Source organism: Rutidosis leptorrhynchoides, chromosome 4 (genome assembly GCF_046630445.1).
Source record: "Rutidosis leptorrhynchoides isolate AG116_Rl617_1_P2 chromosome 4, CSIRO_AGI_Rlap_v1, whole genome shotgun sequence".
NCBI lineage: Eukaryota > Viridiplantae > Streptophyta > Magnoliopsida > Asterales > Asteraceae > Rutidosis > Rutidosis leptorrhynchoides.
In genome coordinates, this window is record NC_092336.1 from 575,503,491 (window position 1) to 575,575,579 (window position 72,089).

Sequence of the window (72,089 nt, forward strand, 5' to 3'; positions counted from 1 at the left end):
CACTGCCTGCAAACCTTTGGAATTTGATGGAACCGAAGGACCGATCGGATTGAAACGGTGGACCGAGAAGGTCGAATCGGTGTTTGCCATAAGTAAGTGTACTGAAGAGGACAAAGTGAAGTACGCTACGCATACCTTCACAGGTTCTGCGTTAACATGGTGGAATACCTATCTAGAGCAAGTGGGACAAGACGATGCGTACGCACTACCGTGGTCAGCATTCAAGCACTTGATGAACGAGAAGTACCGTCCCAGAACCGAGGTCAATAAGCTCAAGACAGAACTTAGAGGGTTACGAACCCAAGGATTTGATATTACCACGTATGAAAGACGATTCACAGAATTGTGCCTATTGTGTCCGGGAGCATTCGAAGATGAGAAAGAGAAGACCGACGCGTTTGTGAAAGGATTACCGGAAAGAATCCAAGAAGATATAAGTTCACACGACCCCGCCTCCATACAACAGGCATGTAGAATGGCTCACAAACTAGTGAACCAGATTGAAGAAAGAATTAAAGAACAGACTGCTGAAGAGGCCAATGTGAAGCAAGTCAAAAGAAAGTGGGAGGAAAACGGTGATAAGAATCACCAATACAACAACAACAGCAATTACAACAATAATCGCAACAATTATCCCAACAATCGCAACATCAATCGCAACTACAACAAACGGCCCAACAACAACAACAACAACAACAACAACAGCAACTACAACAATCATCCCAACAACAATAATAACCGCAACAACAACAACAATCAGAAGCAGCTATGCCAAAGGTGTGAAAAGTATCACTCGGGGTTCTGCACCAAATTTTGCAACAAGTGTAAAAGAAATGGTCATAGCGCGGCGAAGTGTGAGGTCTACGGACCAGGGGTTAATAGAACGAAAGGAACAAATGGTGTCGGAACGAGTAATGGCGGAGCAAGTAGTGTCGGAGCAAGTTATGCCAATGTAGTTTGTTATAAATGTGGAAAACCGGGCCACATTATTAGAAATTGCCCGAACCAGGAGAACACGAATGGACAAGGCCGCGGAAGAGTTTTCAATATTAATGCGGCAGAGGCACAGGAAGACCCGGAGCTTGTTACGGGTACGTTTCTTATTGACAATAAATCTGCTTACGTTTTATTTGATTCGGGTGCGGATAGAAGCTATATGAGTAGAGATTTTTGTGCTAAATTAAGTTGTCCATTGACGCCTTTGGATAGTAAATTTTTACTCGAATTAGCAAATGGTAAATTAATTTCAGCAGATAATATATGTCGGAATCGAGAAATTAAACTGGTTAGCGAAACATTTAAGATTGATTTGATACCAGTAGAGTTAGGGAGTTTTGATGTGATAATCGGTATGGACTGGTTGAAAGAAGTGAAAGCAGAGATCGTCTGTTACAAAAATGCAATTCGCATTATACGAGAAAAAGGAAAACCCTTAATGGTGTACGAAGAAAAGGGCAACACGAAGCTACATCTTATTAGTAATTTGAAGGCACAAAAACTAATAAGAAAAGGTTGCTATGCTGTTCTAGCACACGTCGAGAAAGTACAAACTGAAGAAAAGAGCATCAATGATGTTCCCATTGCAAAAGAATTTCCCGATGTATTTCCGAAAGAATTACCGGGATTACCCCCACAGCGATCCGTTGAATTTCAAATCGATCTTGTACCAGGAGCTGCACCAATAGCTCGTGCTCCTTACAGACTCGCACCCAGCGAGATGAAAGAACTGCAAAGCCAATTACAAGAACTTTTAGAGCGTGGTTTCATTCGACCAAGCACATCACCGTGGGGAGCTCCTGTTTTGTTTGTCAAGAAGAAAGATGGTACATTCAGGTTGTGTATCGACTACCGAGAGTTGAACAAACTTACCATCAAGAACCGCTACCCACTACCGAGAATCGACGACTTATTTGATCAACTACAAGGCTCGTCTGTTTATTCAAAGATTGACTTACGTTCCGGGTATCATCAAATGCGGGTGAAAGAAGATGATATTCCAAAGACTGCTTTCAGAACATGTTACGGTCATTACGAGTTTATGGTCATGCCGTTTGGTTTAACTAATGCACCAGCTGTGTTCATGGACCTTATGAACCGAGTGTGTGGACCATACCTTGACAAGTTTGTCATTGTTTTCATTGATGACATACTTATTTACTCAAAGAATGACCAAGAACACGGTGAACATTTGAGAAAGGTGTTAGAAGTATTGAGGAAGGAAGAATTGTACGCTAAGTTTTCAAAGTGTGCATTTTGGTTGGAAGAAGTTCAATTCCTCGGTCACATAGTGAACAAAGAAGGTATTAAGGTGGATCCGGCAAAGATAGAAACTGTTGAAAAGTGGGAGACCCCGAAAACTCCGAAACACATACGCCAGTTTTTAGGACTAGCTGGTTACTACAGAAGGTTCATCCAAGACTTTTCCAGAATAGCAAAACCCTTGACTGCATTAACGCATAAAGGGAAGAAATTTGAATGGAATGATGAACAAGAGAAAGCGTTTCAGTTATTGAAGAAAAAGCTAACTACGGCACCTATATTGTCATTGCCTGAAGGGAATGATGATTTTGTGATTTATTGTGACGCATCAAAGCAAGGTCTCGGTTGTGTATTAATGCAACGAACGAAGGTGATTGCTTATGCGTCTAGACAATTGAAGATTCATGAACAAAATTATACGACGCATGATTTGGAATTAGGCGCGGTTGTTTTTGCATTAAAGACTTGGAGGCACTACTTATATGGGGTCAAAAGTATTATATATACCGACCACAAAAGTCTTCAACACATATTTAATCAGAAACAACTAAATATGAGGCAGCGTAGGTGGATTGAATTATTGAATGATTACGACTTTGAGATTCGTTACCACCCGGGGAAGGCAAATGTGGTAGCCGATGCCTTGAGCAGGAAGGACAGAGAACCTATTCGAGTAAAATCTATGAATATAATGATTCATAATAACCTTACTACTCAAATAAAGGAGGCGCAACAAGGAGTTTTAAAAGAGGGAAATTTAAAGGATGAAATACAAAAAGGATCGGAGAAGCATCTTAATATTCGGGAAGACGGAACCCGGTATAGGGCTGAAAGGATTTGGGTACCAAAATTTGGAGATATGAGAGAAATGGTACTTAGAGAAGCTCATAAAACCAGATACTCAATACATCCTGGAACGGGGAAGATGTACAAGGATCTCAAGAAACATTTTTGGTGGCCGGGTATGAAAGCCGATGTTGCTAAATACGTAGGAGAATGTTTGACGTGTTCTAAGGTCAAAGCTGAGCATCAGAAACCATCAGGTCTACTTCAACAACCCGAAATCCCGGAATGGAAATGGGAAAACATTACCATGGATTTCATCACTAAATTGCCAAGGACTGCAAGTGGTTTTGATACTATTTGGGTAATAGTTGATCGTCTCACCAAATCAGCACACTTCCTGCCAATAAGAGAAGATGACAAGATGGAGAAGTTAGCACGACTGTATTTGAAGGAAGTCGTCTCCAGACATGGAATACCAATCTCTATTATCTCTGATAGGGATGGCAGATTTATTTCAAGATTCTGGCAGACATTACAGCAAGCATTAGGAACTCGTCTAGACATGAGTACTGCCTATCATCCACAAACTGATGGGCAGAGCGAAAGGACGATACAAACGCTTGAAGACATGCTACGAGCATGTGTTATTGATTTCGGAAACAGTTGGGATCGACATCTACCGTTAGCAGAATTTTTCTACAACAACAGCTACCATTCAAGCATTGAGATGGCGCCGTTTGAAGCACTTTATGGTAGAAAGTGCAGGTCTCCGATTTGTTGGAGTGAAGTGGGGGATAGACAGATTACGGGTCCGGAGATTATACAAGAAACTACCGAGAAGATCATCCAAATTCAACAACGGTTGAAAACCGCCCAAAGTCGACAAAAGAGCTACGCTGACATTAAAAGAAAAAATATAGAATTTGAAATTGGAGAGATGGTCATGCTTAAAGTTGCACCTTGGAAAGGCGTTGTTCGATTTGGTAAACGAGGGAAATTAAATCCAAGGTATATTGGACCATTCAAGATTATTGATCGTGTCGGACCAGTAGCTTACCGACTTGAGTTACCTCAACAACTCGCGGCTGTACATAACACTTTCCACGTCTCGAATTTGAAGAAATGTTTTGCTAAAGAAGATCTTACTATTCCGTTAGATGAAATCCAAATCAACGAAAAACTTCAATTCATCGAAGAACCCGTCGAAATAATGGACCGTGAGGTTAAAAGACTTAAGCAAAACAAGATACCAATTGTTAAGGTTCGATGGAATGCTCATAGAGGACCCGAGTTCACCTGGGAGCGTGAAGATCAGATGAAAAAGAAATACCCGCATCTATTTCCAGAAGATTCGTCAACACCTTCAACAGCTTAAAATTTCGGGACAAAATTTATTTAACGGGTAGGTACTGTAGTGACCCGAACTTTTCCATGTTTATATATATTAATTGAGATTGATATTTACATGATTAAATGTTTCCAACATGTTAAGCAATCAAACTTGTTAAGACTTGATTAATTGAAATATGTTTCATATAGAAAATTGACCACCCAAGTTGGCCGGCGATTCACGAACGTTAAAACTTGTAAAAACGACATGAAGATATATATATGGATACACATATGGTTAACATGAGATTATGATAAGTAAGTATCTCCATAAGTATATTAACAATGAGTTATATACATATAAACAAGACTACTAACTTAAGGATTTCGAAACGAGACATGTATGTAACGATTATCGTTGTAACGACATTTAAATGTATATATATCATATTAAGATATATTAATATATCATAATATCATGATAATATAATAATTTAACATCTCATTAGATATAATAAACAATGGGTTAACAACATTAATTGAGATCGTTAACTTAAAGGTTTCAAAACAACACTTACATGTAACGACTAACGATGACTTAACGACTCAGTTAAAATGTACATACATGTAGTGTATTTAGATGTATTAAAATACTTTTGGAAGACTTCAAGACATATATCAAAACACTCATACTTAACGAAAATGGTTACAGTTACTTTCCCATTCTTTTCTTTCATCAAGAATTCTAGTCGTATTTTTACCCGTATTATACACAGCTTCAAAACGTACTTACTATGGGTATATACCAATAGGAACTAGCATGAGATTCCACTCTTGATTATGTCATGTATGACTAATCAATTTTAACTTCTACCATGAGCTAGTCAACAAACTAGAACTCCTTTTAACCCCACTCACCACTCACCAATTACCACTCATCATTCACTCCATTTCACTTCCAATTCTCTTTCTAATTCTCTCTCAACACACCCACACTATTATGAACGTATTTTTCCAGTAGTTAATCATCATCTTCATCAAAAATCACTTCAAGAATCAAGCTATAATCATCATAGGAAGAACACTTCAAGAACACTTCAAAAATCCCTTCAAGTTTACTAATTTACTACCAAGCTTTCTAATCCATTCCAAGTAATCATCTAAGATCAAGAAACCTTTGTTATATACAGTAGGTTATCTTTCTTATTCAAGGTAATATTCATATTCAAACTTTGATTCAATTTCTATAACAATAAACTATCTTAATTAGAGTAAAAATCTTACTTGAACTTGTTTTTGTGTCATGATCCTACTTCAAGAACTTTCAAGCCATCCAAGATCCTTTGAAGCTAGATCATTTATTGTCACTTCCAGTAGGTTTACCTACTAAACTTGAGGTAGTAATGATGTTCATAACATCATTCGATTCATATATATAAAACTATCTTATTCGAAGGTTTAAACTCGTAATCACTAGAACATAGTTTAGTTAATTCTAAACTTGTTCGCAAACAAAAGTTAATCCTTCTAACTTGACTTTTAAAATCAACTAAACATATGTTCTATATCTATATGATATGCTAACTTAATGATTTAAAATCTGGAAACACGAAAAACACCGTAAAACCGGATTTACGCCGTCGTAGTAACACCGCGGGCTGTTTTGGGTTAGTTAATTAAAAACTATGATAAACTTTGATTTAAAAGTTGTTATTCTGAGAAAATGATTTTTATTATGAACATGAAACTATATCCAAAAATTATGGTTAAACTCAAAGTGGAAGTATGTTTTCTAAAATGGTCATCTAGACGTCGTTCTTTCGACTGAAATGACTACCTTTACAAAAACGACTTGTAACTTATTTTTCCGACTATAAACCTATACTTTTTCTGTTTAGATTCATAAAATATAGTTCAATATGAAACCATAGTAATTTGATTCACTCAAAACGGATTTAAAATGAAGAAGTTATGGGTAAAACAAGATTGGATAATTTTTCTCATTTTAGCTACGTGAAAATTGGTAACAAATCTATTCCAACCATAACTTAATCAACTTGTATTGTATATTATGTAATCTTGAAATACCATAGACACGTATACAATGTTTCGACCTATCATGTCGACACATCTATATATATTTCGGAACAACCATAGAGACTCTATATGTGAATGTTGGAGTTAGCTATACAGGGTTGAGGTTGATTCCAAAATATATATAGTTTGAGTTGTGATCAATACTGAGATACGTATACACTGGGTCGTGGATTGATTCAAGATAATATTTATCGATTTATTTCTGTACATCTAACTGTGGACAACTAGTTGTAGGTTACTAACGAGGACAGCTGACTTAATAAACTTAAAACATCAAAATATATTAAAAGTGTTGTAAATATATTTTGAACATACTTTGATATATATGTATATATTGTTATAGGTTCGTGAATCAACCAGTGGCCAAGTCTTACTTCCCGACGAAGTAAAAATCTGTGAAAGTGAGTTATAGTCCCACTTTTAAAATCTAATATTTTTGGGATGAGAATACATGCAGGTTTTATAAATGATTTACAAAATAGACACAAGTACGTGAAACTACATTCAATGGTTGAATTATCGAAATCGAATATGCCCCTTTTTATTAAGTCTGGTAATCTAAGAATTAGGGAACAGACACCCTAATTGACGCGAATCCTAAAGATAGATCTATTGGGCCTAACAAACCCCATCCAAAGTACCGGATGCTTTAGTACTTCGAAATTTATATCATATCCGAAGGGTGTCCCGGAATGATGGGGATATTCTTATATATGCATCTTGTTAATGTCGGTTACCAGGTGTTCACCATATGAATGATTTTTATCTCTATGTATGGGATGTGTATTGAAATATGAAATCTTGTGGTCTATTATTATTATGATTTGATATCTATAGGTTAAACCTATAACTCACCAACATTTTTGTTGACGTTTTAAGCATGTTTATTCTCAGGTGATTATTAAGAGCTTCCGCTGTCGCATACTTAAACAAGGACGAGATTTGGAGTCCATGCTTGTATGATATTGTATAAAAACTGCATTCAAGAAACTTATTTTGTTGTAACATATTTGTATTGTAAACCATTATGTAATGGTCGTGTGTAAACATGATATTTTAGATTATCATTATTTGATAATCTACGTAAAGCTTTTTAAACCTTTATTGATGAAATAAAGGTTATGGTTTGTTTTAAAATGAATGCAGTCTTTGAAAAAAGTCTCATATAGAGGTCAAAACCTCGCAACGAAATCAATTAATATGGAACATTTTTAATCAATAAGAACGGGACATTTCAATGGTGGAGCTGTAAGGAAAGGATGTCTCATCAAAGGTAACATGACGAGACAAGATAATTTGGTGGGTGGCAAGATCAAGACATCGGTACCCACTGTGGTTGGATGGATAACCGAAAAAGATGCAGGGTTTAGAGCGGGGTGTAAGTTTTTTGGTGGTGTTAAGGTGGGGGTAACACAGGCATCTGAAGACGCGAAGGGAGAAGTAGTGTGGGGGATTTTTGTGTAGGCGAGTATGTTGAATATCGTGATTTATGGCTGATGACGGAAGAAGGTTGAGGAGATAGGTTGCCATGTGGAGAGCTTCCACCCAAAAGGTAGGAGGAAGATGGGCTTGAAAGAGGAGTGTGCGAATAAGGTTATTGACAGTGCGAATCATTCGTTCGGATTTACCATTTTGTTTGGAAGTTTGTGTACATGAGAAGCGGATTTGGATGCCATTATTTTTAAAGAGTTGGTGTATTTGGTTGTTATCGAATTCTCTACCTAGATCACACTGAAAGGCTTTAATTTCACAGTTAAATTGAGTTTTTACATAAGCACGAAATTGAATGAAAATATTAAAAACCTCAGATTTATTATGTAACGGAAACACCCATAAATAATGCGAGTAATGATCCAAAAAAATAACATAATATTTGTAACCGCTAACACTGGGAACAGGTGATGTCTACAAGTCTGAATGAACAATGTCAAATATTTTAGAAACATTAGAACTAGAGCTAGTAAACGAAAGTCGCACGTGTTTGCCAAGCTGGCAGGCGTGACAAAGCACGGTCGACTTATTATTATTACAAGAAATAGAATTGCTAGAACAAAGACGACGAAAAACATCAGTGCTGGGATGTCCAAGACGCTGATGCAAGATGCTGGGAGTGGTGATGAGAGCATGATGAGCTGGTGTAGAAGTTGGTGTAGTGAGTGGATAAAGATCTTCGGGGCTGTCACATCAGAGGAGCAGGCAGCGAGTCAAGTAATCCTTCACAGAAAAACCAAATTCGGCAAAAGACACGGAAACTTTATTATCGCGAGTAAAACGATGTACAAAAATAAGATTTTTAACAATGTTAGGTGTAACAAGTACATTAGACAAATGAAGTGGGCGATTGATGTTAGGCAAAATGCTATGTCCAGTGTTGGTAACGGGAATGGAGTTCCCCTCACCAACAACAACCGAAGGATACATACAATGATTAAAAATAGTACTTAAATTATTAATGCTAGATGTGAGATGAGTGGACGCACCAGTGTCCATAGTCCAACCTGTGTTACTGTAATCCAGAAGAGTGGTAGTACTAAAGGCACGCGGGATAATGGTCTCATGGCCGTATGTGTTCTGAGCATGCGTTCCGGAAAAACCTGGAGGTATAGACCCAAAACTTGGTTGTGATCCATTAAGTGTAGGCTGTAAGGGCCCACTAAAAACCTGTGATCTAGTTACATTATGCTGAGGAAGAAAATGGCTGCTGGAGTTGGGCTGTGGGATGGCAGCAAAGTGGGCCTGTGGTGGGAATAGCTGTTGGGCCGTGTTGGTTGGTTGGGCCGATAAAGGTTGCTGGCCAGTAGGTCTAAAAACATTTAAGGAAGGCAAGTGTGATGTACTAATTCTCTGGCCTGTATTAGCATTCGATAGACTAAAATTATTTATAACATGTTGTTGGGCTTCAATTATTTTCAATAATTGGGCTTTACTATTGCCATTGGGCTGATGGTGTATGGTATTATTTCTTGCATTCCAGCCTGTGAAATTATTCCCTTGTGGTAGTCGATTGTTACCAGGACTAGGACTGTTGTTCCTAGTTGAGTGATGTAAGTACATGCAATGATCAGCAAATCGACAGAACCCTCTAGCAAAGTTGCGACATACCTCCTGCGAGTTATTGTTTTATATGGCCGAAACGGACGGTTTTTATTCGTGCGGTGTCGTCGGGCCACAGCACGCCAGGATCAGCCACCCAGGGGGAGGTACTGTTTTAAATTTATATTTAGCGGGGCCTAAATCGTACTACTCCTTAGTATGAGTAAGGGAAGTATGACCTAGAGTCGTATTTTTGAGATATCAGTAGAACCGAACCTATATTTAAGCCTAAGATAGTTAGGAAGGAGTAGTGGTTACTTAACTTTGGGATTTTCTAATTTATAAGACAGATAAAGTAAATGCGATAAAATTCGTAATTCATATAAGGTTAAAGTGAGTGCATACTATGACTTCATCAGTTATTCTGCCGAGATTATGGAATGATGGCTCATGAATAGACAGAGGCCTTGTATTCATTACACTGGTCCTAAACGCCCCTGTCATAAGACATGTCACTGGGTACTGCGTTAGGCTTGAAGATTCTGAATAGACAGCAACGTCCCTTACCCCCGACGCCCGTGCAGTCTGACTTCAGGCATACACATTCAGACGGCTCATCCAATTAAGCAACTCGGTTGGGTGACGTATTAACATTCCACAATGGTCTAAACTTCTTAAGTATATTAGAATACATGGTTTACCATATCCGAGAGACGTGATGTGTTTTGAAGCTTTCGTTATTGATTAGTTTTAAAAGATAGTAAGGCCCTTAAAAAGGGTTCAACCATAAAGAACACCATGGTCAAGTCAAGCTGACTTCCATGAACACGTTCGATTACCCTAACGGTTCAATCCTTTATGTGTCTAAACAAACAGTTCCTTAATTAACTAAGAATCCCTCAAGCAGGGTGCAATGCTTGAGACCGCGTTATGGTGCAGTGTACTAATCAACACTGACCGGGTTCCATGGCCTTACTTAGTAGAGGTACAGCTTACAACAACCGTTGTGCTTCAGCATGCACGTACGAAGTTTATATGCTTGGTGACTACACTAGCATGGTCTGGGACCGACAATGTACTAAGGGTCTAGTCAGATGTTTCACTATGAAAAAGTCCTCAGTCAGAATCCAAAGCTTGATAGACTTACTACAACCGGTGTGCCTCAGTCGATCTTACATTGTATCCGATAGACTTCTCTTACCAAGGGGTGACACAGATAGTGTACTTTGAATCGGGGTTCGCGACTTCCTAATAACAGAGCCAATAACTACGTTCTATTAGTTGGAAAAGCGATTGAGTTTAAAGCATAATCGGAAAGCATTTTAACAGCATACACAGACCATAATATTATTTCGGCATTATAACTGCTTACATCATTGCATACACTAAAGATAACTACTCGCTAATCATGGCAACAATATCACATAACATAATGATAGAAGACATTATATAAAGATAAGGGATAGAAGTACCAGTAGATAAAATGAGTTCTGAATACAAAAGTGACAACTTCAAGACTCCAGACCGCTCCTAATACAATCTTCGGCATTCTTCTCCGGGTACTAGGTTTCCCGCACGGAGTCGAAGGCCTTGAGAGTATGACTAATAATGTATAAGAGAGAGAAAGAAGTGAATTGAAGTGTGTGTTGGAATGAATGATAAAGACCCTTTAAATAAACAAGATTTTTTCCTGTAAACGGCTGGCAGGCCGTTTGGCAGGCCGTTTTTGAAGGCCGTTTGCTACGGCAAGCCGTTTATCGAGCCCGTTTGATCTGACCGTTTGGCAGGCCATTTGCCATACTGGCAGGCCTTTTGGCAAGCCGTATGGCAGGCCATTTGCTGGCCTGGTTAGCCTGATTTTCTTGGATCGTAACTTGATTTCTTGTCTTTCGCCGTTTTCGCTCTAGAATCTTCATTTTAGCTCCGATTCTCTTGATTCTTTTTGCACCGTCTTCATAATTACTTGTTCTTCAATTCTAACCGACGAAGTGGGCATTTTGCCAACAAATTTTGAATCTTTCTTATTTTTGGGCCTTATTACCGGGGTGAAAACGTGACTTTTTAGCCGATATCAAATATCCCACACTTAGACTTTCTTGTCCTCAAGCACTCATTTCCTTAAGAATCTTTTCGACGTTTCTTTTCTAATAGCCTAAGTGGTTTACTTTTATTATAAGAGCAAAAAGATAAGGTGAGTCATCTATGTTATGATTGAAATTATCTCTGCAAGCATGCGAGGAGGTTACATGACATAGGCTAGCTTTCACGGGTCACTCAATTACTCAAGTGTTTAGGGTTCCCTATAGATCTAAGAAATGAATACACTCATAGCCAGTCATGCTACACCCATCGTCATAGGCTTGATAAAGACTTAAATCCTTGTTGCTAATGCGAGAACGGTAGTAATCTCAGCTTATAGGTCATTTGTCAATGATGGAAAAGGAATTTTGGAGTGGTAGTGAAATTGTTTTTGAGGGGTGAGATAAAAGGGTAATGTAGTCTTTATACAGAATTTTATTCGGATAGATAGGAGTGCTGAAGTATTTTGAGAAGCACTTTTGAACTTTTCTTCATTTGATAATCATTTTTGGTCAAGTTCTCTTCAGCATTTCTCCTATTAAGTTCCGCTCTTTTCCAGAACTTTGAATATATATATATATATATATATATATATATATATATATATATATATATATATATATATATATATATATATATATATATATATATATATATATATATCTTCTTTTTTTTGGAGACTTCATCTCGAGAAACTTTTTGCCGGTAAACTTTTTCAAGACCTTTGCCATGATACTTGAGAGGTTTATAACATCGGGTTTTCGGAAGGAATCTCGTTTTCTGGATTTTTCGAGTAATAGTAAAGATGGTGTGGATGTGGTGGTGGAGTAAGAAGTAGTGGAGGTGCGGAAGGCTTATTTTTAACAAATGGCTAGCTCTTTTGATTACAACCGAATCACGTTTCGCTGCTTGGAAATGCAGATCTAAAGCAAGTTCTGATTCTGAGCACAGACATCGTGGCACTCTCAACGAAAAATAGTGAAGCATTAAAGATGAATGCTGGTCTTATTTGAGGTGCTTCACCATAATCAATTTAGGTCGATAATGCCTTAGTCATGCAATGCTCTATTAGAGATTTGGTTCAACCTAACAAGATTTCCACCTTACTTAACCCTTATTTTTATTGACAAATATTTTAGGTTTTTAAAAATACTTTTTCGAAAAGACTTTCTTTTACAAAAATTTTGAAATTTGGCTTAAGGACTTGGAATCTTCGTAATGGGTTATTTTAATATAGCATAAAAAGATTATACCAACATCTCATACTTAGACGAACATTGTCCTCAATGTTCCTAGTGTATCTCACACTTAGGAGTTTTAGTTGAAGATTTGGGAATATTTGTCTAGTTTTTAATTAGGTGTTATTCCACACTTAGTGATAAGCTAGGATGTGGCATAGGTTGAATCTTGAGCTAGTAGCGAAAAGAAAGAAATACCCCTAGCAGATGCGGCTGGCTTCCAATCCTTGTGTCTTTTATCGTCTCATTTGTCATCCTTTATTCTTCTACTCTACTTTATTGCACGGGTTGCCTCCCGAGAATTGCTTTTGTTTAAGGTCGTTGACTCGACCGTAGTGATGCTTTAAAAAGCAAACATTCCTCGCTGATGGTTGTGATCTTTGTCTTCTCGAGGGAATGTGAGTCTTGGTGGGTAATCCTGAGAAAGTGTCGGACCAATAGTGGTAGAAGATCCGGTACTTCTCTTGAAGATCTTATGAAAGATAAGTAGTGCACAGTTTCAGCTCTTGATAAGTCTTGAAGTGTGATGAGAATATGATCCACGGCTCTACTGGTTGACCCATGAATGTCAATCATAGAAGCAGTGCTGGTTGTGATTGTTTCTCTGATGATGCTCACTTCGGAGGTCTTCAAACAATGTTAGAAAGTGTATCTTTAGAATCTCGAAGTCTTCGGAACGGTGATCTCCATAGTATGAGTCCGTAGCTTTGCACAGATTTGTTAAAAGACGAAGCTGAAAAGAAGTGAACAGCAATCCTGATTCGAGCATTAATGTCACCGTCTTTGAGTTTATCTCCCGACATCCAGCTTTAAATGTGAAACTTGGATCTGTAGATTCGTGGAAGATACGTGATATCTGCTTTGTAACATAGGTGGCAATGTTGACTCAATCTGGTTCAAGATGAGAGAACGGATTATTTCACCTTATTTCCTCCGTAACAGCATCTCGTAACTCTTTGATAATCAGATCAGCATGGTGATCAATTGTTACGTAAATCACTAGTCTTTCTGGTGTGCTTTCGAAAATATCTCTTTCCAAGAGAGCGAAAAAGCTGTGAATATCCTCGATCATTTGCAAATCATAGTGATAAGTCGGGCGTCCGGTGGAAAGATCCATATGCTTCCTGATGAGAGTCAGTAGTGCTCGTTGGTTTCGTGAGAACGGAAGTGCAGATCCGGCTAAGGCGTTATAAACCTTAGAGTAAATGATCTTCCGAACTCGATAGAATCTTGTTTCAAGAATAGTACGAACCACTGAATTGTGCTCTCGTTGCCTTTCTTCTTGGTAGATATGATCGTGAAGAGAATTGATAAAGTCTTGAATGCGTTCTTCTAGGATTTCAACATTATTGTCTTCTCTTCGGAGATAGAGGTTGTGTTCTTCTCGGATAGCCATAATTTGTTCTGTTAAGCATAGCAAAAAATCAATGGTTGATTTACGGATGGCCTCGAGAATATCTTCAAATTCATCGGTATCATTGATGAAGGTTATCAAGTCTGCGTGTGTGGATATAACCGGAATCTGATTTGAAGAAGAGTCCGGCTCCCCTTGATCTGGTTTGGTTGGAGAGTGTGAGTTATTCAGAATGTCTTCATGTTGCTCTACCTCGTTATCATTGGTATCTTGTTCTTCTGAGGATGCGTCTGATGAACAGGTTTCTTCGGTATTCTGATTCTCTACTTTGACACTTGCAGGATCAATTTCCATATCCTTGACCTCAGCCTTGTCGGTCTTCTTCTTGAAGCGAATGATTAAACTGTGATCTTCCGTCTCAAGCCTCATTATTTCTTCATGACGCTTAATGCTTGGAGCGGGTATTGTCGCAGTTTCTTTTACGTCTTCCATTTCCTCTTCCTCTTCATATTCCTCTTCTTCCTCTATTTCTTCGCTGGGATCCTCTTCTTCCATTTCTGGGTCGTCTACAGACTGTGATTTGACACCCATCTCGATATCATTAGTTGGTGGTGAAGACTCGTCATCGGAAGTGACCCGTCTGATGGAAATAGCAAACATCTCTGTCTGTCCAGAAAGATCGGTTGGTCGGTCAATTTTGAAGGTAACACTCTCCCCATGTGATCGTAAGATCAAGGTTTGATTGTACACATCAATGACAGTCCTAGCCGTATTCATGAAAGGTCTTCCTAACACTACTGGTATGTGTAGGTCTTCTTTAATATCCATTACTACAAAATCCGTAGAATACAAGAATTTGTCGACTTTCACCAAGACATTCTCAACGATGCCCTTAGGATATCGAATTGTGTGATCGGCAAGTTGGATTGTCATTTTAGTTGGTGACAAGTCTCCTAACTCTAGTCTCTTGTAGAGAGAGTAGGGGATTAGGTTGATACTTGCTCCTAAATCTGCTAGCGCATGAATGATTCCAGATTGGTAGATTGAACATGGGAAAACGAATCGGCCCGTATCTCCTAGCTTTGGTGGTAGAGAGTTTCTGAGTAATGCAGAGCATTCTTCACTCAGTGGAATTTTGTTAGAATCTGGTATCGTTTCCTTTGTAGAGAGAAGCCTTCGGATGTATCTCTTCTGGTTGGGAACTTTGGACATAGTGTCCAGGAATCTTCCATCAAGTTTGAAGGAATCAAGCTTGGATGGTTCTTCTTGTAGCCTCCCTGGATAGGGTACATGAACTGGAGTTTCCGGGGTCAGCTTCTGAGTATATGTCAATTTGTTCTTGAGCCTGGCTGACCTTCTCCGTGGTTCTTCCTCTAGGATTACGGAATCCATTTTCTTTGCTTCTTCTATGTGGGGATTTTGGATAGTATTACTTGGTAACCTTCCCTGCGGTCGGGTTTTAAGGCGTTGTGATAACTGTCCGAGCTGCGTTTCCAGACTTTTGAGCAGAGCCAATTGATTTCTCATTAGTATCTTCGTCTGATCTTTCCTAGCTGCAGTTCTCTGATTTAGCTGTTGTTGTCCTTGAATGAACTGAGTCAACTAATCATCAGCTCCGAGAGTGGGGTTAGTTGCTTTCGTAATCTGGGTGGTAGGGAATTTTCCTCAACTGGGGTACCAGTGAGTGAAAGTGATTGATCGTAGGTCAATTGAGATTGTTGGGCTGGATAAGGTGGATAACGGTAGCAAAAAGGTTGATTGCTTCGTTGAAATTGATTGACCCTAGGTTGTTGATTGAATCCGGGATTTGGTGGATGAGCTGGGTATTGGACATAACAGACTGAACCATCAGGGTTTTCGTACTCAACTTGATATTCTTCAGTGGGTTGCGGTTTGGTAGAATTAACACAAGCTTGAGCTTGGTTGACCTACTGCGGTTGCATCTTCAATTCTCTGAGTTGTTTAACAAGAGATTCCATCTTATCCGTGAGGGATTTGATGGCCTCCGTTTGATTGTTGAGTGCAGAGAGTGGGGCAGATGATGAAGTCGTTTCACCACTATTCCAGTCATGATGATGCATTGTCATGTTCTCGAGTAATTCCCATGCTTCGTCTGCGGTTTGGTTCATCAGATTCCCTTGAGCTGCTGCATCGATCGTCGTCCTATGATTTACCGTAAGACCATTGTAGAAGGTACAGATTTGGGCTGACCGTTCTAGCTGGTGATTAGGGAATTTCTTCAGCAGGGTTTTGAATCGCTCCCATGCAGTGTAAAGAGATTCATCATAACTTTGTTTGAAGTTAATGATGTCATTCTTTAATTTGGTTTGTTTAGAAAGAGGAAAATATTTGGTTAGGAATTTAGTAGCCATCTCCGTCCATGACGTGATGGAATCTTTTTCCAGTCCTTCGAACCAAGTTTGAGCATGATGAGTGAGAGAATAGGGAAACAAGTATAGACGGACTATATCTTGTCCTATCCCTGGCTGTTTGTAGGAGTTTGAAAGAGATATGAATTTATCAAGGTGAGAATTAGAATCATCATTCGGTAATCCATGAAACTGACAGCTATTTTGAATGAGCTGGATGATGTGATGTTTTAACTCGAACGAGTGTCCTTGAATCTCTGGAAATCTGATGGGTCCTCCTCGACCTTCAATCGAGGGTTTGGTATATTCTGCTAAAGTAACGCGTAACGCCATTTGATTTCTGATTCGTGCTTCCTTGCGTGCTTTAGAGATTATTGCGTCTGGATCAGGTACGAATAACAACGGTCCTGGTCTAGATCGGGTTTGGGTCATACACTGGGTATCCCTTTTTGTTTTTAATTTTTAGAAAATAAACTAAATTTCTAAAGTAATCTAAAGTAAGCTAAACTAGTCTAAGGTAGTCTAATTCTAAAGTAGTCTAAAGTAATCTAATTCTAAGGTAATCTAATTTAATCTAAGGTAGTCTAAAGTAATCTAATTTAATCTATGGTTGAATATGTTTTTGGTTCTGGCTACTGATTCCCTGGTATTTCGATAACAGAGCTCCGCACGAACTATTCAACAAACCAAGTGGCCAGGTCGCTCCTAATTGTCAGGGATAGAAGTACCAGTAGATAAAATGAGTTCTGAATACAAAAGTGACAACTTCAAGACTACAGACCGCTCCTAATACAATCTTCGGCGTTCTTCTCCGGGTACTAGGTTTCCCGCACGGAGTCGAAGGCCTTGAGAGTCTGACTAATATTGTATATAGAGAGAGAAAGAAGTGAATTTAAGTGTGTGTTGGAATGAATGACAAAGACCCTTTAAATAAACAAGATTTTTGCCTGCAAACGGCTGGCAAGCCGTTTGGCAGGCCGTTTTTGGAGGCCGTTTGCTAAGGAAAGCGGTTTATCGAGCCCGTTTGATCTGACCGTTTGGCAGGCCGTTTTCCATACTGGCAGGCCATTTGGCAAGCAGTATGGCAGGCCGTTTACTGGCCTGGTCAGCCTGATTTCCCTGGATCGTAACTTGATTTCTTGTCTTTCACCATTTTCGCTCTAGAATCTTCGTTTTAGCTCCGATTCTCTTGATTCTTTTTGCACCGTCTTCGTAATTACTTGTTCTTCAATTCTAACCGACGAAGTGGGTATTTTGCCTATAAAGTTTGAGTCTTTCTTGTTTTTGGGCCTTAATACCGTGGTGAAAACATGACTTTTTAGCCGATATCATTGTTCGATGAGTATTTCCTGTGGTCGTGTGAGTAAGAAGTACCGTTGGGCTTGATGTTGTAGCAACTGTATCTGTTGTGGCCCTATTTTTTCTATTCATACCCATCTCTTCCAACGTCATCATGGATCGAACGGTTTCCAGGTTCGGGAATGGGTTGGCATGGAGGATAATATGAGAAGCCTGCGGGAATTTGTCATTTAAACCATTGATTGCATATGTTGCAAGATCATCCTCTTCAAGTGTAGATCCCAGGTTGCACAAAACAGTGGACAAAGAGTCCACTTTTCGAAAATACTCTTCAACGGTTTGATTTCCGATGTCAAGAGCTTTGAGTTCGGCCATGTGTTTGACTGTTTTGGCTCATTTATTATCCTGGAAGATGTTTTTCAGAAACTTCCATGCGTCATAGGCAGTTTTTGGTTGTAAACTAAGGACCCGTTCTAACAGCGGCTCGGAGATAGTGACGAAAATCCATGAGAGAACAACGGAATCAGCTTTTGACCATGCTTCCGTTAATCGATCATCGCTAGTAGATGATTCTTGAATGAACCCAAGTACATCAAAACCCGCACAATGAGTGGTAAAGAGCTTGCTCCAATGTGTAACGACCCGACTTTTTCGACTTACATTTTTGTGCTCTATAATTACACGAATCTGCGTATATGGGCGTACTGAGCTAGTTTATGCTCTGGGATCTTTATTCATGATTAATTACTTTTGTTAGTATCTTACAACGTGTTATTAAGTGCGTAATCACTTAACTTGATCCCCGAATGCGTTTACGATCGTTAGTGTTACTTGTCGTTTAAAACGAGCTATGTACTGTGTACACGCTAAACTTTTATCATAATTGTAATATTATGACTACGTAATACTAATTGTTATTTATTAATAACAATTACTTGGATTGATGGTTTCTTAATTACGCTTAGTGTTTTACTAATGCACACTAGTTAGTCTTAATGGATTTTCTACCTTAATGGGCTTAAGCCCACCCTACTCTAGCTAATGGACTTTTAAGTTAGTCCAATTTTAATGGAATTATGACCCATTAAAATGTAAGACAAAAACCCATTTAGGTGAGCCAACATACTAGCATTTTTGTTAGCCATTACTACACATGTTGCATGGGATCCCAATAACAAGCACCACCTTTGTACCACCACCATGGAAAAAGAAAAAAGTTGCCCCCTGATGCGTTGAAACAGTACCTTTATTTATGAACGGATTTGAATTGTTTTGTTACACGAATTAATTTATTGTATATGTGGGGTTTTAATGAATTCAGGTTGGTTTCACACATATATAGGCAACTAGTCCTATCCGCGTAATTTAGTTTGTTGGTAAATCCGGTTCGTTCCACAGGGAGAATGGAGTTCAAGAGATTAAATTACCGATAGTTAATCTAGTAGAAAAGGGAAATAATAATAAAAAGATTTAATTAAAACTTGGAATATAAACTAAAATCATAACAGTACTGTATCTACACTTACGCGTTTCGTGTAGGTATATACGCGATACGCGTATATTTTTAATGATACGCGGTTCGTGTGACATTATACGCGATCCGCGTATGCTTTATACGATGTGACAAACAGTTCTGGTATAATCTTAGTATTTTGATGTATATTTTTATATTTTAGAGCTATAAATAATACGTAAATAATAATAATAAATATTTTACAATATATATAAATGGGGGTGTTTACTTAAATGTGTCACCTCTAGATCCATGGATTGTTTTAAGTTTAAGCTCGTATTAAAATATTTAGTATAAAACTTATATTTTCCTTTCGAATAAATAATAAGTTTTGACTAACTAAATTAAATCTAATTTTCATTGGATTATATTTAGATAGTTACTAGTCCTTAAGTATTTAAATTGAGACCCAACCCAGTTTTGACCTTCGCCAAAACCCAAATCATAACGGTTTCCCTTTTTACAATTTCACTTTTATATGACTAGTGATATTACCCAAACCACCGAACCTTACTTTTAATTTAGTGTTAGTAAATTAGTCATAAGTTCGTCTAGATCACTTTTAATGTTGAAGCTTAATTTATATAAATAAAAATAACTTTCGTTATTTTAATCTAACAAATTAAGTGACAGGGGTTAAATATCCAAATACATAATAATGGTTCTTTTAATTAGGCTCAATGTTAAAAATACTAAAGTTACATTTTAATTTTTACAAATGATAACAATCCATTTCACTAGGGGCTCTACATCTAAGCAAACACAATGGGAAATTTACTAACTAATCATGATAATGATACGGGAGTAAAAAATAATAATACATAAACATAAACATAATAATAAGTAACAATGACAATAACAAAAATGAAAGTAACAAACTTACAAAAGGTCTTCAATTTATTGATTACAAATGGTAGAAAATGGAAATGAAAGCACCCGTACACACGAACAATACACCCTTAATATTGAAACTATCCTAAATCTTGATCTTGAAAATTGATACGGAACTTAAAATAATTGATACGGAGTAAAAGAAAATAAATTACAGTAGGTTAAAAATAATGATTTATGATTTGTGTTCCTAAACTACTACTGTGACAACCCGGAAATTTCCAACCAAATTTAAACTTTAATCTTTATATGTTTCCGACACGATAAGCAATATTTGTTAAGTTAAATTTCAAGAATTTTAAACTATGTTCATACATTCATTCAACCTCGACCAAGTTCCAACGATTCACGAACCATTAAACGAATATGATTATATATGTATATGTGTATATATATTAAAACTTGAAACGTAAATAAAATATTAGATTAAATACTTTATATGATTGTATCAGTTTCAAAATGTTTATCAATGGAATTAGAAGATAAGATCAAATGATTGAATTATCAGATATATTGAATTATGATTACAAGTCTCTGTTGAAAGGCCCACATTGATTTGAGAAATCTTTCCATTTTAACAATATTCAGAAAATGGTAAAGTGATTTATAAATAAGAACAAATTGTCAATCATTGAGAACTAGACAAAGGATAGTGGAAGATTGAATCTCATAAAGACTCGATTGACCTATTTAGTTTCAAACGTACAAAAACGTTTTCAGTTTAAAAAGGACTTTATTATTAAAACGTATATAACTTTTATAAATATCTAGAACCACTTTTGACAACTCATTACTTAACTAGTATGATAAAGATAACGATATTTATATTTTATTTTATTAAATGATTTAAATTAATATTATATATATTTATACGCGTATTATACGTACATAGTTTTATACTTTTACTATACTTAAACTTTACCTCTACTTTATTTTTACTTTACTTTAACTTTAATAATTCACTTTAATAATTCATACTTTAATAATTCACTTTAATAATTCATACTTTAATAATTCACTTTAATAATTCATACTTTAATAATTCACTATAATAATTCATACTTTAATAATTCACTTTAATAATTCAAAAATCTATTATAAATAGAATTCATTAGGTTTCATTATTTCATAGAAACTTGAAAATATTTTTCTCTAAACTCTCTCAATCGATTTATATATATATATTTACTCCGTATTATTTCAAGATATTATTAGTATACATAAAATATTACGACGGAGTGCTGTCCGAGTGATTTCGAAATTGTTTTTCAAGTAGGATAGGATTAAGGAAATTATGGGTTATAGCTATGGAGGTGATTGAGTATGGTTCATGGGTATGCTCGTGAGGTCAATATAGTGTTTATCATTTCCGTTGCGTCTACGTACCTTTCCTGCAATATTGAATCTCAATATTGATACGTGAGTACTCATAATTTAACTTTTACATACTAATAGTGTATCCCTGACTAATGCTCGAGTATTTAGGATTATGCATGCTTGTACTTTTGATATTGCCCTTAGACAGGTTAGGTTGAATCTTGAATTAGTTACACTTGCGGTTGAGATGAGGTATAAGATATGCATGTCCTTGGAAAGCTAGCGAAAAATTAAGAACTTTTCCTTTAGATATCGAATGGTTTCGATGAACGGATTAGAAGTTATAATCAATTGAATTTTCGATATTTTTATTAAAAATGATTATTATTATCGTCGTTCTAGTTTTATCTTATTATTATCATTATTATTATCTTTATCAATAAAAGGGATTTATCATTAAAAATTGTTATTTTTTTTATTATTACTATCGTTATTATCGTTAAAGTTATAATTAGTATTATTATTATTATCCAATTATTATTATTATTATTATTATTATTAGTATTATTATTATTATTATTATCATTATTAATATATATATCATTATTTAAAAATGGTTATTGTTATTGTTATTATTATTATTACTATATTATCATTAAGATAATTATTAGTATTATCGTTAATAATGTTATAGTAATTATCATTATTAATATTAGTGTAATTAAAACAAATATTTGTAACACCTAATTATGTATAGATTTTTGGAAATTATTTAAACTATATATTAATCATGTATAGATTTTTGGAAATTATTTTGAGTCAAATTTACTTTTGTTGACTTTTGCATATTAGTCTCGAGCATTAGGATTGTGGTACACTATGACTTGACCTAATTTGTTAGACAAATATTGACCAACACATAAATATATATAATTAATTTAGGTTCGTGAATCCGAGGCCAACCTTGCACTTGTTCAATGACGTTATATGTATTTTTACTACGAAATACAGTATGGTGAGTTTCATTGCCCTTTTACTCTTTACATTTTTTTGGGGCTGAGAATACATGCAAATGCTTTATTAACTGTTTTACAATATTTATATGCGTGAGTTTCATTTGCTCCCTTTTACTCTTTACGTTTTTGGGCTGAGAATACATGCAAATGCTTTATTAACTGTTTTATAATATTTATATGCGTGAGTTTTCATTACTCCCTTTTTAAATGCTTTCGCAATATATATTTTTGGGACTGAGAATACATGCGCTTTTATAAATGTTTGACAAAATAGACACAAGTAATTGAAACTACATTCTATGGTTGAATTATCGAAATCGAATATGCCCCTTTTTATTAAAGTCTGGTAATCTAAGAATTAGGGAACAGACACCCTAATTGACGCGAATCCTAAAGATAGATCTATTGGGCCTAACAAACCCCATCCAAAGTACCGGATGCTTTAGTACTGCGAAATTTATATCATGTCCGAAGGAGGATCCCGGAATGATAGGGGATATTCTTATATGTATCTAGTTAATGTCGGTTACCAGGTGTTCACCATATGAATGATTATTTTTGTCTCTATGCATGGGACGTATATTTATGAGAACTGGAAATGAAATTCTTGTGGTCTATTAAAATGATGGAAATAAATGATTATGATAAACTAATGAACTCACCAACCTTTTGGTTGACACTTTAAAGCATGTTTATTCTCAGGTGTTAAAGAAATCTTCCGCTGTGCATTTGCTCATTTTAAAGATATTACTTGGAGTCTTTCATAGCATATTTCGAAGAACGTTGCATTCGAGTCATTGAGTTCATCAAAGATTATTATTAAATTAATTTATAGTTGGATAGTGGATATTATGAAATGGTATGCATGCCTGTCAATTTTTGATGTAAAGAAAGTTTGTCTTTTAAAAACGAATGCAATGTTTGTAAAATGTATCATATAGAGGTCAAATACATCGCAATGTAATCAACTATTGTGAATCGTTTATAATGTATATGAACGGGTCCTTTCAGTTGGTATCAGAGGTGGTCTTAGCGAACCAGGTCTGCATTAGTGTGTCTAACTGATAAGTCGATAGGATGCATTAGTGAGTCTGGACTTCGACCATGTCTGCATGTCAAAAGTTTTGCTTATCATTTTGTGTCGAAAATTAACTACTTATCATCCTCAGGAAATTACCTGCTTATCATTTTTAGTCTAAGACACGTCTTGCTGCATTGATTGCATGAATAGTGTATAGACAAAAATTCATATCTTAGCATATCTGCTAAATCATATCTTATCGTATCTGTTACTTTAAACTTTGCCTGACATATCCCGCAAAGTCCTCCGTAATCTACGAAATCTTGTGATCTATATATATATATATATATATATATATATATATATATATATATATATATATATATATATATATATATATATATTCTATGTAATTAGAATACCATCCGTTAGCCAAAATCATTTCATATCAAAAAAAAAAAATCCTTTATCCAATCGTACGAAATGGAATTCGTCATCAGTTCAAGTCACTCAGATTCCGAAATGGAATCCCATTCAAGCTCCGAAAGCAGTGTGACCGGAATAGATCAACCAATCAGTCATCACCTATTCTGGATGAATTGGGGATGGGTTCGTAGCCTCCTCAATCATTGGAGACAAGAAGAAGGTGATCCTTTCCATCCACCACATTGCCCTCTTGACGAAGAACCTGAAGCACTTACCGGCGAACCTGTTCGAAACACCATTTTCTGCCTCATTTCCAGAGTATCTTGTCATGATTATAAATTACATCAAATTTTAGATTATATTTATCCGCTCGTCCGAACCGACAATCACCCCGGTGTAATAGAAGAAGTCAACGAGCTTCGCGCTCGGGTAGTGGCTTTGGAGAATATGGTGCAGAGATTACAAACACCAGCAGCAGCATCAGCAGCATAACTAGTACCACCATCATCAACGCCAACAGTACCATTACCACCTCCAACCACAACCGCGTCGTAAACCTCAACTTCACAATCTGTCCCACGAGCATCAACGTCATACGCACCATAGATACCAAGGAGTACCAACAACAATAACTGACGAAGTATTAATTCATAACTTCATTGGAGAAACATTCCGCGGTGATTATGTAATCTCTAAAGTCTTAGAGATTATCTAATCTAGCCCTAACCATAAATCAGTTAAGCAAACCAAAATGATAGAAGGAAGAGTAGAAACCCTGACAAAAATGGTGTGTGATTAACAAGCTAAACTTGCTTTACCAACAGCATCAACAGTACCGTCAGCGTTACCAGCATCGTCAGTACAGTCAACATCCGAATCAACAACACCGATAACATCACAAACTCCGTCAGTTCAAGAATCACTGTGGACATCATTACGAATCAATAACGTGTATATTGTATCAACGAGTTATGAAGAATTAACTCATTCCCTCTAAAGAAATTATATGTATATTATATTATATTATATATATATATATATATATATATATATATATATATATATATATATATATATATATATATATATATATATATATATATTTGAAATAAATCTTTCCGTGCTAAGCTATTGTGTGTGAATCTTAACTACTCGGTTAATTCATATTACAAATATGCAATAATGTACGTCCTTCGGCCGCAACTTAACCAGCGTTAACTACAATCTCTGTTGCAATTCAACAAATTCCAATTCATAATAAATCAAGTATATATTTGATTTTACACTTTCATCATCGATGTACCCGAAACTTTTCAGATAACATCATTCGTACTTTGCGAAATTCACAAGAATTCCACGAACCGAACATCATACATCAACAAATAACGAAGTATTGATTCATAATTTCAATGTCATTAAAGAAATACTGCGTAAAAGTTATGTACTTTTTAAAGCCTTTAGGGATTATTCAATTCTAGTTTCAACCGTAAATCAAATGAGTTTAATTTAACATTAACTCATTAAATCTATGTTACATCTGAAGAAAATATACATATATATATTTTTATAAAGACTGTAATAAAATTCTTTTGTACAAAATATTAATTGTGAAATTTTTTTTTTTAACGGGTAGGTAATACCCGAGAGATATATAAATTCACAATTAATATGTTACATTCTTCGAATCTGATTCAGCAAATCATCCATTATACTCCCTACTTTCACAACAATATACATTCTTTTATAGAAATCAAAACAATCATACTCATTTAAAATTTAATTACATATTCTGATTTTGAAATCTCAAAATTCAACTTGAGATATGACCAAAATCATCACTCTTAGATCCTTACATCTTTCACAAGCTATATTTTGACTTCAAAACTGTGTTAGAATATCAAATGTATGTTAACGATTACAATCTGTGTTCAAACCCTTCGAAAATTTCTGAAGACACTTCGAATGATGAGCAATCGAGGTGATGATCCAACCACATGTTACCCACAGTTATGTACCCGAAAAACTCTTGAAACCAAAGTAAAAGTTTAAACAACGTATCCGCGTCAGATTCTTTGGCATTTATTAGCAAAAATAACTTTGCGACTCCTATTCAAAGTAGCCAGTTTTGTCACAGCTCCAGCAAGTCAACTTCGACTTTTCAGTCAGACTAACCTTATTATAACCTTGAGATATACACCATCGTTACCAGGGAACCTTTTACATTCCACCACATTATTAGCAGATGTACCAGCAACTTCATTACCCTTTGACTTTAGCCTCTCCAAAAAGTCATTATAATTATTCATTGAAACCCCATCATTTACTCATTCGCATCTTGTAATGAGAATTGCCATACGAATCATTGGAAATTAGCAATCAGTATTTTGAAATCTCTCAGCATGTCTACGCCAACAGTTATATGTGTATATATAACGTCTATCTTCTGCACTTAATTTGAATGTGAAGTTTCTGAAAAACACTCCGAACTACGAATTGGTTCTCCGAAAATGGAAAAAAAAATGCTGATGAAGCAGCAAAAACTATAAACAACTTTAAATGGTAAAAGCTGGATGATAATGATGAAGTGTACTGGCAAAGCGCAGAAAAAGAGAAGTTTTGGAACTGGAAAACGGATTGAGCAAAGTAGGAAGGAGGCTGTGGACAAATTATAAAGACTGAACCTGACTTCAAAGGATCCAAGTGATTCAGTACCTACTGAAGTCATTAATGAATACCTTGCTCCTGACTCTAAACCCCTGCGGACAATATTCTTCATCTTCTTCTGATATTAGAAATTCTAAAATATCATCATATCTTTCATTATAAATATCCTCCATATTTCTGAAGATATTTTCTTAATTTTTCTTATTTGAAATCATTTACCTCTTCGTGCTATCTGTATTACATCATAAAAGAAACTATTTTAGTTTCTAAATTCTGAAACATTCAAGTTTAAAATAGTAATATTTTGAAGTAGTGTTGGGAACTGAAGCATGAATTAGTATAATATAATGACACTTGATCAATGTGATTATATTACAGTAAGTCATGCTGAGTTTCTAAATGGAACGTGATGATTCACAGATCATAACATCATCATGTGCCGTGTTATATGACTCTTGTATTCTATTTAACCTCTAAAATATCAAGAAAATATTTCTTGATGATTCGGCCTTTTCCAAGGTATTCTAGTAATTTGACAAGTCAAGATCGTGCCATCACAATTTCCTTCCTAGAACATTAACAATGTTCATTCCGAAATTCATATCTGTGAATTCTGGACCATTACAAGCTGTGCTTAATCGCAAGAAGAAGAAAAGAAAGGACAAAACTCCGAAATAGAAATTGGGGTATAAATTGCAGCAAATAAAAGAGAGCATTAACTGTGAATGATAATGATTATAGAAGACAGAAGCAGAGACTTTGAAATATAACGGAACATATAAAGCCCAACGACAAACCATAAATTATAAACCATATATATCGATGCATATAGCAATATAAAGACACGGGAGAACTAGAAACACTATAAACCCAAGAGTATAGTAGAAGTAAATAGATTCTTCCGGCGGTAGATGAAAAAGAAGAATGACCGATATGAAAGTTAGAAGTATATTGAGAATCAGAACTGGATGGAGCATATTGATGAATACTTTAAAATATGAGTTGAGGGGGAAAGAATAGAAGGTGATGAAACATGACTAGGAACTTAGAAATCAATAGATTTAACTCACACAATGGCGGAATAAGTGAATCAAACCCTCTAGTGAATAGGTTAAGTTTTTTTTTTTATTAATTTAGTCAAACCACAACTAAATCAAGTGTGATTAGATCAACACCTAGAGCTATTATTCACCACCTGGGTGATTTGGACTGAGAGAGAGAATCGGAGGAGCTCACTAGATCTGAGTGTGTGTAACAAATGAGAGGCTTAACCTAAAATGAAGAACATAAGACTTTATATACCCCTGCTATTGACTCACCCATACGATTCATTCATCACACGTACGAGTTGGCTTCATCAGCCGTACGGGTGATCACTCACTCATGTCTTCTCATTTAGGTTGTAATTGTGACTTAGCTCAGCATCAACCGTGCGTATGAGCTTGTCAGCCGTACTAGTGAGGCTTCACTCGTACGTCTGACTAAGTCTAACATAGTCAAACATCTAAATCTCGTTCCTGCAGTTCCTGTAACCACATACAAACACGGATAGGATAATAACGAGCAATCATGGTGGCCTGTAAACTGTTGTACCTGCAATGGACGTGGGTAGATGTCTAGGGACTTGTATAAAATGCATCAACAGAAGGTGTGAGTTGTAAGGAAACGAAGGAGGTGAATTTATAAGAAAATCTCCGAAAGAACAATTAAAATGGACGATCACATTTAAAGAGGATCCTAATTCCCTTGAGTACCGGAGAGTCAAATCTTATTAAGAATATTTTCTTCAAATCCCTTAAAATCTAGGAATCAATCGTATCTACGTCAAATGATAAGATGAATCTACACTTACTCATTTCACTCTTCTATGTTAGCTTCATTCGTACTCTTCATATAAATGGATTGTTTATCCAAATTATTCGCTGATGATAAAACTCTAATTTTCAGCCCGTATGCATCATGAAAACATACTTATTATCATTCACGACCTTTCCACTCAAATTTCGGGATGAAATTTCTTTAACGGGTAGGTACTGTGACAACCCGGAAATTTCCAACCAAATTTAAACTTTAATCTTTATATGTTTCCGACACGATAAGCAATATTTGTTAAGTTAAATTTCAAGAATTTTAAACTATGTTCATACATTCATTCAACCTCGACCAAGTTCCAACGATTCACGAACCATTAAACGAATATGATTATATATGTATATGTGTATATATATTATAACTTGAAACGTAAATAAAATATTAGATTAAATACTTTATATGATTGTATCAGTTTCAAAATGTTTATCAATGGAATTAGAAGATAAGATCAAATGATTGAATTATCAGATATATTGAATTATGATTACAAGTCTCTGTTGAAAGGCCCACATTGATTTGAGAAATCTTTCCATTTTAACAATATTCGGAAAATGGTAAAGTGATTTATAAATAAGAACAAATTGTCAATCATTGAGAACTAGACAAAGGATAGTGGAAGATTGAATCTCATAAAGACTCGATTGACCTATTTAGTTTCAAACGTACAAAAACGTTTTCAGTTTAAAAAGAACTTTATTATTAAAACGTATATAACTTTTATAAATATCTAGAACCACTTTTGACAACTCATTACTTAACTAGTATGATAAAGATAACGATATTTATATTTTATTTTATTAAATGATTTAAATTAATATTATATATATTTATACGCGTATTATACGTACATAGTTTTATACTTTTACTATACTTAAACTTTACCTCTACTTTATTTTTACTTTACTTTAACTTTAATAATTCACTTTAATAATTCATACTTTAATAATTCACTTTAATAATTCATACTTTAATAATTCACTTTAATAATTCATACTTTAATAATTCACTTTAATAATTCATACTTTAATAATTCACTTTAATAATTCAAAAATCTATTATAAATAGAATTCATTAGGTTTCATTATTTCATAGAAACTTGAAAATATTTTTCTCTAAACTCTCTCAATCGATTTATATATATATATATATATTTACTCCGTATTATTTCAAGATATTATTAGTATACATAAAATATTACGACGGAGTGCTGTCCGAGTGATTTCGAAATTGTTTTTCAAGTATGATAGGATTAAGGAAATTATGGGTTATAGCTATGGAGGTGATTGAGTATGGTTCATGGGTATGCTCGTGAGGTCAATATAGTGTTTATCATTTCCGTTGCGTCTACGTACCTTTCCTGCAATATTGAATCTCAATATTGATACGTGAGTACTCATAATTTAACTTTTACATACTAATAGTGTATCCCTGACTAATGCTCGAGTATTTAGGATTATGCATGCTTGTACTTTTGATATTGCCCTTAGACAGGTTAGGTTGAATCTTGAATTAGTTACACTTGCGGTTGAGATGAGGTATAAGATATGCATGTCCTTGGAAAGCTAGCGAAAAATTAAGAACTTTTCCTTTAGATATCGAATGGTTTCGATGAACGGATTAGAAGTTATAATCAATTGAATTTTCGATATTTTTATTAAAAATGATTATTATTATCGTCGTTCTAGTTTTATCTTATTATTATCATTATTATTATCTTTATCAATAAAAGGGATTTATCATTAAAAATTGTTATTTTTTTTATTATTACTATTGTTATTATCGTTAAAGTTATAATTAGTATTATTATTATTATCCAATTATTATTATTATTATTATTATTAGTATTTTTATTATTATTATCATTATTAATATATATATCATTATTTATTATTGATTACTATTATTATCATTATTATGAACACGATATAAAAGACGATTAAAAGCTATTAAACGAAACGATTAGGAAATAATGAGTAAGAGTATCATGATGAAATTAAAATATTATAAGATATTGATTTAAATAAAATTATCGTTCTTATTATTTTTATCATTACTATTATTATTAAAAGTATCGTTAGTATCAAAACTATCATTTTAACAAAAATTATCATTTTAATAGAAATGTCATTGTTACTATAAAATATTATTTTTATTATTATTTTAAATAGAATTATTATTTTAAAGATAATATTAAAAATTATCGTAAATATTAAAGTTATCATAATTAGAATTATCGTTTTATCATAATGTTATCTTAGTAATTATAAATATTGATATTTTTATAATAATAATTATTATTACAAAATAATACAACTTTTACTTACTATCATTATAGATATTATTTTATCAAATAAATATGTGATACAAACATATTTTACTACGTGTCATAACTTACTTTAATAATACCTATCATATTATCTTTATGATATTAAATGAACATGGCCTATAAATTTTATTATTTAATATATATAAAAGTATATATTTTATTATATAAATTTAATATAAAATTTTATTTATTAATAAATAAATTATATTATTTACTCTAATAAATCTTTTAAAAATATTTAAAAATATAAAACGACGATATTTAAACTATATATTAATCATGTATAGATTTTTGGAAATTATTTTGAGTCAAATTTACTTTTGTTGACTTTTGCATATTAGTCTCGAGCATTAGGATTGTGGTACACTATGACTTGACCTAATTTGTTAGACAAATATTGACCAACACATAAATATATATAATTAATTTAGGTTCGTGAATCCGAGGCCAACCTTGCACTTGTTCAATGACGTTATATGTATTTTTACTACGAAATACAGTATGGTGAGTTTCATTGCCCTTTTACTCTTTACATTTTTTTGGGGCTGAGAATACATGCAAATGCTTTATTAACTGTTTTACAATATTTATATGCGTGAGTTTCATTTGCTCCCTTTTACTCTTTACGTTTTTGGGCTGAGAATACATGCAAATGCTTTATTAACTGTTTTACAATATTTATATGCGTGAGTTTTCATTACTCCCTTTTTAAATGCTTTCGCAATATATATTTTTGGGACTGAGAATACATGCGCTTTTATAAATGTTTGACAAAATAGACACAAGTAATTGAAACTACATTCTATGGTTGAATTATCGAAATCGAATATGCCCCTTTTTATTAAAGTCCGGTAATTTAAGAATTAGGGAACAGACACCCTAATTGACGCGAATCCTAAAGATAGATCTATTGGGCCTAACAAACCCCATCCAAAGTACCGGATTCTTTAGTACTTCGAAATTTATATCATGTCCGAAGGAGGATTCCGGAATGATAGGGGATATTCTTATATGTATCTAGTTAATGTCGGTTACCAGGTGTTCACCATATGAATGATTATTTTTGTCTCTATGCATGGGACGTATATTTATGAGAACTGGAAATGAAATTCTTGTGGTCTATTAAAATGATGGAAATAAATGATTATGATAAACTAATGAGCTCACCAACCTTTTGGTTGATACTTTAAAGCATGTTTATTCTCAGGTGTTAAAGAAATCTTCCGCTGTGCATTTGCTCATTTTAAAGATATTACTTGGAGTCTTTCATAGCATATTTCGAAGAACGTTGCATTCGAGTCATTGAGTTCATCAAAGATTATTAGTAAATTAATTTATAGTTGGATAGTGGATATTATGAAATGGTATGCATGCCTGTCAATTTTCGATGTAAAGAAAGTTTGTCTTTTAAAAATGAATGCAATGTTTGTAAAATATATCATATAGAGGTCAAATACCTCGCAATGTAATCAACTATTGTGAATCGTTTATAATGTATATGAACGGGTCCTTTCAATTACTACTTCCTATCTCTCCCTTTTTTTCACAGTATCATCCCTCCTTCTTATATCATCCAATTAGAAATAGTAGGTAGAACATACTTTTTTTTCTTGTTGCTGTAAAGGAACTCCAAAGTAACAATAATTAATTCAAAAGTCACCGTCTACTATATGTAAAGATGGATTTAGATATGGTTGTAATACTATAAAGTATTACTTTTGACTGTAAAGCTTCAATCCTATCCAAAGAATTATTTTTATTCTGCAAAGTTGACTGTCCCATGTGAAGTTGGAATCTGATTCTCGTCCAAACATTACACGTTTTGTGTAGATGTGTACGCGTTTCGCGTAACGTCTCTTCTTGAAAGTTGTAGATTTTTTAATTACAGACGTCTGGACACCTGATTCGCCTTTTTTCGAGTCCGTATGATTTAGTTATGATTTTTTTCGTGCAGGCGCACTGATTTCGTGATTTCGATCATTTTAACTTGTAGTCTTGAAGCGCGATGTTGTAGTCTTTTGTTACTCATTAGAAATCTTCATTTTATCTTCATTTTGATCTTTATATCATTGAAAATCCATAATAGCATTTCATTCGACGCTTTGGACATTTTAACCAATTACAAACCGAAAACTACTCGAATACACATAAAATCATAATATTTTGGATTGATATTGTGAAGAACTATATGTATATTTATAGCAATATCAAATTACCCCACACTTGAACGTTGCTTGTCCTCAAGCAATAATATCTTTTTAATAGACTCGGAATACTACATATTTTTCCATATCAATCATTCATCACACACACACGTCACGCGAAATGAAAACACACGCTTTATGAAATAAATTGAAAACACTACACAATATTTATTGGATCACACGCACACCACATGAAATGAAATTCTGACAACAGAAACAAAGTTGAAACTCGTGATTAAGGTTTAACCTCAAATTCCAGTTGAGCTCAGTCGGCGATTAGCAAGCTATCCGCCCCCATAATTGAAGTATCATGGAACTTGAAACCGAATGTCCTAAAAATGGTTTTACACAATATAATTCATAAAATAGCATAAGTTTTAGAATAAAATTATATCGTGTCCAAATATCATCGGTGAACCATGAGTTTGCACACCTCAATTTGTTATGGCATATGTATGTTGACCGCGGTCAAACATAGATGCGGTTGTGTGACGACCCGGAAATTTTCGACCAAATTTAAACTTTAATCTTTATATTATTCCGACACGATAAGCAAAGTTTGTTAAGTTAAATCTCAAGAATTTTAAACTGTGTTCATACATTCATTATAACCTCGACCAAATTCCGACGATTCACGAACTGTTATATAAATAGATATGTATATGTATGTATATATATATTATAACTTGAGAATATTAATAAAGTATTAAACGTATAATACTTTACACGAACGTATTTGTTTCAATATGATTTTCGACGAAATTAAAAAAAAATATATATTAAATGATTGAATTATCAGAAACATTGAATTATGATTACAAGTCTCTGTTGAGAGGTCCACTATGATTTGAGAAAATCTATTCCTCTGAACGATATTCAGAATAATTTGTAAAGCTATTTATAAATAAAAACAAAAAGTGTCATTTACGAAAGTTAGACAAAAGTTAGTGGAGAATTGGTTTCCATAATATTCTATTAATCTATTTTCAAACGTATAAAGACGTTTTTAGTTTAAAAAGAACTTTATTATTAAAACGTATATAACTTTTATAAATATCTAGAATCACTTTTGACAACTCATTACTTAACCAGTATAATAAATATAACGATATTTATATTTTATTTTATTAAATATATATAACGATTTAAATTAATATTATATATATTTATACGCGTATTATACGTATATAGTTTTATACTTTTACTATACTTTAACTTTACTTTTACTTTACTTTAACTTTAATAATTCACTTTAATAATTCATACTTTAATAATTCACTTTAATAATTCATACTTTAATAATTCACTTTAATAATTCATACTTTAATAATTCACTTTAATAATTCATACTTTAATAATTTACTTTAATAATTCATACTTTAATAATTTACTTTAATAATTCATACTTTAATAATTCACTTTAATAATTCATACTTTAATAATTCACTTTAATAATTCAAAAATCTATTATAAATAGAATTTAATAGGTTTCATTATTTCATAGAAACTTGAAAATATATTTCTCTAAACTCTCTCAATCGATTTACATATATATATATATATATATATATATATATATATATATTTGCTCTGTATTATTTCAAGATATTATTAGTATACATAAAATATTACGACGGAGTGATGTCCGAGTGATTTCAAAATAGTTTTTTGAATGAGTCGAAGCTAAGGAAATTATGGGTTATAGCTATGGAGGTGATGGGTATGGTTCATGGGTATGCTCGTGAGGTCAATCTAGTGTTTATCATCTCCGTTGCGTCTACGTACTTTCCTGCAATATTGAATCTCAATATTGATACGTGAGCACTCATAACTTAACTTTTATATATCAATAGTGTATCCCTGACTAGTGCTCGAGTATATAGAATTATGCATGCTTGTACATTCGATATTGTCCTTAGATAGGTTTGTTGAATCCTGAATTAGATACATATGCTACTGAGATAGGGTATATGATATGCATGTCATTAGAAAGCTAGCGAAAAATTAAAAACTTTTCATTTAGATATCGAATGGTTTCGATGAACGGATTTGAAGTTATAGTCAACTGAATTTTAGTATTATTGTTAAAATGATTATTATTACTATCGTCGTTATTATTTTAATAGAAATATCATTGTTATTATAAAATATCATTTTTACTATTATGTTAGTATTATCATTTTATCATAATAACATTTTTAGTAAATATAAATATTGTTATTTTTTATAGAATAATAATAATTATTATTACAAAATAATACAACTTTTACTTATTATTATTATGATCAATATTATTTTATCAAATAAATAGGGGATACAAATATATTTTTCACCACGCGTAATATAATTACATTAATAATACTTACCACTATAGTTTTAAGATATTAAGTGAACTTTATAAATTTTACTACTTAAGATATATAAAAGTATATTTTATCATATATAAACGTTAATATAATTTTTTATTAATAAATGACTTTTATTATTATAAAATCTAATAAATATATTTAAATATATAAAACGACTATAGTTAAGTTATATAATAAACACGTATAAATTTTAGAAGTCATTTTGAGTCAAGTTGACTTTTGTTGACTTTTTCATATTAGTCTCGAGCATTAGGATTGTGGTACACTATGACTTGATCAAAAAATTGTTAGACAAATATTGACCAACATATAAATATATATAATTAATATAGGTTCGTGAATCTGAGGCCAACATTGCACTTGTTCAATGACGTCATATGTATTTTTACTATAAAATACAGTATTGTGAGTTTCATTACTCCCTTTTTATATATATTTTTGGGCTGAGAATACATGCGCTGTTTTATAAATGTTTTACGAAATAGGCACAAGTACTAAAACTAATTCTATGTGGGTTTAAACCAGAAATATACCCTTAGCTTGGTAACATTAAACTACTTGTCTATGTACGGTAGGCGCGAATCCTAAAGATAGATCTATTGGGCCTGACAAACCCCATCCTGACTATGGGATGCTTTAGTACTTCGAGGTTATTTTAAACACACCTGATCTGGTGTACTTCAGAGGGTAAAACATGAACGTTAAGGCTTGTTACCGTGTGCCTACAACTTATAGAATACTTTTATACACTTACGAGTGTACATATATTTATAAACGGAAATCTTGTGGTCTATTAATATATTGAAATGATTGTTATGATAAACCTATGAACTCACCAACCTTTTGGTTGACACTTTAAAGCATGTTTATTCTCAGGTATTAAAGAAATCTTCCGCTGTGCATTAGCTCATTTTAAGGATATTACTTGGAGTCATTCATGGCATATTTTGAAAGACGTTGCATTCGAGTCATTGAATTCATCAAGATTATTATTAAGCCAATTATAGTTGGATATATTATGAAATGGTGTGCATGCCGTCAACTTTCATTGTAAAGAAAGTTTGTCTTTTAAAAACGAATGCAATGTTTGTAAAATGTATCATATAGAGGTCAAATACCTTGCGATGTAATCAACTATTGTGAATCGTTTATAATGTATATGAACGAGTCCTTTCAGTTGGTATCAGAGCGGTGGTCTTAGCGAACTAGGTCTTGCATTAGTGTGTCTAACTGATAGTTGTTAAGATGCATTAGTGAGTCTGGACTTCGACCGTGTCTGCATGTCAAAAGTTTTGTTTATCATTTTTAGTCGGAAATCATCTACTTACCATCCTTAGGAAATTACTTGCTTATCATTCTTAGTCTAGACACGTCTTGCTGCATTGATTGCATGAATAGTGTATAGACAAAATTCATATCTTAGCGTATCTGCTAAATCATATCTTATCGTATCTATTACCGTAAACTTTGTCTGACATATTCCGTAAATTCCTCTGTAATCTATGAAATCTTTTGATCTATATATATATAGATATTCTATGTAGTTAGAATACCACCCGATAGCCGGAAAATCATTTCGTATCGAAAAATCCTTTATCAAATCGTACGAAATGGAATTCGTCATCAGTTCAAGTTCCTCGGATTCCGAAATGGAATCCCACTCAAGTTCCGAAAGCAGTGTGACCGGAATGGATCAACCAATTAGTCATCATCTATTCTGGATGAATTGGGGATGGGTTCGTAGCCTCCTTAATCATTGGAGACAAGAAGAAGGTGATCCTTTCCATCCACCACATTGCCCTCTTGGCGAAGAACCTGAAGCACTTACCGGCGAACCTATCCGAAACACCATTTTCTCTCTTATTTTTAGAGTATCTCGTCACGATTATATACTACATCAAATTCTAGATTTTATTTATCCGTTCGTCCGAACCGACAATCACCCCGGTGTAATAGAAGAAGTCAACGAGCTTCGCGCTCGAGTAGTGGCTTTAGAGAATATGGTGCAAGGGTTACAAACACCAACAAATAACGAAGTATTAATTCATAATTTCAATTTTATTGAATAAATACTCCGTAAAAGTTATGTAATTTCTAAAGTCTTTAGGGATTATTCAGTTCTAGTTTCAACCGTAAATCAAATGAGTTTAATTTAATATTAACTCATTAAATCTATGTTACATCTGAAGAAAATATGCACATATATATTTTCATAAAGACTATAATAAAATTCTGTTGTACAAAATATTAATTGTGAATTTTTTTTTAACGGGTAGGTAATACCCGAGAGATATATAAATTCACAATTAATATATTACATTTTTCGAATCTGATTAAGCAAATCATCAACTATACTCCCAAAATCTCACAACAATATACATTCTTGTATAGAAATCAAAGCAACCATTCTCACCCAAATTTGATTACGCATTCTGATTTTGACAAATCAAAATCCAAGTCATGATTTAACAGAAGAGATCACTCTTAGATTCCTACATCTTTCAAAGCTATACTTTGACTTCAAAACCGTGTTAGAACATCATATGTATATTAATGATTACAAACTGTGTTCAAACTCTCCGAAGTTTTCGAAGACACTTCAAACAATGAACAATCGAGATGATGATCCAACCACATATTACCCACATTTATGTACCTAAAAAGCTCTCGAAGCCAAAGTCATAGTTCGATGCGTATCCGTGTCAGACCCTTTGGCATTTATGAGCTAAAATGACTTTTCAATTCCTTTTCAAAGTAGACAGTTTTGTCACAGCTCCAGCAAGTAAACTTCGACTTTTCTGTCGGACTAGTCTTATTATAACCTCGATAGATACGTTGCCCTTTCGTCATCGTTACTGGGGACCTTTCATATCTCGCCACCTTAGCAATAAACTTACCAACAACTTCAATTATCTTTGACTTTTCGAAAAATCATTATATTTATTGAAATCACATCATTTACTCATTCGCATCTTGTAACGAGAATTGTCATATGAATCATCGAAAAACAGTAACCAGTATTTTGAAATCTCGCAGCATGTCTACGCCAACAGTTATATGTGTACGTAAAACGTCTATCTCCTAGACTTACATACTTTGAATGTGAAGTTCTGAAAAATATTTTGAACTGCAAACTAGTTCTTGAAATGCTGACGAAGCATCAAAAACTGTAAACGATCTTAACAGTAAAAAGTTTGATGACAAAGAATAGTAAGGTGGAAAAGCTGAGAAAAAGAGAAGGTTTAGAACTGGAAAACGGATTGAACAGACTATGAAGGAGGCTGTGGACAAATCACAAAGACTAAATCTGCCTTTAAAGAATTCAAATGATTCAGTGCCTGCTAAAGTCATTAACGAATACCTTACTCTTTATTCTAAACCTTACAGATAAATCTTCATCATCATCCATCAATATTAGAAATTCTAAGATATTATCATATCTTTCATTATAAATATCCGCGATATTTCTGAAGATATTTTCACAACTAATCTTATCTGAAGTCATTTATCTCTTTGCGCTATCAGTGTTACATCATATAAGAAACTATTAGTTTCTATATTCTATAAACTTTCGAGTTTAAATTATGAATGTTCTGAAGTAGTGTTGGGAACTGAAGCATGAGTTAGTATAATATAATGACACTTGATCAACGTGATTATATTACAGTAAGTCATGCTGAGTTTCTAATGGGACATGACGATTCACAGACCATGCCGTCATCATGTTCCATGTTACACGACTCTTGTACTCTATTTAATCTCTAAAAATATCAAGAATATATTTTCTTGATGATTCGGTCTTTTCAGGGTATTCTGGTAAATTAACAAATCAAGATCGTGCCATTACCATTTCCTTCTTAGAACATTAACTATGTTCATTCTGAAATTCATATCTGCGAATACTGGACCATTACAAACGTTGCTTAATCGCAAGAAGAAGAAACGAAAGGACAAAACTCCAAAATAGAAATTGGAGTATAAATCGCAGCAAATAGAAGGGAGTATTAACTGTGGATGTCAATGATTATAGAAGACAAAAGCAGGGGCTTTGAAATATAAGGGAAGATATAAAACCCAACAACCACCCAAAAATTATAAACCGTATATATCGATGCATATAGCAATATAAAGACACGGAAGAACTAAAAACACTATAAAACCGAGAGTATAGTAGAAGTAAATAGATTCTTCCGGAGGCAGATGAAAAAGAAGAACGACAGATATGAAAGTGAGGAGTATATCGAGAATCAGTACTGGATGAAGCATATTGACAAATACTTTAAAATATGAGTTAAGGGAGAAAGAATAGAAGGTGTGAGTTGTAAAGAAACGAAGGAGGTGGATTTATAGTGAAATACCCGACAGAGAAATCAAGATGGATTATCGTATTAATTCGAAGAGAATCATAATCTCCTTAATCACCGAAGCATCAAATCCAACATAGATTACAAAGATTTTCGTTAAATTCGGAGATCAATTGTGATGACGTCAAAAGATATGACGAATCACTATAATCTTATTTCCTTCATTTACGATAACTTCCCTCATACGCTTCGAGTAATCGAATTATTTTATCCATTCTTCTTGAACATGATAAAACTCTATAATCGTTATAATAACATTCTCATTATTAGTCATGACGACCTCTATCAAATTTCGGGGACGAAATTTCTTTAACGGGTAGGTACTGTGACGACCCGGAAATTTCCGACCAAATTTAAATTTTAATCTTTATATTATTCCGACACGATAAGCAAAGTTTGTTAAGTTAAATCTCAAGAATTTTAAACTGTGTTCATACATTCATTATAACCTCGACCAAATTCCGACGATTCACGAACCGTTATATAAATAGATATGTATATGTATGTATATATATATTATAACTTGAGAATATTAATAAAGTATTAAATGTATAATACTTTACACGAACGTATTTGTTTCAATATGATTTTCGACGAAATTAAAAAATATATATATTAAATGATTGAATTATCAGAAACATTGAATTATGATTACAAGTCTCTGTTGAGAGGTCCACTATGATTTGAGAAAATCTATTCCTCTTAACGATATTCAGAATAATTTGTAAAGCTATTTATAAATAAAAACAAAAAGTGTCATTTACGAAAGTTAGACAAAAGTTAGTGGAGAATTAGTTTCCATAATATTCTATTAATCTATTTTCAAACGTATAAAGACGTTTTCAGTTTAAAAAGAACTTTATTATTAAAACGTATATAACTTTTATAAATATCTAGAATCACTTTTGACAACTCATTACTTAACCAGTATAATAAATATAATGATATTTATATTTTATTTTATTAAATATATATAACGATTTAAATTAATATTATATATATTTATACGCGTATTATACGTATATAGTTTTATACTTTTACTATACTTTAACTTTACTTTTACTTTACTTTAACTTTAATAATTCACTTTAATAATTCATACTTTAATAATTCACTTTAATAATTCATACTTTAATAATTCACTTTAATAATTCATACTTTAATAATTCACTTTAATAATTCATACTTTAATAATTCACTTTAATAATTCATACTTTAATAATTTACTTTAATAATTCATACTTTAATAATTCACTTTAATAATTCATACTTTAATAATTCACTTTAATAATTCAAAAATCTATTATAAATAGTATTCAATAGATTTCATTATTTCATAGAAACTTGAAAATATATTTCTCTAAACTCTCTCAATCGATTTACATATATATATATATATATATATATATATATATATATATATATATATATATATATATATATATATATATATTTTTGCTCTGTATTATTTCAAGATATTATTAGTATACATAAAATATTACGACGGAGTGATGTCCGAGTGATTTCAAAATAGTTTTTTGAATGAGTCGAAGCTAAGGAAATTATGGGTTATAGCTATGGAGGTGATGGGTATGGTTCATGGGTATGCTCTTGAGGTCAATCTAGTGTTTATCATCTCCGTTGCGTCTACGTACTTTCCTGCAATATTGAATCTCAATATTGATACGTGAGCACTCATAACTTAACTTTTATATATCAATAGTGTATCTCTGACTAGTGCTCGAGTATATAGAATTATGCATGCTTGTACATTCGATATTGTCCTTAGATAGGTTTGTTGAATCCTGAATTAGATACATATGCTACTGAGATAGGGTATATGATATGCATGTCATTGGAAAGCTAGCGAAAAATTAAAAACTTTTCATTTAGATATCGAATGGTTTCGATGAACGAATTTGAAGTTATAGTCAACTGAATTTTAGTATTATTGTTAAAATGATTATTATTACTATCGTCGTTATTATTTTAATAGAAATATCATTGTTATTATAAAATATCATTTTTACTATTATGTTAGTATTATCATTTTATCATAATAACATTTTTAGTAAATATAAATATTGTTATTTTTTATAGAATAATAATAATTATTATTACAAAATAATACAACTTTTACTTATTATTATTATGATCAATATTATTTTATCAAATAAATAGGGGATACAAATATATTTTTCACCACGCGTAATATAATTATATTAATAATACTTACCACTATAGTTTTAAGATATTAAGTGAACTTTATAAATTTTACTACTTAAGATGTATAAAAGTATATTTTATCATATATAAACGTTAATATAAATTTTTATTAATAAATAACTTTTATTATTATAAAATCTAATAAATATATTTAAATATATAAAACGACTATAGTTAAGTTATATAATAAACACGTATAAATTTTAGAAGTCATTTTGGGTCAAGTTGACTTTTGTTGACTTTTTCATATTAGTCTCGAGCATTAGGATTGTGGTACACTATGACTTGACCAAAAAATTGTTAGACAAATATTGACCAACATATAAATATATATAATTAATATAGGTTCGTGAATCCGAGGCCAACATTGCACTTGTTCAATGACGTCATATGTATCTTTACTATAAAATACAGTATTATGAGTTTCATTACTCCCTTTTTATATATATTTTTGGGCTGAGAATACATGCGCTGTTTTATAAATGTTTTACGAAATAGGCACAAGTACTAAAACTAATTCTATGTGGGTTTAAACCAGAAATATACCCTTAGCTTGGTAACATTAAACTACTTGTCTATGTACGGTAGGCGCGAATCCTAAAGATAGATCTATTGGGCCTGACAAACCCCATCCTGACTATGGGATGCTTTAGTACTTCGAGGTTATTTTAAACACACCTGATCTGGTGTACTTCAGAGGGTAAAACATGAACGTTAAGGCTTGTTACCGGGTGCCTACAACTTATAGAATACTTTTATACACTTGCGAGTGTACATATATTTATAAACGGAAATCTTGTGGTCTATTAATATATTGAAATGATTGTTATGATAAACCTATGAACTCACCAACCTTTTGGTTGACACTTTAAAGCATGTTTATTCTCAGGTATTAAAGAAATCTTTCGCTGTGCATTAGCTCATTTTAAGGATATTACTTGGAGTCATTCATGGCATATTTTGAAAGACGTTGCATTCGAGTCATTGAGTTCATCAAGATTATTATTAAGCCAATTATAGTTGGATGTATTATGAAATGGTGTGCATGCCGTCAACTTTCATTGTAAAGAAAGTTTGTCTTTTAAAAACGAATGCAATGTTTGTAAAATGTATCATATAGAGGTCAAATACCTCGCGATGTAATCAACTATTGTGAATCGTTTATAATGTATATGAACGGGTCCTTTCAGGTTGATCTTTACGGAGATCATCCATCTAGGGATTAGATTCATTAGTCTTAAAAGCTAATTTGTAATGTGCCCCCCCATTGTACGAGACAGATCCATCTCATGGTTAGGATAAGTCTGACCACCAAAAACCCTGTTTGATGCTGAGGTGAGGTGGATTTTCAGTCGATGATAGAGATGACTTTTCAATATTTTTCATCAACCTACAGCTGTTCTGGACTACATCTTCTAACATAAGTTAGCAAGTCTGTCATTTTGGAAGACTTTACTTCCTTAAAGAGATTTTCAGGTTTATACATTCCAAAGCAATGATATCTGCAATAAACTTCATAGAAACATGTGATAAATGGTTCTAAACATATGGGGTTTATAAATTCTGTTATACTGGGTTTTCTTTACATATGTTTTAATCAAATAACTGATGTATATTTGTTTAAAATTTTTCAAAATTTTTCGTAAAAATGACCAAATTCTAAGTTCTTGAGAATTTATATCCCCACCCCACACTTAAGATTTTGTAATGCCCTCATTACAAAAAAACAGATAAAATATATAAATTTGAGAGGACAAAAAGTGTAAAGGCTGTTAGAACTTCCTTAGTTAAAAATTGGAGATTGTAAACTTTCTTATCGTATCAACATATCCAATCCCTTTATCACATGATAAATCGGGTGTTTCGTTATGTTGAATGCATCATTATCGTAAGTACCTGTCAAACAACCATGTTAATCACACACAAAATGGGGTTGTACATTTATAGTACAAAAATTTTACCCCACACTTAAAATTTTGTATATATATAAATAAATAAAAATATAATAAACTAAAAACACACTTAAAATTTATTTATTTGTTTATTATTATTATTATTATTATTATTATTATTATTATTTTAAAACAAGTGGTTTTCTCGACTCGGCCCCACACTTTATTGCCTAGCGAGGTCAAATTTCTTTATTTTTATCGGACGACATGTAAAATCAGTGGAGAAAGTTCCACGTATTAGAAGAGTGAGCCATTCATTTATACCTCGAGTGGTATATAATATATCATATAATTCCTTTTTCAGTTGACTGAAACAGTATGACTCAACCCGAGAGTCAACGCACAACTCTTCTCTAAGTGCAGCTTGCAATAAAAATTTTATTCTCCTAGGTGGATCCTGCCCAAATGGATCATTTTTTAAGATATTCCAAATGTTAACCTCTTGAGGATATACAAATTCCACATGAGAAGATGACTTCTCAAGTGGTTCTAATATATTAAACTTTTCATCCTCAATGTTTTCTGACGACTTCATCAATTCGACATCCTCATTATCACAATTATACGCGAGTGGATTATTATAAACTGTAAAGATCTCGGGTGTAACACCCTCATTTTCCTCATCATTATACCAAAGTGGATTAGTATAACAGGAAAAGATCTCTGGCGTATGATTAACTGGTTCTACCACTTCGACCTCGGAATCATAATGCTCATCATTTTTATTTCCATTTACCCCACGGTCATTTATGTTTTTCATAGAGATTTCATATTCTTTTAATTCAGGAGGGTTATGTGAATTAATTTTTACAATTTCAATTTGCACCTCGTCCTCCTCATTAATTGTTTGGTCGTTTGAAACCTGTAAAATAGGGTTAGGATAATAAAATGGAGACTCAACCGATGAATCATCCGATTGTCTTTCCGAAAGAATAGTAAACAAACGATCCATTTCTCTTTTTAGATTTTGAATAGATGCTTGATTTTGTTGGCATTGTTGATTTAGTAATTCCCTAGTTTCGGTTTGACTTTCAATAAAACTCATCAAAATATTTTGAAATTTATACGAGAAATTTTCTTCATTTTGAGTTTGTTGAAAATTTTGTAGTATTTGATCAGAAGATTGGTATTGTTGATAATTTTATGAAGAGTCGTAATAAGGTTGGTTTAGATAATAAAAATCTGTATTCGAGTTATTCTCTTGATATTCATTCCATATATAGTTCATGGGTTCATAACTCTCCATTTGATCCATGGAAATATGATAATCACATTCCCAAGTTAAATGGTAACCTCCACAATTTTCACAAATATATGTAGTTTCAACCCTATTAAACATAGATGAATCGCACCAATTATCGTCAAAACTTGTTTGAGAGTATTGATTAAATTGTTGGGCATTAAAAAGATTTTCCATGGTCATATTCTCAAAATCATCCATATTACAGTATGACTGGAACCTAGTTGAAATTTAAAAAGAACAAAGAGAAAAATAAAACAGAACTTTCGTAGGAAAATAAATCCCGACGAAAGGATCAAATAACTAAAAGTAATTAAATTCCTGAATGAACTATTTCTCCCCGGCAGCGGCGCCAAAAAGTTGATGGTGTGAAACAATACCTTTTTTTATGAACGGATTTGAATTGTTTTGTTACACGAATTAATTTATTGTATATGTGGTGTTTTAATGAATTCAGGTTGGTTTCACACATATATAGGCAACTAGTCCTATCCGCGTAATTTAGTTTGTTGGTAAATCCGGTTCGTTCCACAGGGAGAATGGAGTTCAAGAGATTAAATTACCGATAGTTAATCTAGTAGAAAAGGGAAATAATAATAAAAAGATTTAATTAAAACTTGGAATATAAACTAAAATCATAACAGTACTGTATCTACACTTACGCATTTCGTGTAGGTATATACGCGATACGCGTATATTTTTAATGGTACGCGGTTCGTGTGACATTATACGCGATCCGCGTATGCTTTATACGATGTGACAAACAGTTCTGGTATAATCTTAGTATTTTGATGTATATTTTTATATTTTAGAGCTATAAATAATACGTAAATAATAATAATAAATATTTTACAATATATATATAAATGGGGGTGTTTACTTAAATGTGTCACCTCTAGATCCATGGATTGTTTTAAGTTTAAGCTCGTATTAAAATATTTAGTATAAAACTTATATTTTCCTTTCGAATAAATAATAAGTTTTGACTAACTAAATTAAATCTAATTTTCATTGGATTATATTTAGATAGTTACTAGTCCTTAAGTATTTAAATTGAGACCCAACCCAGTTTTGACCTTCGCCAAAACCCAAATCATAACGGTTTCCCTTTTTACAATTTCACTATTATATGACTATTGATATTACCCAAACCACCGAACCTTACTTTTAATTTAGTGTTAGTAAATTAGTCATAAGTTCGTCTAGATCACTTTTAATGTTGAAGCTTAATTTATATAAATAAAAATAACTTTCGTTATTTTAATCTAACAAATTAAGTGATAGGGGTTAAATATCCAAATACATAATAATGGTTCTTTTAATTAGGCTCAATGTTAAAAATACTAAAGTTACATTTTAATTTTTACAAATGATAACAATCCATTTCACTAGGGGCTCTACATCTAAGCAAACACTATGGGAAATTTACTAACTAATCATGATAATGATACGGGAGTAAAAAATAATAATACATAAACATAAACATAATAATAAGTAACAATGACATTAATAAAAATGAAAGTAACAAACTTACAAAAGGTCTTCAATTTATTGATTACAAATGGTAGAAAATGGAAATGAAAGCACCCGTACACACGAACAATACACCCTTAATATTGAAACTATCCTAAATCTTGATCTTGAAAATTGATACGAAACTTAAAATAATTGATACGGAGTAAAAGAAAATAAATTACAGTAGGTTGAAAATAATGATTTATGATTTGTGTTCCTAAACTACTACTACTTCCTATCTCTCCCTTTTTTTCACAGTATCATCCCTCCTTCTTATATCATCCAATTAGAAATAGTAGGTAGAACATACTTTTTTTTCATGTTGCTGTAAAGGAACTCCAAAGTAACAATAATTAACTCAAAAGCCACTGACTATATGTAAAGATGGATTTAGATATGGTTGTAATACTATAAAGTATTACTTTTAACTGTAAAGCTTCGATCCTATCCAAAGAATTATTTTTATTCTGCAAAGTTGACTGTCCCATGTGAAGTTGGAATCTGATTCTCGTCCAAACATTACGCGTTTCGTGTAGATGTGTACGCATTTTGCGTAAGGTCTCTTCTTGAAAGTTGTAGATTTTTTAATTACGGACGTCTGGACACCTGATTCGCCTTTTTTCGAGTCCGTATGATTTAGTTATGATTTTTTCCGTGCAGGCGCACTGATTTCGTGATTTCGATCATTTTAACTTGTAGTCTTGAAGCGCGATGTTGTAGTCTTTTGTTACTCATTAGAAATCTTCATTTTATCTTCATTTTGATCTTTATATCATTGAAAATCCATAATAGCATTTCATTCGACGCTTTGGACATTTTAACCAATTACAAACCGAAAACTACTCGAATACACATAAAATCATAATATTTTGGATTGATATTGTGAAGAACTATATGTATATTTATAGCAATATCACCCCCCTTGTCCCCCATGATGCCTACGGTTTGGAGACATCCACTACCACCTCCACCACTATAAATATCAAGCCTCATCCTTCATTTCGTTCTCATTTTACACACACTTGCTCTCTAATTTTCTCTCTAGTCTTTCCCACACTAAAATTGTAAGTTCTTGAATTTTATTTCTACTTCTTTTTTTCTTTAATTTCGACATCATCATCATCATGAGATCAAGCTTTTTAGCTTTTTGATCTTGTTATATCTTGTAGATTCAAACTTTGATTTGAATCCTTCAAGAACATGAAAGATTTAAGCTTTCTAGCTTTGAATCTTCATTACTTTGTTGGATCTAAGTTTTCTAGCTTATGATCTCTTTATTTTTGTTAAAAGATCAAAACTTGTATTTATGATCTTCATGAAACTTGAAGATCTAACCTTTTGCTTTAAAGATCTTCAAGAACATAAAAGATTCAAGCTTTCTATCTTTGGATCTTCATTACTTTGATGAATCTAAGCTTTATAGCTTAAGATCACCTTATTTTGTTAAAAGATCAAAACTTGTGTTTATGATCTTCATGAAACTTGAAGATCTAGCTTTTTGCTTTGAAGATTTTCAAGGACATAAAAGATTCAAGCTTTCTAGCTATGAAATCTCATAATTATTGTTAAGGGAACCAAGCTTTCTAGCTTAGGGTTTCATTACTTTGTTTGATCAATTTTATGTAACTTAAGGTCTTGCTTGTTTGATTGAATCAAAGTTTGTAGCTTTAAACTTTAGAACTTGTATTTGTATTGAGACTAAGAACATGATGTAACCTTGGTTCATCATCCATCTAAAACTCTTAAGTAAGTTGTATTTCTCCTTAGTCTTGACATTGTGTGTTGATAGTTGAAACTTGGTCAAAGTGATGCTAAAACATCAAAGAGTTGTACACTTGAGGCTTATACGCATCAAGGATGAGAACCGTGATAAGCATCAAGCACGGAAACCTACTGGAGCACTTGTTTTCTATTTTTCAGGGTCTGATCAGACTCCTGGGGCTTTTGGAAAGTTGATTTCCAGATAGTTCGGTCTGAGTAGATGACTTTTCGTTTAAGACTCGTCTAAATCCGATATACGATTTAGGATTTAAAGCATGTATTTCTCAGGTGCTTAAATGTTGTTGCTTCCGCTGTTAGACTTGCTGTTATAGTCTTGGTGTTATAGACTTGCTGTTACAGACTCGCTGTGTTAGACTTCCGCTGCACTGTTTAGATATGTCACAATCATGGAACTTTTACTTTGCATTCACAACTTATGTTTCATTTTGAACAATGGTTTTGTAATGACCTTTGTGTCACGTACTTATGTTAATACTTTCTATTCATCGAAGCACGTTATCTTTGTAAAACATTTGACGTTGGTAAAGACGTCATCTTTTGTAAAACATTTAACGTTGGTAAAAACGTTACCTTTTCATGAATACAAAACTTGTTTTAAAACAGCATATAGTGTTGTAACCGTGTAAAGATCCTGTTGTTGATTATCTGTATACGTTGATTTTGTACGAGGTGTAACATTTGGTATCAGAGCATTGGTTGTAAGGAATTAGGTTGCATTAGTGTGTAGTGACCCGAACTTTTCCATGTTTATATATATTAATTGAGATTGATATTTACATGATTAAATGTTTCCAACATGTTAGGCAATCAAACTTGTTAAGACTTGATTAATTGAAATATGTTTCATATAGACAATTGACCACCCAAGTTGACCGGTGATTCACGAACGTTAAAACTTGTAAAAACTATATGATGACATATATATGGATATATATATAGTTAACATGATACTATGATAAGTAAACATATCATTAAGTATATTAACAAAGAACTACATATGTAAAAACAAGACTACTAACTTAATGATTTTTAAACGAGACATATATGTAACGATTATCGTTGTAAAGACATTTAATGTATATATATCATATTAAGAGATATTCATACATGATAATATCATGATAATATAATAATTTAAAATCTCATTTGATATTATAAACATTGGGTTAACAACATTTAACAAGATCGTTAACCTAAAGGTTTCAAAACAACACTTACATGTAACGACTAACGATGACTTAACGACTCAGTTAAAATGTATATACGTGTAGTGTTTTAATATGTATTTATACACTTTTGAAAGACTTCAATACACTTATCAAAATACTTCTACTTAACAAAAATGCTTACAATTACATCCTCGTTCAGTTTCATCAACAATTCTACTCGTATGCACCCGTATTCGTACTCGTACAATACACAACTTTTAGATGTATGTACTATTGGTATATACACTCCAATTATCAGCTCTTAGCAGCCCATGTGAGTCACCTAACACATGTGGGAACCATCATTTGGCAACTAGCATGAAATATCTCATAAAATTACAAAAATATGAGTAATCATTCATGACTTATTTACATGAAAACAAAATTACATATCCTTTATATCTAATCCATACACCAACGACCAAAAACACCTACAAACACTTTCATTCTTCAATTTTATTCATCTAATTGATCTCTCTCAAGTTCTATCTTCAAGTTCTAAGTGTTCTTCATAAATTCCAAAAGTTCTAGTTTCATAAAATCAAGAATACTTTCAAGTTTGCTAGCTCACTTCCAATCTTGTAAGGTGATCATCCAACCTCAAGAAATCTTTGTTTCTTACAGTAGGTTATCATTCTAATACAAGGTAATAATCATATTCAAACTTTGGTTCAATTTCTATAACTATAACAATCTTATTTCAAGTGATGATCTTACTTGAACTTGTTTTCGTGTCATGATTCTGCTTCAAGAACTTCGAGCCATCCAAGGATCCATTGAAGCTAGATCCATTTTTCTCTTTTCCTGTAGGTTTATCCAAGGAAATTAAGGTAGTAATGATGTTCATAACATCATTTGATTCATACATATAAAGCTATCTTATTCGAAGGTTTAAACTTGTAATCACTAGAACATAGTTTAGTTAATTCTAAACTTGTTCGCAAACAAAAGTTAATCCTTCTAACTTGACTTTTAAAATCAACTAAACACATGTTCTATATCTATATGATATGCTAACTTAATGATTTAAAACCTGGAAACACGAAAAACACCGTAAAACCGGATTTACGCCGTCGTAGTAACACCGCGGGCTGTTTTGGGTTAGTTAATTAAAAACTATGATAAACTTTGATTTAAAAGTTGTTATTCTGAGAAAATGATTGTTATTATGAACATGAAACTATATCCAAAAATTATGGTTAAACTCAAAGTGGAAGTATGTTTTCTAAAATGGTCATCTAGACGTCGTTCTTTCGACTGAAATGACTACCTTTACAAAAATGACTTGTAACTTATTTTTCCGACTATAAACCTATACTTTTTCTGTTTAGATTCATAAAATAGAGTTCAATATGAAACCATAGCAATTTGATTCACTCAAAACGGATTTAAAATGAAGAAGTTATGGGTAAAACAAGATTGGATAATTTTTCTCATTTTAGCTACGTGAAAATTGGTAACAAATCTATTCCAACCATAACTTAATCAACTTGTATTGTATATTATGTAATCTTGTGATACCATAGACACGTATACAATGTTTCGACCTATCATGTCGACACATCTATATATATTTCGGAACAACCATAGACACTCTATATGTGAATGTTGGAGTTAGCTATACAGGGTTGAGGTTGATTCCAAAATATATATAGTTTGAGTTGTGATCAATACTGAGATACGTATACACTGGGTCGTGGATTGATTCAAGATAATATTTATCGATTTATTTCTGTACATCTAACTGTGGACAACTAGTTATAGGTTACTAACGAGGACAGCTGACTTAATAAACTTAAAACATCAAAAAATATTAAAAGTGTTGTAAATATATTTTGAACATACTTTGATATATATGTATATATTGTTATAGGTTCGTGAATCAACCAGTGGTCAAGTCTTACTTCCCGACGAAGTAAAAATATGTGAAAGTGAGTTATAGTCCCACTTTTAAAATCTAATATTTTTGGGATGAGAATACATGCAGGTTTTATAAATGATTTACAAAATAGACACAAGTACGTGAAACTACATTCTATGGTTGAATTATCGAAATCGAATATGCCACTTTTTATTAAGTCTGGTAATCTAAGAATTAGGGAACAGACACCCTAATTGACGCGAATCCTAAAGATAGATCTATTGGGTCTAACAAACCCCATCTAAAGTACCGGATGCTTTAGTACTTCGAAATTTATATCATATCCGAAGGGTGTCCCGGAATGATGGGGATATTCTTATATATGTATCTTGTTAATGTCGGTTACCAGGTGTTCACCATATGAATGACTTTCATCTCTATGTATGGGATGTGTATTGAAATATGAAATCTTGTGGTCTATTATTATGATTTGATATATATAGGTTAAACCTATAACTCACCAACATTTTTGTTGACGTTTTAAGCATGTTTATCCTCAGGTGATTATTAAGAGCTTCCGCTGTCGCATACTTAAATAAGGACAAGATTTGGAGTCCATGCTTGTATGATATTGTGTAAAAACTGCATTCAAGAAACTTATTTTGTTGTAACATATTTGTATTGTAGACCATTATGTAATGGTCGTGTGTAAATAGGATATTTTAGATTATCATTATTTGATAATCTACGTAAAGCTTTTTAAACCTTTATTGATGAAATAAAGGTTATGGTTTGTTTTAAAATGAATGCAGTCTTTGAAAAACGTCTCATATAGAGGTCAAAACCTCGCAACAAAATCAATTAATATGGAACGTTTTTAATCAATAAGAACGGGACATTTCAGTTGGTCTCAGAGCGTTGGTCTTAGAGAAAAAGAATTTTGCATTAGTGTGTCTTATCGAGTTTGTTAGGATGCATTAGTGAGTCTGGACTTCGACCGTGTTTACTTGAAAAATGATTGCTTAACAAATTTTGTTGGAAACTATATATTTTTAACATGTGAATATTATGTGATATATTAATCTCTTAACGCGTTTGATATTATGTGATAGATGTCTACCTCTAGAACAAGTCCCATTGACTCACCTAATAATAATGAAGAGTCAAATGTAAATTGGAATGATTCGTGGACTGATTCACAAGTTCCCGAAGAGGAACCGGAAGAAGAGTCGGAACCGGAAAAAGAATCGGAACCGGAAGAAGAATCGGAACCGGATGAAGAAATAGAAGCGGTGGGGGAAATAATAAAACGGTTAAGTAAAAGAAAATCCTTAACCAACCGACCAAGGTTAATTATGGTCAATGGTGTTTCCGCCAAGGAAGCAAAATATTCGGAGGATTACCAATTCTCCGATGAATCGGATTCCGACGAGAAGTCCGATGATGTTATAGAAATTACCCCAACTGAATTTAAAAAGGCAAAAGAAAATAATAAGGGAAAGGGCATAAAAATAGAGAAATCTAATTCCAACCCCGATGAACTTTATATGTATCGTCAACCCCCGAAGTCCTTAAGTTGTAACAATGACCCGGGAACCTCTAAACCACCAGGTTTTTCTAAACCAATGTGGATAACGACGGCTCGTATTAGGGGAACATCATATATCCCTAGAAACTTGGCAAAACGAACCAAAACCAAAGAACAAGAAACAAGCGAGTCGGAATAAGATAGTTGTATTCGTGTGGTGTAATATATGTAATATAGTGTGCTTATGCTTTATGATATATGTAAAAATTGCTTGTATTAATAAGTATTTTTTTTTTAATAATCTAACTCTTGTCTATTTTACAGTATAAAAACACAAAATGGATAGACAACCCAATATTTTAAGAGACCTACCCGGAGACATGATTGATGAAATCTTGTCTAGAGTCGGTCAGAATTCTTCGGCACAACTATTTAAGGCGAGATCAGTTTGTAAGACATTCGAAGAACGTTCTAAGAATGCCTTGGTTTATAAAAGGCTTTCGTTCGAAAGATGGGGGATATCACATTGGGAAATCCATAAGTTACGATGTGTTTACTTTGACGCATATATTGCGGGGAACCCAAATGCTATTTTATGCAATGGGTTAAGAAATTATTTTGATTCAATATATCCGAATATTGGACTTCGTGATTTAGAAAAAGCGGCTAACATGCAACATAAAGAAGCATGTTATGCTTACGGATTAGTAATGTTCGCTTCTCACCAAAGTGAGAACAAGAACATCGGGCTACAACTATTAAACAAAACGTTCCCACAAGTGACGGAGTCGGTAATTGGGGTAAGAAATGAGGTTTTTAGATTGTTACGGGACTGTTGGACATTACGTAACCCTCGTCCCTTTGACGACATTACAACACGCTGTCTTATCAACGGCCATAACGGTTATGTTCCACAAGACCAAGGATGGGAAGTAATCCTAGTAAAACCAGAATGCATGACTTGTTTCTGGACGTATGAATTACGTGTCTTTATTGCCTTTGCTGAACGACTTGTGTACTAGCTAGAATTATCTTCACAACCATCTTGTATCAAATTTATTGTGTGCTATATTTCATGCTATATGTAAAATAAGCGGTATTGTAAGTTTGTAAAATATTGTGTAAAAGTTTGAATGCGAAATATTATTATAATCAGTTTTTCATATAGAATTGTAGTAGTTGAATTGTATAATAGCTACTAAGTATGAACTTAACGGGTAGGTACTACCCGAATTTAAACTTATAAAACGCTAATATGAAGAAAAAGCTTTTATAAATGAGTTCATATTATGCTACGAGATACTATTGACTACTCTTAATATTCTGTATGATTAACTTGTTCCATTTGACTATTTTGAAGGAAATGGCACCGACTACTCGACACACCGTGAATATGAATGAAGAGGAATTCCGTACTTTTCTAGCTTCAAACATAGTCGCAGTACAGGCTGCGCTACATACCAACAATAACCTTGGATCTAGCAGTACAGGAAATCGTGTAGGATGCACCTACAAAGAATTCACTGCCTGCAAACCTTTGGAATTTGATGGAACCGAAGGACCGATCGGATTGAAACGGTGGACCGAGAAGGTCGAATCGGTGTTTGCCATAAGTAAGTGTACTGAAGAGAACAAAGTGAAGTACGCTACGCATACCTTCACAGGTTCTGCGTTAACATGGTGGAATACCTATCTAGAGCAAGTGGGACAAGACGATGCGTACGCACTACCGTGGTCAGCATTCAAGCACTTGATGAACGAGAAGTACCGTCCCAGAACCGAGGTCAATAAGCTCAAGACAGAACTTAGAGGGTTACGAACCCAAGGATTTGATATTACCACGTACGAAAGATGATTCACAGAATTGTGCCTATTGTGTCCGGGAGCGTTCGAAGATGAGGAAGAGAAGATCGACGCGTTTGTGAAAGGATTACCGGAAAGAATCCAAGAAGATATAAGTTCACACGAGCCCGCCTTCATACAACAGGCATGTAGAATGGCTCACAAACTAGTGAACCAGATTGAAGAAAGAATTAAAGAACAGACTGCTGAAGAGGCCAATGTGAAGCAAGTCAAAAGAAAGTGGGAGGAAAACGGTGATAAGAATCACCAATACAACAACAACAGCAATTACAACAATAATCGCAACAATTATCCCAACAATCGCAACATCAATCGCAACTACAACAAACGGCCCAACAACAACAACAACAACAACAACAACAACAACAACAGCAACTACAACAATCATCCCAACAACAATAATAACCGCAACAACAACAACAATCAGAAGCAGCTATGCCAAAGGTGTGAAAAGTATCACTCGGGGTTCTGCACCAAATTTTGCAACAAGTGTAAAAGAAATGGTCATAGCGCGGCGAAGTGTGAGGTCTACGGACCAGGGGTTAATAGAACGAAAGGAACAAATAGTGTCGGAACGAGTAATGGCAGAGCAAGTAGTGTCGGAGCAAGTTATGCCAATGTAGTCTGTTATAAATGTGGAAAACCGGGCCACATTATTAGAAATTTCCCGAACCAGGAGAACACGAATGGACAAGGCCGCGGAAGAGTTTTCAATATTAATGCGGCAGAGGCACAGGAAGACCCGGAGCTTGTTACGGGTACGTTTCTTATTGACAATAAATCTGCTTACGTTTTATTTGATTCGGGTGCGGATAGAAGCTATATGAGTAGAGATTTTTGTGCTAAATTAAGTTGTCCATTGACGCCTTTGGATAGTAAATTTTTACTCGAATTAGCAAATGGTAAATTAATTTCAGCAGATAATATATGTCGAAATCGAGAAATTCAACTGGTTAGCGAAACATTTAAGATTGATTTGATACCAGTAGAGTTAGGGAGTTTTGATGTGATAATCGGTATGGACTGGTTGAAAGAAGTGAAAGCAGAGATCGTTTGTTACAAAAATGCAATTCGCATTATACGAGAAAAAGGAAAACCCTTAATGGTGTACGGAGAAAAGGGCAACACGAAGCTACATCTTATTAGTAATTTGAAGGCACAAAAACTAATAAGAAAAGGTTGCTATGCTGTTCTAGCACACGTCGAGAAAGTACAAACTGAAGAAAAGAGCATCAATGATGTTCCCATTGCAAAAGAATTTCCCGATGTATTTTCGAAAGAATTACCGGGATTACCCCCACATCGATCCGTTGAATTTCAAATAGATCTTGTACCAGGAGCTGCACCAATAGCTCGTGCTCCTTACAGACTCGCACCCAGAGAGATGAAAGAACTGCAAAGCCAATTACAAGAACTTTTAGAGCGTGGTTTCATTCGACCAAGCACATCACCGTGGGGAGCTCCTGTTTTGTTTGTCAAGAAGAAAGATGGTACATTCAGGTTGTGTATCGACTACCGAGAGTTGAACAAACTTACCATCAAGAACCGCTACCCACTACCGAGAATCGACGACTTATTTGATCAACTACAAGGCTCGTCTGTATATTCAAAGATTGACTTACATTCCGGGTATCATCAAATGCGGGTGAAAGAAGATGATATTCCAAAGACTGCTTTCAGAACATGTTACGGTCATTACGAGTTTATGGTCATGCCGTTTGGTATAACTAATGCACCAGCTGTGTTCATGGACCTTATGAACCGAGTATGTGGACCATACCTTGACAAGTTTGTCATTGTTTTCATTGATGACATACTTATTTACTCAAAGAATGACCAAGAACACGGTGAACATTTGAGAAAAGTGTTACAAGTATTGAGGAAGGAAGAATTGTATGCTAAGTTTTCAAAGTGTGCATTTTGGTTGGAAGAAGTTCAATTCCTCGGTCACATAGTGAACAAAGAAGGTATTAAGGTGGATCCGGCAAATATAGAAACTGTTGAAAAGTGGGAAACCCCGAAAACTCCGAAACACATACGCCAGTTTTTAGGACTAGCTGGTTACTACAGAAGGTTCATCCAAGACTTTTCCAGAATAGCAAAACCCTTGACTGCATTAACGCATAAAGGGAAGAAATTTGAATGGAATGATGAACAAGAGAAAGCGTTTTAATTATTGAAGAAAAAGCTAACTACGGCACCTATATTGTCATTGCCTGAAGGGAATGATGATTTTGTGATTTATTGTGACGCATCAAAGCAAGGTCTCGGTTGTGTATTAATGCAACGAACGAAGGTGATTGCTTATGCGTCTAGACAATTGAAGATTCACGAACAAAATTATACGACGCATGATTTGGAATTAGGCGCGGTTGTTTTTGCATTAAAGACTTGGAGGCACTACTTATATGGGGTCAAAAGTATTATATATACCGACCACAAAAGTCTTCAACACATATTTAATCGGAAACAACTGAATATGAGGCAGCGTAGGTGGATTGAATTATTGAATGATTACGATTTTGAGATTCGTTACCACCCGGAGAAGGCAAATGTGGTAGCCGATGCCTTGAGCAGGAAGGACAGAGAACCCATTCGAGTAAAATCTATGAATATAATGATTCATAATAACCTTACTACTCAAATAAAGGAGGCGCAACAAGGAGTTTTAAAAGAGGGAAATTTAAAGGATGAAATACCCAAAGGATCGGAGAAGCATCTTAATATTCGGGAAAACGGAACCCGGTATAGGGCTGAAAGGATTTGGGTACCAAAATTTGGAGATATGAGAGAAATGGTACATAGAGAAGCTCATAAAACCAGATTCTCAATACATCCTGGAACGGGGAAGATGTACAAGGATCTCAAGAAACATTTTTGGTGGCCGGGTATGAAAGCCGATGTTGCTAAATACGTAGGAGAATGTTTGACGTGTTCTAAGGTCAAAGCTGAGCATCAGAAACCATCAGGTCTACTTCAACAACCTGAAATCCCGAAATGGAAATGGGAAAACATTACCATGGATTTCATCACTAAATTGCCAAGGACTGCAAGTGGTTTTGATACTATTTGGGTAATAGTTGATCGTCTCACCAAATCAGCACACTTCCTGCCAATAAGAGAAGATGACAAGATGGAGAAGTTAGCACGACTGTATTTGAAGGAAGTCGTCTCCATACATGGAATACCAATCTCTATTATCTCTGATAGGGATGGCAGATTTATTTCAAGATTCTGGCAGACATTACAGCAAGCATTAGGAACTCGTCTAGACGTGAGTACTGCCTACCATCCACAAACTGATGAGCAGAGCGAAAGGACGATACAAACGCTTGAAGACATGCTACGAGCATGTGTTATTGATTTCGGAAACAGTTGGGATCGACATCTACCGTTAGCAGAATTTTCCTACAACAACAGCTACCATTCAGGCATTGAGATGGCGCCGTTTGAAGCACTTTATGGTAGAAAGTGCAGGTCTCCGATTTGTTGGAGTGAAGTGGGGGATAGACAAATTACGGGTTCGGAGATTATACAAGAAACTACCGAGAAGATCATCCAAATTCAACAACGGTTGAAAACCGCCCAAAGTCGACAAAAGAGCTACGCTGACATTAAAAGAAAAGATATAGAATTTGAAATTGGAGAGATGGTCATGCTTAAAGTTGCACCTTGAAAAGGCGTTGTTCGATTTGGTAAACGAGGGAAATTAAATCCAAGGTATATTGGACCATTCAAGATTATTGATCGTGTCGGACCAGTAGCTTACCGACTTGAGTTACCTCAACAACTCGCGGCTGTACATAACACTTTCCACGTCTTGAATTTGAAGAAATGTTTTGCTAAAGAAGATCTCACTATTCCGTTAGATGAAATCCAAATCAACGAAAAACTCCAATTCATCGAAGAACCCATCGAAATAATGGATCGTGAGGTTAAAAGACTTAAGCAAAACAAGATACCAATTGTTAAGGTTCGATGCAATGCTCGTAGAGGACCTGAGTTCACCTGGGAGCGTGAAGATCAGATGAAGAAGAAATACCCGCATCTATTTCCAGAAGATTCGTCAACACCTTCAACAGCTTCAAATTTCGGGACGAAATTTATTTAACGGGTAAGTACTGTAGTGACCCGAACTTTTCCATGTTTATATATATTAATTGAGATTGATATTTACATGATTAAATGTTTCCAACATGTTAAGCAATCAAACTTGTTAAGACTTGATTAATTGAAATATGTTTCATATAGACAATTGACCACCCAAGTTGACCGGTGATTCACGAACGTTAAAACTTGTAAAAACTATATGATGACATATATATGGATATATATATAGTTAACATGATACTATGATAAGTAAACATATCATTAAGTATATTAACAAAGAACTACATATGTAAAAACAAGACTACTAACTTAATGATTTTTAAACGAGACATATATGTAACGATTATCGTTGTAAAGACATTTAATGTATATATATCATATTAAGAGATATTCATACATGATAATATCATGATAATATAATAATTTAAAATCTCATTTGATATTATAAACATTGGGTTAACAACATTTAACAAGATCGTTAACCTAAAGGTTTCAAAACAACACTTACATGTAACGACTAACGATGACTTAACGACTCAGTTAAAATGTATATACGTGTAGTGTTTTAATATGTATTTATACACTTTTGAAAGACTTCAATACACTTATCAAAATACTTCTACTTAACAAAAATGCTTACAATTACATCCTCGTTCAGTTTCATCAACAATTCTACTCGTATGCACCCGTATTCGTACTCGTACAATACACAACTTTTAGATGTATGTACTATTGGTATATACACTCCAATGATCAGCTCTTAGCAGCCCATGTGAGTCACCTAACACATGTAGGAACCATCATTTGGCAACTAGCATGAAATATCTCATAAAATTACAAAAATATGAGTAATCATTCATGACTTATTTACATGAAAACAAAATTACATATCCTTTATATCTAATCCATACACCAACGACCAAAAACACCTACAAACACTTTCATTCTTCAATTTTCTTCATCTAATTAATCTCTCTCAAGTTCTATCTTCAAGTTCTAAGTGTTCTTCATATATTCTACAAGTTCTAGTTACATAAAATCAAGAATACTTTCAAGTTTGCTAGCTCACTTCCAATCTTGTAAGGTGATCATCCAACCTCAAGAAATCTTTGTTTATTACAGTAGGTTATCATTCTAATACAAGGTAATAATCATATTCAAACTTTGGTTCAATTTCTATAACTATAACAATCTTATTTCAAGTGATGATCTTACTTGAACTTGTTTTCGTGTCATGATTCTGCTTCAAGAACTTCGAGCCATCCAAGGATCCGTTGAAGCTAGATCCATTTTTCTCTTTTATAGTAGGTTTATCCAAGGAACTTAAGGTAGTAATGATGTTCATAACATCATTCAATTCATACATATAAAGCTATCTTATTCGAAGGTTTAAACTTGTAATCACTAGAACATAGTTTAGTTAATTCTAAACTTGTTTGCAAACAAAAGTTAATCCTTCTAACTTGACTTTTAAAATCAACTAAACACATGTTCTATATCTATATGATATGCTAACTTAATGATTTAAAACCTGGAAACACGAAAAACACCGTAAAACCGGATTTACGCCGTCGTAGTAACACCGCGGGCTGTTTTGGGTTAGTTAATTAAAAGCTATGATAAACTTTGATTTAAAAGTTGTTATTCTGAGAAAATGATTGTTATTATGAACATGAAACTATATCCAAAAATTATGGTTAAACTCAAAGTGGAAGTATGTTTTCTAAAATGGTCATCTAGACGTCGTTCTTTCGACTGAAATGACTACCTTTACAAAAACGACTTGTAACTTATTTTTCTGACTATAAACCTATACTTTTTCTGTTTAGATTCATAAAATAGAGTTCAATATGAAACCATAGCAATTTGATTCACTCAAAACGGATTTAAAATGAAGAAGTTATGGGTAAAACAAGATTGGATAATTTTTCTCATTTTAGCTACGTGAAAATTGGTAACAAATCTATTCCAACCATAACTTAATCAACTTGTATTGTATATTATGTAATCTTGTGATACCATAGACACGTATACAATGTTTCGACCTATCATGTCGACACATCTATATATATTTCGGAACAACCATAGACACTCTATATGTGAATGTTGGAGTTAGCTATACAGGGTTGAGGTTGATTCCAAATATATATAGTTTGAGTTGTGATCAATACTGAGATACGTATACACTGGGTCGTGGATTGATTCAAGATAATATTTATCGATTTATTTCTGTACATCTAACTGTGGACAACTAGTTATAGGTTACTAACGAGGACAGCTGACTTAATAAACTTAAAACATCAAAATATATTAAAAGTGTTGTAAATATATTTTGAACATACTTTGATATATATGTATATATTGTTATAGGTTCGTGAATCAACCAGTGGCCAAGTCTTACTTCCCGACGAAGTAAAAATCTGTGAAAGTGAGTTATAGTCCCACTTTTAAAATCTAATATTTTTGGGATGAGAATACATGCAGGTTTTATAAATGATTTACAAAATAGATACAAGTACGTGAAACTACATTCTATGGTTGAATTATCGAAATCGAATATGCCCCTTTTTATTAAGTCTGGTAATCTAAGAATTAGGGAACAGACACCCTAATTGACGCGAATCCTAAAGATAGATCTATTGGGTCTAACAAACCCTATCCAAAGTACCGGATGCTTTAGTACTTCGAAATTTATATCATATCCGAAGGGTGTCCCGGAATGATGGGGATATTCTTATATATGCATCTTGTTAATGTCGGTTACCAGGTGTTCACCATATGAATGAATTTTATCTCTATGTGTGGGATGTGTATTGAAATATGAAATCTTGTGGTCTATTATTATGATTTGATATATATAGGTTAAACCTATAACTCACCAACATTTTTGTTGACGTTTTAAGCATGTTTATCCTCAGGTGATTATTAAGAGCTTCCGCTGTCGCATACTTAAATAAGGACAAGATTTGGAGTCCATGCTTGTATGATATTGTGTAAAAACTGCATTCAAGAAACTTATTTTGTTGTAACATATTTGTATTGTAAACCATTATGTAATGGTCGTGTGTAAATAGGATATTTTAGATTATCATTATTTGATAATCTACGTAAAGCTTTTTAAACCTTTATTGATGAAATAAAGGTTATGGTTTGTTTTAAAATGAATGCAGTCTTTGAAAAACGTCTCATATAGAGGTCAAAACCTCGCAACGAAATCAATTAATATGGAACGTTTTTAATCAATAAGAACGGGACATTTCATAGTGTGTCTTGACCGAGTCGAGTAGGATTCACTAATAGGACTAATCTACAACTTGCTCGTTTACTTGTTTCTGCGAAACTGCTGCATGCTACTGTTATATATTACTGCATATTACTGCTTATTACTACTGCATGCTACTGGTTACCCGATACTACTGCATGACACTATTATCTACTACAGTTTTGTGCACTGCAATAGACTACCTAGGTTATTGTTGATGTTGTTTCTTGCTACATGTCTGCTATCCACTGTACCGACTTGGAAAATTTATCTTTCCTAGTTCAGATGTTTTTCTGAACCCTTTTCCCACTCGTCTAACCCTAAGGACTAGTATTGCAATCCACCTGTTACTACCGTTCCACTATTCCAGAGATTGAAACATTACTTCACGCAATCTAGGAAGAGTACCCCTTGTATTACGTGCCCACTAAAGTTGATCCTCGGAGGAGGAAATATGTGAGGACTTATCGGAGTAACCGCACCTCGCCCCACCCCCCGAGCTCACCCTAATTAGCCAGGTACAACGTATGAACATTAGAAGGTTGTTCAGTTTCCACAAGTTGACCCGTATCCCGTACACTTTCATGACCGTCACTTATCTCTTTCATCCTTCACCACTACTCGACGATCTAACGACACTTCTGGACTTAGGTCCCTAACACTCTTAGGCATTGGAGAAGTCGGGAAGGCATCTCCTTTCACAAGGTCAGAGTGTCTTCTACTAATGCTCAGCCATACCCAAAGACTTGGGAGTCGCCTCAAGACATATCATATTACTACTTGCTACACGTACAACTCGACACGAGATCCAGATTAAATTTCTAGAAAGGAACCTAACAACATTACCTGAACCCAAACATTTTGAAGAAATTTCGAGACATTTAGGCATTGATGAATGACCTATGGAACCTACACACCCACACCGAGAAGCTGTGAGATTAATTATGTAGGTTTTGAGATAGCATAGATAAAGCACCGTTAGGTGAAATTGAGTAGAACTTGAAGTGATCACGTTACATTGACCGTATGAAGTGATATTGAAATGAACGTACGATTTAGTACAATATAATGACACCCGGCCAGCGTGATTATATTGAAGTAAATCATGCAGAAGTTCCAATGTTACTATATAAGGAATATGAAGTGATTCAAAGAAAATTTTGGTAGGAACCATTTGAGTATACGCATTATGATCTGTTAGAGGTAGGGAAAGGATAACCACTTAGCCCAGATACTGTACAAGGAGGGCCTTGATTACAGAATTGATAACCTGAAAATTTGTTATAGATATAGACACCCTGGACACTTAAGGAAAAAGTTCTCAAATAGGAAAAACCTTAGACTTACTTACGGTAGAGCAATCGTTATCTCAGCTATGTAGACTCGCATGGATCCTAATTTTAGTTAGGGTACGTTTCGTCACAATGTTTTATTGTCTTGAAGTTGTTTAACACTAGAGCGATAGAAACCTTATATCTAAGAACCTTAGTGTTATGACTAATAAGCCATTAACAACCATGAGAGTTAAGTATTCTATAGGACAAGCTAATGGTAAGCTGGCAGAGATAGAGGAATAATTTAAGGTAGTACCTTAAAATTAACAGGTGGGTCATTTGGAGATGACCTCATGTCAACAAAACTTGGAAGTTTTAAAGTAGTAGTTGGAAAGGATTAGTTACCTACGCACAAGCAGATGTTATTTGAGAAGATCGATAGAATTTTTCACGGTAGTATAATAAGATTTGGTTGGAATGAGCCTTAAGATTAACCTAACACCCATCAATTTGGAAAGCTTGATGTAATAGTTGGAATGGACTTTAGGATTAACCTAATACTCATCAAGATAGGAAACTTTGATGAAATAGTTAGAACGGACTGGCTTTCAAGGATGAAAGTGAAAGTTATTTATAGTGAGAAGATTTATTCGTATACCTCGTGAGAATGGTGAGCCATTAATAGTTTACGGGGAGAGAAGTAGCCCGAAGCTGAACCTTATTAGTTGCATGAAAGCACAAAAGGTCATGAGAAAAGGGCGTTTTGCTATTTTGACACATGTGAAGAAATTGGAGATTGAGGAGAATATTGCTCAAGAACGCTTGAACATTCTCATCTCTCAATTCGTGGTTAAAGAGATCAGACTCCGATATTTTGCCGGAAGAATTTGAGTACCTAGTTATGGGATTTACGAGGCCTTATTCTAGATGAGACCCATAGGTCATGGTATTCGATTCATCCCGGAGCTGGTAAGATGTACCACAATCTCACGGAACAATATTGGTGGCCGAACCTTAAAAAGGACATTGCTACTTATGTTGGGAGGTGTCTGACTTGTTCCAAGGTCAAAGCCGAACACCAAAAGCCATATGGGTTACTCCAACAACCCAAAATCCCACAATGAAAACGAGAAGGAGTAACAATGGATTTCATCATGAAGCTACCAAAAACGGTAGGCGGATATGACACTATCTGGGTTATTGTTGACTGTCTCACCAAAACTGCTCACTTTCTAGCCATAAAAGAAACCGATACAATGGACAAACTTGCACAACGATACATAAAGGAAATTGTATCCCGTTACATCAGCGATTCAAATTCTATATTAAAGACTAACCAAGAATCTTATTTGATACTCATTCTTACGCGACTCTAAATCCTAACTTATTCCGAGAGATTTCTTATTTGATGATAATCACACCATCATCCTTCTTACTTCGATATTAGTCATATCAGTTCAAAAAAAAATTCCAAAATCAATGGGTGGTTAATTCTCATCCTCATACTCTCCCATTCGTATCTCACTTATAAGCAACAGCTTCACACTTAAGCATTTTTGGTCGAAGGACTTATGCCCTACTAATAATCATCAACCACATTTAAATTCAATAGTTTTCATTACCTCGTAATATTGTTGCTCAAATATCACCCGAAATTTTCAAAAATCTTTTACTCAATCCTCATCAATCTTTTTTCAACTTGTAACCTCCGATATATGAAAATCTTTTACTGTGCGATCCTCTCAAAGTTTTATAAAAATAAATTTATTTTATTACCATTCGTACAAAGTTTAGAAATCGTATATGTTATATATAATAAAATAAATAATTACTTATTTTTGACTAGTACATATGAAATTTTACTTTCACTTTTACAAATCAATTCTTTTATTCAAAGGATATTTTACTTAGAGTAGTACATGTTGTACATAACCCTAGTTTACTAAGAACTTCATTTCTTTTCTTACATTGACACCTTAAACGATTTCTATAAAATTTTCGTTGCTTGTTATATAAAATTTTTCGTGTTATTCGTATCCAAGTCATCATGAAGACTTTACAACCGTTGAAATCGAGAGATTCATGTGTGTGTGTGTGTGTGTATGGGATAAAGGTACTTACTGCCACGTCATGCAGAGCCTTTGGGCATCCACCAACACTTAAACCATTCAAAATTATTGCGTTACCCAGGGATCTTATTTGCCACACCTGTTGGAGCGATGTTCTTTCTTACATAACTCTAAGTCCTGACTTATTCTAGGAGATTCTCATTTAGTGATATTAACACTATCAGTATTTTGACTTTAATATTAGTCATAACCTGTTTGGCATTTTGCAAAGTTAATAAGCGATTAACTTCTCGTCCTCATGCTCTATCCTTCACACCTCACTTTTTAGCAACGGCTTCGCACGTGAACATTTTTGGCCCAAAGGCTTATGTCCTGATAATTATCAAAACTACATTTAATTCATTAGTTTTCATTACCTAGTGACATGTCACCCGATGATTCCAAGATTTTTCACTCGTTCTTTTTCAACTCGTAACCTCTGAAATACGAAAAACTATGTTTATCAAAAATTTTACACGTTATTTGTGCGATCCTCACGAGATTTATGGACAAGTGAAAGTAATAAAATTTTTCTGTCACTTATGCGATTTATAAAATCATATATGTATGTATAATTAAGTTAATAAATTTACCTTTACTTATTTTGGTTAGTACATACTAAGTTATACCTTCAAATTATTTAAAAATCGCTCCTTTATTGAGTTGTTTAACTTAAGTCAAATAGTTTTGTGCAAAATGGTACACGTTGTACATACTTCTAAATTTACTAATAACTTCGTTCTGTTTATGTTGTCACATCAAACGTTTAAGGGTTTGTCAAAACTTCCTTGGTTGATTTTATTAAAGGTTTTCATATTAGTCTACACCATGTATGGATCACACTTCTTCTCGTCTCCCGTCTAGGGATGAAGCTTACCATAAAGATCTTTGTTAAAAACTCTTGAGCCACTTTAGATGGCAGTTTTATAAAATTTGTTAGGAAGTCTTTGCGCTCATAAAATGTTCCTTTTAAGGTTAGACATGGCAAAAACGCGGGCCGATAAATCAGTTTTCTGAGGTACACTCAGTGGTCACCCTATTGTAGGAAAGGCACTAGGTGGGTTTCTACTCTAAATATTTCACGGCTAATTATCCAGTATGATCCAGTATGTTGAGGTACAAGAAATCATTTTTGAGATTCTTTTCAACTTGGAGTAAACCATTCTTTATGACCAAGGGTTCACGTATCTTCTCATCCGCGCATCCCCTTAAGTATAAGGATAAATTCAGATCAATTCGCTCGTTGTACGAAGAGTTCACTCTCGTTCAAAGATCACACCTTTCGTGCGATTTTCTTTCAGAAATGTAATGTAAAATACTTTAAAAATCTATGAATCTTGTTATCCTCTTGGAAGGGACTGCTTAAAACATCTATAACACGGATGTGGTTACTCTATATATTTCTTCCTTCGTTGGTTGCAACTATATATTGTTCTAGTCGATCTTAACCCTAACTTCAGCACGTAACTGAAAGCATATAGTTACATTATGGAACTGTGCTTTCATTCTATCCCAGGATAAGTTCACATGCAGTATGTTAAACTGGGTGATATCTTTCATTGCTCGTTCAGACCGTCCTGAAGACACTATAAATAATTATGCCTTGCATTGCATGTAAGTCTGATTAGTCACTCTCAGCTAAAATTTCAATTCATTTATTCAAATGAAACGTTTCTTAAATATCGGGTTCTTTATGCCTATGGTCTCCTTCTGAAATTAAAGGGTTAATAAAATCCATGGCTAACACTATCCAGACATCAAATCACATGGTTGTGATCACCATATTTTTCATTATACCTGTCAGCTTTGTATTGCGACATAAACGCTCAATGTTTTAGATGAGTTGGTAACATTCATGATGCATTTCATGCATCCAGCTTATTGAAGATGTCTGTAAGTCTAAAAACATCATCTTTCCTTTTGTGGATATATATTCAGATGACATACTCATGTTAACAAGAAACGAAATCAATTTGTTGACCTCTAAGGTCAAGAGACTTAATTAATGGCATATACCTATTCTTACTTTCATACGCCCAAGTACCTTTCAAGGTAAATAGCTCACTTCTGAGCCCACGAGTCTCTCAGAATTTTGATACGCTCCTTCTTCTTCAAATTCGGTACCGTTGTTAGTCACTCCTCAAAATTTCGGGAAGAAATTTTCTTTAACGGGTGGGTAATGTAACGACCCAACTTTTTCGACTTATATTTTTGTGCTCTATACTTTCACGAATCTGTGTATATGTGCGTACTGAGCTAGTTTATGCTCTGGGATCTTTATTCACGATTAATTACTTTCGTTAGTATCTTACAACGTGTTATTAAGTGCGTAATCACTTAACTTGATCCCCGAATGCGTTTACGACCGTTAGTGTCACTTGTCGTTTAAAACGAGCTATGTACTTTGTACACGTTAAACTTTTGTCATAATTGGAATATTATGACTACGTAATACTAATTGTTATTTATTAATAACAATTACTTGGCTTGATGGTTTCTTAATTACGCTTAGTGTTTTACTAATGCACACTACTTAGTCTTAATGGATTTTCTACCTTAATGGACTTAAGCCCACCCTACTCTAGGTAATGGACTTTTAAGTTAGCCCAATTTTTATGGAATTATGACCCATTAAAATGTAAGACAAAAACTCATTTAGGTGAGCCAACATACTAGCATTTTTGTTAGCCATTACTACACATGTTGCATGGGATCCCAACAACAAGCACCACATTTGTACCACTACCATGCAAAAAGCAAAAAAGTTGCCCCCTTGTCCCCCATGATGCCTACGTGTAACATCCCGTTTTTCCCGTACGTATTGAAAGGTACATACTTAATCATTTGTACGTTTATAATTCGTTAGCTTATGCGTAAATGTTTGAATATAAGTGTAGATAGATATATATGTATACTTGATAATGTGTGCATATGTAAGTCTATATGTGGGGTTTGATAGCGTTTAGTCTTGTTTGACTGTTGTGGAAGGCTAGGTGAATATAGGATGCGGGTTTGGAATGTACAAGTTGAATAAAGTAGAAATTTGGTTAAGTTGGTCGAAGAGTCCAGTTCCAGCCTTAGGCCGCGCCACGACAATATGGTCCGCGTCGCGGCAAAGCAAGCAAACCAGGAATAGAAGTTGTGTTAAGAAGGTTCAATTTTCATGTTGAATGTCGCACCGCGATAAATGGGCCGCGCCGCGGCAGTCCTGCTGGACAGAATCCGGTTTTAGCTCAAATTAAATGACTTTAAGGGGCAAATTGGTAATTTGACATGTAAGTCTGATGGGAGCATTAAATCTCATCCACTAGTTCAATTAATTCATTTTCTTTTATCTTTTCTTTCATTTTCTCTCCCAAAAAACTCAACACCCATTTAGATTAAAAGTGAGATTTGAGAGTGAAGGATTGAGGGTTGATCTTTGGAGCAAGAATTAAAGTTGTTCCTTGTATCTCTAGCTACGCGTTGATAGTCTCGGTAAGTTCTAACTCTAAGTTTTGAGTTTTAATTGGTTAATGGCTAGGGTTTTGGTTACTAGAGACTTGTTTGACCCATTTGAGGGTAAAATGGGCGAATTTAGGTTATGTTGTTTTAATGAAACCCTAATAGCCACAAGCTAGGTTTTGGTCTAATGAAAATAGGATTTGTAAGTGTTAATGGTGTTGTCAAGCATTGAACACTTGTAAAATGTTGTTGGAATGGTAAATAGGTCATGTTTGACAAGTTTGGTAGTGTAAGAGTTAAAATGGGTCAAAAAGAGTAATGTTGACCTAGTTTGGGTGAATTGGGTATGAATTACCCAAAGTTGGTGCTAGTTGAAGTTACTAGACTTTAATTCACTAGCTTTAGTGATTAAAGTCGAGTCTTGGCCATTAAAGGGGCGGTTGTGGTGTGTTTGAGTCATTTAATGCGAGTTGGGTCATTAAATGCTCAAGTAGGTGTAATGTGGTTAATTCCACTAGTTGTGTAATTGAATGTGTACTTATGTATTAGGTACTTTGCTTTGAAGCTCGAAAGTGCATAAACATCACCGAAGTGCTAAGGTGAGTGGAATAATTATATGCGTGCATATATGATGTATTTATTTGTGTAGTTGAGTTGTGAAGTGTCGATGTGTTAAGACACCACTTCTCACGTGGCGAGTGAAGTGTCGAAGTGTTAAGACACCACTCGGGAGTGAAGCATCGATGTGTTAAGATGCCACTTCGAAAGATATAACGAGTGAAGTGTCGATGTGCTAAGACACCACTCGGGGTGAAGTGTCGAAGTGTTAAGGCACCACCCGGGGTGAAGTATCGAGGTGTTAATATGCCACCCGTGGGGTTAGTATACGAGGTGTTAAGTGCACTAATGGTTGTTATGAACTCCGACGGTCTTTAAACACCGTTCCCTCGTTCGATTGGTTAACCATGGTTGTGTGTGGATTGTAGCATATTATATTGTTTAGACTATATGCTATTGTTATGCTAGCTCGTTTGGTGGAAGGTTTGGTAATATACTTAGGATAGTATAATTATTCATATTGCTAGCATGTATGCGGTAAATGTGTAAGTGATTGCAAGTAAGTAGGTTGTATATGTAAACGTATAATTGTTGCACTCACTCAGCATTAGCTTACCCCTCTCGTTGTTTATCTTTTTAGATGCAGGTGTGGACAAGAGCAAGGGGGTTATTGGGCACTAGGTGTCCTTGTTGATGTTATGATGAAGCTTTTGGAAGTTGACCTACGTTTTGGGTAGTTTAGTCCCAAACCATGCTCAAGGGGGTCATTTGGATTATAAACTATCATTTGTAGTTGGTCAAACTTGTATCACATTCGTTAATGGCCTTCGTGCCTTTTTGTAAACACTAAACTTGTTGTATGTTTTAACGAAACGTGTGGAATGGTTTACATATTTAATTGGCGCATAAATGTGTATTATTTTATTTTTTTTTAAAAATTTATCGTATGGAATACGGGTTGGGTTGTTTCAAGTGGTATCAGAGCATGGTCTAAGGGATTTAGGCGACTTGAGATAGGTGCCTAGACTTAGACTTTATTGTGCATGCGCTTTTATGCGGGACTTGTAGGACTTTGGGTCTAATCGGGATTTGTTAGTGCTTTGGTTATGTGAACTAACCTTGTGCTAATTGATTTGTGTTATGTTTAGCAATCATCAAGCGAGATGGACGTTGTACTAGCAAGTTAATGCGACGTGCTCGCGTAACAATGATTAGCTACCATTGTTACGAGTACAAATCGTGTCAAAAGGTAATGTACGACGATTGTTGAGTAAGATGGAGTAGTGTGGGGTATACTTATATGCATACGTGTTATGTCCTTTGTTTCGTTTGTTGTTTAATCTTTTCCGTTTTATAGAATGAAGATGAAAAACTGACACGACACCGAAAATGGGGGCACTAGTGAGGACCCCGAATTCACGGCCAAGGTTGAGGCCATCTTTAAACGTCAAAAGGCAGAATATCTTGAGGAGATTAAAAAGATGTTTCTAGACTCGATTGACGAGCAATTAGTCAATGTAGTCAAAGAGCAAGTCAAGGCCGTTCTTCATGATGATAATATGGGAAGACGCGACTTTTTCTTTAAGAATTTCAAAGATGCTCAACCACGTATTTTTGAGGGCGAAAGAGACCCGTTAAAGAGTGCCCGGTGGATCTCCGATATGGAGGGGGCCTTTCGAACTTGTGAATGCCTGATTGATAAAAAGACAAGGTATGGTTGTAGCATGCTAAGAGGTGATGCAAAGCTATGGTGGGATGCCAAAATCCAAGTTTATGGCGAGGAACAATGCATGGATTTTACTTGGGATGAGTTCAAAACGGAGTTCTTCCAAGAGTACCAAACTTTGGTCGATCTTACTAGGCTTAAGGACGAGTTGCGTTCCTTGAGGCAAGGGTCGATGGATTTGAATACTCTTAAATCCGTTTATTTGTCAAAAACTCAATTTTGCCCGGAGTATGTCGTGAATGATAAGATGTTGAAGGAAGACTTTTACCGAATCTTGAATGACAATTATTAAGAAAAGATTAGTGTGAACGTGGTGAAGAGTTTTGATGAGTTGTTTGATATGGCCAAAGGGTTTGAGTCGCTCATCTTGAGAAATAGTGGCTTTACCTTCGGCAAAAAGAAGTTTGAAGCTATTAGTCATTCGAACTTTTCTAACAATAAGCACAAGAAGGGCTCTGAGAGTGTTGGTAGTGTTAAGAAGGGTGCTTCTGGTGATTTTACTTATGCTTGCTACAATTGTGGGTAAAGGGGGCACATGGCTCGTGAGTGCCCAAAAAAATCATCCACAACCAAGCTCACTTGTTTTAATTGCGGTAAAGATGGGCA

General features: G+C 34.0%; 1 protein-coding gene across 1 annotated transcript; it reads right to left on the bottom strand.

Annotated features, from left to right (window-relative positions):
* Window positions 1–8,655: 8,655 nt before the first annotated feature.
* Window positions 8,656–18,218, bottom strand: LOC139842806 (uncharacterized). The gene is made up of 2 exons (XM_071832911.1): window positions 17,978–18,218; window positions 8,656–9,320 (listed from the first exon to the last, which is right to left on the bottom strand). Exons 1-2 carry the CDS (start codon window positions 18,216–18,218, stop codon window positions 8,656–8,658), a joined length of 906 nt encoding a protein of 301 aa, XP_071689012.1.
* Window positions 18,219–72,089: the final 53,871 nt, after the last annotated feature.

Excerpts from the sequence above, each read along its gene's own strand:
- LOC139842806 (XM_071832911.1), bottom strand. The coding sequence starts at position 18,218 with ATGGCCGAACTCAAAGCTCTTGACATCGGAAATCAAACCGTTGAAGAG. Across the intron at positions 9,321-17,977 it reads GATGACGTTGGAAGAGATGG|GCCAGAGAATTAGTACATCA; the intron begins GTATGAATAGAA and ends ATGCTAATACAG.